At 44.9% G+C, this 70,772-nt stretch overlaps 4 protein-coding genes and 3 long non-coding RNA genes across 20 annotated transcripts; 2 read left to right on the forward strand and 5 right to left on the reverse strand.

The window, feature by feature from the left end:
• Positions 1-15,150: 15,150 nt before the first annotated feature.
• Positions 15,151-18,744, reverse strand: LOC125507814. 2 transcript variants are annotated; one of them, XR_007283038.1, is made up of 4 exons: positions 18,047-18,744; positions 16,757-17,211; positions 16,313-16,414; positions 15,151-15,468 (listed from the first exon to the last, which is right to left on the reverse strand). It is a non-coding gene; the product is annotated as an uncharacterized LOC125507814 (long non-coding RNA). The 2 variants fall into 2 exon arrangements; XR_007283037.1 differs by having other exon boundaries at positions 16,786-17,211; positions 18,047-18,742.
• A 1,068-nt stretch (positions 18,745-19,812) lies between these two features.
• LOC125507815 (DEAD-box ATP-dependent RNA helicase 9-like) lies at positions 19,813-23,921 on the forward strand. The gene is made up of 7 exons (XM_048672322.1): positions 19,813-20,319; positions 21,071-21,198; positions 21,305-21,713; positions 22,232-22,330; positions 22,436-22,660; positions 22,795-22,956; positions 23,037-23,921. The coding sequence occupies exons 1-7, from the start codon at positions 19,921-19,923 to the stop codon at positions 23,463-23,465; spliced, it is 1,851 nt and encodes a 616-aa protein (XP_048528279.1). The 5' UTR covers positions 19,813-19,920; the 3' UTR covers positions 23,466-23,921.
• On the reverse strand, positions 23,643-28,318 carry LOC125507816. Of its 9 annotated transcripts, none has more exons than XR_007283044.1 (4): positions 26,508-28,318; positions 26,037-26,123; positions 25,608-25,647; positions 25,291-25,528 (listed from the first exon to the last, which is right to left on the reverse strand). XR_007283044.1 is itself a non-coding variant. In XM_048672325.1 (3 exons), exons 1-2 carry the CDS (start codon positions 27,192-27,194, stop codon positions 26,058-26,060), a joined length of 753 nt encoding a protein of 250 aa, XP_048528282.1. In that variant the 5' UTR covers positions 27,195-28,318; the 3' UTR covers positions 23,643-24,946; positions 26,037-26,057. The 9 variants fall into 9 exon arrangements, 3 of the variants coding, with proteins under 3 accessions (XP_048528282.1, XP_048528281.1, XP_048528280.1); XR_007283043.1 differs by having other exon boundaries at positions 25,954-26,123; positions 26,508-28,317; XR_007283039.1 differs by adding an exon at positions 23,643-24,946 and having other exon boundaries at positions 25,442-26,123; positions 26,508-28,317.
• Positions 28,319-29,740: 1,422 nt separating this feature from the next.
• On the reverse strand, positions 29,741-32,274 carry LOC125507818. The gene is made up of 3 exons (XR_007283045.1): positions 31,793-32,274; positions 30,551-30,648; positions 29,741-30,386 (listed from the first exon to the last, which is right to left on the reverse strand). It is a non-coding gene; the product is annotated as an uncharacterized LOC125507818 (long non-coding RNA).
• On the forward strand, positions 30,655-42,229 carry LOC125507819. The gene is made up of 3 exons (XR_007283046.1): positions 30,655-31,482; positions 32,336-32,530; positions 41,659-42,229. It is a non-coding gene; the product is annotated as an uncharacterized LOC125507819 (long non-coding RNA).
• LOC125507817 lies at positions 36,179-42,755 on the reverse strand. Of its 5 annotated transcripts, XM_048672329.1 has the most exons (12): positions 42,530-42,755; positions 41,306-41,372; positions 41,146-41,235; positions 40,983-41,051; positions 40,814-40,903; positions 40,611-40,700; positions 40,079-40,213; positions 38,768-39,989; positions 38,265-38,690; positions 38,098-38,190; positions 37,104-38,030; positions 36,179-37,017 (listed from the first exon to the last, which is right to left on the reverse strand). In XM_048672329.1, the coding sequence occupies exons 9-12, from the start codon at positions 38,503-38,505 to the stop codon at positions 36,185-36,187; spliced, it is 2,094 nt and encodes a 697-aa protein (XP_048528286.1). In that variant the 5' UTR covers positions 38,506-38,690; positions 38,768-39,989; positions 40,079-40,213; positions 40,611-40,700; positions 40,814-40,903; positions 40,983-41,051; positions 41,146-41,235; positions 41,306-41,372; positions 42,530-42,755; the 3' UTR covers positions 36,179-36,184. The 5 variants fall into 5 exon arrangements, with proteins under 5 accessions (XP_048528286.1, XP_048528283.1, XP_048528287.1 ...); XM_048672326.1 differs by having other exon boundaries at positions 38,265-39,989; XM_048672330.1 differs by having other exon boundaries at positions 38,265-39,989; positions 40,079-40,700.
• A 22,616-nt stretch (positions 42,756-65,371) lies between these two features.
• On the reverse strand, positions 65,372-66,666 carry LOC125555613 (protein PHOSPHATE-INDUCED 1 homolog). The gene has a single exon (XM_048718512.1). The coding sequence runs from the start codon at positions 66,571-66,573 to the stop codon at positions 65,596-65,598; it is 978 nt and encodes a 325-aa protein (XP_048574469.1). The 5' UTR covers positions 66,574-66,666; the 3' UTR covers positions 65,372-65,595.
• Between the last annotated feature and the right edge of the window lie 4,106 nt (positions 66,667-70,772).

A 70,772-nucleotide genomic window follows, 5' to 3' on the forward strand; every position in this document is an offset into this window, starting at 1 on the left:
GGATGCTAAAAGGTATGCTGGCTTTAGCAATCCTTCTATGGACTAGAGCAAGCATCTCGGAATCGGAATATATGTGTTGATGGAGTGATCAAAGCTTTTAGGTTTATACAATGTTTGCTAGAAACTTGTATTTACAAGAAAGTGAGTGGGAGCACTACAACATTTCTGATAAGTATATGTGGATGACATATTGTTCATCCAAAATAATGTAGAATTTCTGGAAAGCATAAACGGTTGTTTGAAGAGTGTTTTTCAAAGGAAGACCTGGATAAAGCTGCTTACATATTGGGCATCAAGATCTATAGAGATAGATCAAGACGCCTGATGGTACTTTCAAAGAACGCACACCTTGACATGTTTTTGAAGGAGTTCAAAATAGATCAGTCAAAGAAGGGGTTCTTACCTGAGTTGTAAGGTGTGAAGTTGAGTAAGACTCAAATCTTGACCACGGCAGAAGAAAGAGAAAGGACGAAGGTCGTCCCCTATGCTTTTGGCATAGGCTCTATACGGTATGCCATGCTCAAGTACTGCACCTGATGTGTGCCTTGCCACATGTCTAGCAAGAGGGTACAAAGGTGATCTAGGAGTAGATCACCAAATAGCGGTCAAAATTATCCTTAGAGGAATAAGGAAATGTTTCTCGGTTATGGAGGTGATAAAGAGTTCAACGTAAAGAGTTACGTCGATGCAAGCTTAACACCTATCTGGATAGCTCTGAGTAGAGATACCGGATACGTATAATGGAGAAACAATTTGGAATAGCTCCAAGTGGAACGTGGTAGCAGCATCTACGATATGACATAAAGTTTTGCGAAATACATAGGGATCTGAATATGGCAAGACCCGTTGACTACAACCTCTCTCACAAGCATAACATGATCAAACCCAGACTCTTTGAGTGTTTATCACATAGTGATGTGAACTAGATCATTGAGTCTAGTAGACTCTTGGATGTCGGTCACATGGTGATGTGACCTGTGAGTGTTAATCACATGGCGATGTGAACTAGATTATTGACTCTAGTGCAAGTGTTAGACTGTTGGAAATATGCCCTAGAGGCAATAATAAATTGGTTTTATTATATTTCCTTGTTCATGATAATCGTTTATTATCCATGCTAGAATTGTATTGATAGGAAACTCAGATACATGTGTGGATACATAGACAACACCATGTCCCTAGTAAGCCTCTAGTTGACTAGCTCGTTGATCAATAGATGGTTACGGTTTCCCGACCATGGACATTGGATGTCGTTGATAACGGGATCACATCATTAGGAGAATGATGTGATGGACGAGACCCAATCCTAAGCCTAGCACAAAGATCGTTTAGTTCGTTTGCTAAAGCTTTTCTAATGTCAAGTATCATTTCCTTAGACCATGAGATTGTGCAACTCCCGGATACCGTAGGAGTGCGTTGGGTGTGCCAAACGTCACAACGTAACTGGGTGGCCATAAAGGTACACTACAGGTATCTCCAAAAGTGTCTGTTGGGTTGGCACGAATCGAGACTAGGATTTGTCACTCCGTGTAAACGGAAAGGTATCTCTGGGCCCACTCGGTAGGACATCATCATAATGTGCACAATGTGATCAAGGAGTTGATCACGGGATGATGTGTTACGGAACGAGTAAAGAGACTTGCCAGTAACGAGATTGAACAAGGTATCGGGATACCGACGATCGAATCTCGGGCAAGTATCGTATCGATGGACAAAGGGAATTGTATACGGGATTGATTAAATCCTTGACATCGTGGTTCATCCGATGAGATCATCGTGGAACATGTGGGAGCCAACATGGGTATCCAGATCCCGCTGTTGGTTATTGACCGGAGAGTTGTCTCGGCCATGTCTGCATGACTCCCGAACCCGTAGGGTCTACACACTTAAGGTTCAATGACGCTAGGGTTATAGGGAATAGATATACGTGGTTACCGAATGTTGTTCAGAGTCCCAGATGAGATCCCGGACATCACGAGGAGTTTCGGAATGGTCCGGAGGTAAAGATTTATATATGGGAAGTCCTGTTTTGGTCACCGGAAAAGTTTCGGGTGCTATCGGTAACGTACCGGGAACACCGGGAGGGTCCCGGGGGTCCACCAGGTGGGGCTACCTGCCCCAGAGGGTTGCGTGGGCCAAGTGTGAGAGGGGACCAGCCCCAGGTGGGCCGGTGCGCCCCCCACCAGGGCCCAAGGCGAAGAGAGAAGGGAAAAGGGGGAAACCCTAGGCTCAGATGGGCCTAAGGCCCACCTAGTGGTGCGCCCCCCTCTCTCCCCCCTTGGCCGCCCCCTAGATGGGCCCCCCCCTTGGACTCCCTATATATAGTGGGGAAGGAGGGCCTCTCATAACACATCTTTGGTGCCTCCCTCTCCCTCTCCAACACATCCTCCTCCTCCATAGTGCTTGGCGAAGCCCTGCCGGAGTACTGCAGCTCCACCACCACCACGCCGTCGTGCTGCTGCTTGGAGCCATCTTCCTCAACCTCTCCTTCCCCCTTGCTGGATCAAGAAGAAGGAGACGTACGCTGACCGTACGTGTGTTGAACGCGGAGGTGCCGTCCGTTCGGCGCTAGGATTCGGTGATTTGGAACAGTGCCGTCCGTTCGGCGCTAGGATCTCCGGTGATTTGGATCACGTCGAGTACGACTTCCTCATCCCCAGTTCTTTGAACGCTTCCGCGTGATCTACAAAGGTATGTGCAAAGGTATGTAGATGCATCCTAGATGAACTCCTAGATGGATCTTGGTGAAACAGTAGGAAAATTTTTGTTTTCTGCAACGTTCCCCAACAGTGGTATCAGAGCTAGGTCTATGCGTAGTTCTTCTTTTGCGCGAGTAGAACACAATTTGTTGTGGGCGTAGATGTTTGTCAACTTTCTTGCCGCTACTAGTCTTATCTTGCTTCAACGGTATTGTGGGATGAAGCGGCCCGGACCAACCTTACACGTACGCTTACGTGAGACCGGTTCCACCGACTAACATGCACTAGTTGCATAAGGTGGCTGGCGGGTGTCTGTCTCTCCTACTTTAGTTGGAGCGGATTCGATGAAAAGGGTCCTTATGAAGGGTAAATAGAAGTTGACAAATCACGTTGTGGCTTTCACGTAGGTAAGAAAACGTTCTTGCTAGAACCCTATTTCAGCCACGTAAAACTTGCAACAACAATTAGAGGACGTCTAACTTGTTTTTGCAGCAAGTGTTTTGTGATGTGATATGGCCAAAGTTGTGATGAATGATGAATGATATATATGTGATGTATGAGATGTTCATGCTATTGTAATAGGAATCACGACTTGCATGTCGATGAGTATGACAACCGGCAGGAGCCATAGGAGTTGTCTTTATTTTTGTATGACCTGCGTGTCATTGAGAAACGCCATGTAAATTACTTTACTTTATTGCTAAACGTTAGCCATAGTAGTAGAAGTAATAGTTGGCGAGCAACTTCATGGAGACACGATGATGGAGATCATGATGATGGAGATCATGGTGTCAAGCCGGTGACAAGATGATCATGGAGCCCCAAGATGGAGATCAAAGGAGCTATGTGATATTGGCCATATCATGTCACTATTATTATTTGATTGCATGTGATGTTTATCATGTTTTGCATCTTGTTTACTTAGAACGACGGTAGTAAATAAGATGATCCCTCATAATAATTTCAAGAAAGTGTTTCCCTAACTGTGCACCGTTGCGACAGTTCGTTGTTTCAAAGCACCACGTGATGATCGGGTGTTTGATTCAGACGTTCACATACAACGGGTGTAAGACAGATTTACACATGCAAACACTTAGGTTGACTTGACGAGCCTAGCATGTACAGACATGGCCTCGGAACACAGAAGACCGAAAGGTCGAGCATGAGTCGTATAGAAGATACGATCAACATGAAGATGTTCACCGATGTTGACTAGTCCGTCTCACGTGATGATCGGACACGGCCTAGTAACTCGGATCATGTTATACTTAGATGACTGGAGGGATGTCTATCTAAGTGGGAGTTCATTGAATAATTTGATTAGATGAACTTAATTATCATGAACTTAGTCTAAAATCTTTACAATATGTCTTGTAGATCCTAGAGAAAACCAAGCTGAAACACGATGGCAGCAACTATACGGACTGGGTCCGGAACCTGAGGATCATCCTCATAGCTGCCAAGAAAGAATATGTCCTACAAGCACCGCTCGGTGACCCACCCGTTCCACAGAACCAAGACGTTATGAACGCTTGGCAGACACGTGCTGATGACTACTCCCTCGTTCAGTGCGGCATGCTTTACAGCTTAGAGCCGGGACTCCAAAAGCGTTTTGAGAGACATGGAGCATATGAGATGTTCGAAGAGCTGAAAATGGTTTTTCAAGCTCATGCCCGGGTCGAGAGATATGAAGTCTCCGACAAATTCTTCAGCTGTAAGATGGAGGAAAATAGTTCTGTCAATGAGCACATACTCACTATGTCTGGGTTACATAATCGCTTGACTCAGCTGGGAGTTAATCTCCCGGATGATGCGGTCATTGACAGAATCCTCCAGTCGCTTCCACCAAGCTACAAGAGCTTTGTGATGAACTTCAATATGCAGGGGATGGAAAAGACCATTCCTGAGTTATTTTCAATGCTGAAATCAGCAGAGGTAGAAGTCAAGAAGGAACATCAAGTGTTGATGGTGAATAAAACCGCTAAGTTCAAGAAGGGCAAGGGTAAAAAGAACTTCAAGAAGGATGGCAAGGTAGTTGCCACGCCCGGCAAGCAAGCTGCCGGGAAGAAGCCAAAGAATGGACCCAAGCCCGAGACTGAGTGCTTTTATTGCAAGGGAAGTGGTCACTGGAAGCGGAACTGCCCCAAATACTTAGCGGACAAGAAGGCCGGCAAAACAAAAGGTATATGTGATATACATGTAATTGATGTGTACCTTACCAGTATCCGTAGTAGCTCCTGGGTATTTGATACCGGTGCAGTTGCTCACATTTGTAACTCAAAGCAGGGGCTGCGGAATAAGCGGAGATTGGCAAAGGACGAGGTGACGTTGCGCGTCGGGAATGGTTCCAAGGTCAATGTGATCGCCGTCGGCACGCTACCTCTACATTTACCTTCGGGATTAGTATTAAACCTTAATAATTGTTATTTAGTGACAGCTTTGAGCATGAACATTGTATCGGGATCTCGTTTAATTCGAGATGGCTACTCATTTAAATCTGAGAATAATGGTTGTTCTATTTATATGAGAGATATGTTTTATGGTCATGCTCCGATGGTGAATGGTTTATTCTTAATGAATCTCGAGCATAATGCTACACATGTTCATAGTGTGAGTGCCAAAATATGTAAGGTTGATAATGATAGTCCCACATACTTGTGGCACTGCCGCCTTGGTCACATAGGTGTCAAACGCATGAAGAAGCTCCATGCAGATGGACTTTTAGAGTCTCTTGATTATGAATCATTTGACATGTGCGAACCATGCCTCATGGGTAAAATGACCAAGACTCCGTTCTCGGGAACAATGGAGCGAGCAACCAACTTATTGGAAATCATACATACTGATGTGTGCGGTCCAATGAGTGTTGAGGCTCGCGGTGGCTATCGTTATGTTCTCACCCTCACTGATGATTTGAGTAGATATGGGTATGTCTACTTAATGAAACACAAGTCTGAAACCTTTGAAAATTTCAAAGAATTTCAGAGTGAGGTTGAGAATCAACGTGACAGGAAAATCAAGTTTTTGCGATCAGATCGTGGAGGAGAATACTTGAGTCACGAATTTGGCACACACTTAAGGAAATGTGGAATAGTTTCACAACTCACGCCGCCTGGAACACCTCAGCGTAATGGTGTGTCCGAACGTCGTAATCGCACTCTATTAGATATGGTGTGATCTATGATGTCTCTTACTGATTTACCGCTTTCTTTTTGGGGCTATGCTTTAGAGACTGCCGCATTCACTTTAAATAGGGCTCCGTCGAAATCCGTTGAGACGACACCGTATGAATTATGGTTTGGGAAGAAACCTAAGCTATCGTTTCTAAAAGTTTGGGGATGCGATGCTTATGTCAAGAAACTTCAACCTGAAAAGCTCGAACCCAAGTCGGAAAAATGCGTCTTCATAGGATACCCTAAAGAAACTATTGGGTATACCTTCTACCTCAAATCCGAAGGCAAGATCTTTGTTGCCAAGAATGGATCCTTTCTAGAGAAAGAGTTTCTCTCGAAAGAAGTAAGTGGGAGGAAAGTAGAACTTGATGAAGTATTACCTCTTGAACCGGAAAAGGGCGCAACTCAAGAAAATGTTCCTGAGGTGCCTGCACCGACTAGAGAGGAAGTTAATGATGATGATCAAGATACTTCTGATCAAGCTCCTACTAAAATTCGTAGGTCCACAAGGACACGTTCCGCACCAGAGTGGTACGGCAACCCTGTCTTGGAAATCATGTTGTTAGACAACGGTGAACCTTCGAACTATGAAGAAGCGATGGCGGGCCCGGATTCCGACAAATGGCTGGAAGCCATGAAATCCGAGATAGGATCCATGTATGAAAACGAAGTATGGACTTTGACTGACTTGCCCGTGGAGCGGCGAGCCATAGAAAATAAATGGATCTTTAAGAAGAAGACAGACGCGGACGGTAATGTGACCATCTATAAAGCTCGGCTTGTCGCTAAGGGTTATCGACAAGTTCAAGGGGTTGACTACGATGAGACTTTCTCACCGGTAGCGAAGCTAAAGTCCGTCCGAATCATGTTAGCAATTGCCACATTCTATGATTATGAGATATGGCAAATGGACGTCAAAACGGCATTCCTTAATGGTTTCCTTAAGGAAGAATTGTATATGATGCAGCCGGAAAGTTTTGTCGATCCTAAGAATGCTGACAAGGTGTGCAAGCTCCAACGCTCGATTTATGGGCTGGTGCAAGCATCTCGGAGTTGGAACATTCGCTTTGATGAGATGATCAAAGCGTTTGGGTTTACGCAGACTTATGGAGAAGCCTGTGTTTACAAGAAAGTGAGTGGGAGCTCTGTAGCATTTCTCATATTATATGTAGATGACATACTTTTGATGGGAAATGATATAGAACTCTTGGACAGCATTAAGGCCTACTTGAATAAGAGTTTTTCAATGAAGGACCTTGGAGAAGCTGCATATATATTAGGCATCAAGATCTATAGAGATAGATCAAGACGCCTCATAGGTCTTTCACAAAGCACATACCTTGATAAGATATTGAAAAGGTTCAATATGGATCAGTCTAAGAAGGGGTTCTTGCCTGTGTTGCAAGGTGTGAAATTGAGCTCAACTCAATGTCCGACCACGGCAGAAGATATAGAAGAGATGAGTGTCATCCCCTATGCCTCAGCCATAGGTTCTATTATGTATGCCATGCTGTGTACCAGACCTGATGTAAACCTTGCCGTGAGTTTGGTAGGAAGGTACCAAAGTAATCCCGGCAAGGAACACTGGACAGCGGTCAAGAATATCCTGAAGTACCTGAAAAGGACTAAGGAAATGTTTCTCGTTTATGGAGGTGACGAAGAGCTCGTCGTAAAAGGTTACGTCGACGCTAGCTTCGACACAGATCTGGATGACTCTAAGTCACAAACCGGATACGTGTATATTTTGAATGGTGGGGCAGTAAGCTGGTGCAGTTGCAAGCAGAGCGTCGTGGCGGGATCTACATGTGAAGCGGAGTACATGGCAGCCTTGGAGGCAGCGCATGAAGCAATTTGGGTGAAGGAGTTCATCACCGACCTAGGAGTCATACCCAATGCGTCGGGGCCGATCAAGCTCTTCTGTGACAACACTGGAGCTATTGCTCTTGCCAAGGAGCCCAGGTTTCACAAGAAGACAAGGCACATCAAGCGTCGCTTCAACTCCATTCGTGAAAATGTTCAAGATGGAGACATAGATATTTGTAAAGTACATACGGACCTGAATGTAGCAGATCCGTTGACTAAACCTCTCCCTAGAGCAAAACATGATCAACACCAGAATTGCATGGGTGTTCGATTCATCACAATGTAACTAGATTATTGACTCTAGTGCAAGTGGGAGACTGTTAGAAATATGCCCTAGAGGCAATAATAAAAGCATTATTATTATATTTCCTTGTTCATGATAATTGTCTTTTATTCATGCTATAATTGTGTTATCCGGAAATCGTAATACATGTGTGAATAATAGACACCAACATGTCCCTAGTAAGCCTCTAGTTGACTAGCTCGTTGATCAACAGATAGTCATGGTTTCCTGACTATGGACATTGGATGTCATTGATAACGGGATCACATCATTAGGGGAATGATGTGATGGACAAGACCCAATCCTAAACATAGCACAAGATCGTATAGTTCGTTTGCTAGAGTTTTTCCAATGTCAAAGTATCCTTTCCTTAGACCATGAGATCGTGTAACTCCCGGATACCGTAGGAGTGCTTTGGGTGTTCCAAACGTCACAACGTAATTGGGTGACTATAAAGGTATACTACGGGTATCTCCGAAAGTGTCTGTTGGGTTGACACGGATCAAGACTGGGATTTGTCACTCCGTATGACGGAGAGGTATCACTGGGCCCACTCGGTAATGCATCATCATAATGAGCTCAAAGTGACCAAGTGTCTGGTCACGGGATCATGCATTACGGTACGAGTAAAGTGACTTGCCGGTAACGAGATTGAACGAGGTATTGGGATACCGATGATCGAATCTCGGGCAAGTAACATACCGATTGACAAAGGGAATTGTATACGGGGTTGCTTGAATCCTCGACATCGTGGTTCATCCGATGAGATCATCGAGGAGCATGTGGGAGACAACATGGGTATCCAGATCCCGCTGTTGGTTATTGACCGGAGAGTCGTCTCGGTCATGTCTACATGTCTCCCGAACCCGTAGGGTCTACACACTTAAGGTTCGATGACGCTAGGGTTATAGGGAATAGATATACGTGGTTACCGAATGTTGTTCGGAGTCCCGAATGAGATCCTGGACATCACGAGGAGTTCCGGAATGGTCCGGAGGTAAAGATTTATATATATGGGAAGACCTGTTTTGGTCACCGGAAAAGTTTCGGGTGCTATCGGTAACGTACCGGGACCATCGGGAGGGTCCCGGGGGTCCACCAGGTGGGGCTACCTGCCCCAGAGGGTTGCGTGGGCCAAGTGTGAGAGGGGACCAGCCCCAGGTGGGCTGGTGCGCCCCCCACCTATTGGAAATATGCCCTAGAGGCAATAATAAAAGCATTATTATTATATTTCCTTGTTCATGATAGTTGTCTTTTATTCATGCTATAATTGTGTTATCCGGAAATCGTAATACATGTGTGAATAATAGACACCAACATGTCCCTAGTAAGCCTCTAGTTGACTAGCTCGTTGATCAATAGATAGTCATGGTTTCCTGACTATGGACATTGGATGTCATTGATAACGGGATCACATCATTAGGAGAATGACGTGATGGACAAGACCCAATCCTAAACATAGCACAAGATCGTATAGTTTGTTTGCTAGAGTTTTTCCAATGTCAAAGTATCCTTTCCTTAGACCATGAGATCGTGTAACTCCCGGATACCGTAGGGGTGCTTTGGGTGTTCCAAACGTCACAACGTAACTGGGTGACTATAAAGGTATACTACGGGTATCTCCGAAAGTGTCTGTTGGGTTGACACGGATCAAGACTGGGATTTGTCACTCCGTATGACGGAGAGGTATCACTGGGACCACTCGGTAATGCATCATCATAATGAGCTCAAAGTGACCAAGTGTCTGGTCACGGGATCATGCATTATGGTACGAGTAAAGTGACTTGCCGTTAACGAGATTGAACGAGGTATTGGGATACCGACGATCGAATCTCGGGCAAGTAACATACCGATTGACAAAGGGAATTGTATACGGGGTTGCTTGAATCCTCGACATCGTGGTTCATCTGATGAGATCATCGAGGAGCATGTGGGAGCCAACATGGGTATCCAGATCCCGCTGTTGGTTATTGACCGGAGAGTCGTCTCGGTCATGTCTACATGTCTCTCGAACCCGTAGGGTCTACACACTTAAGGTTCGGTGACGCTAGGGTTGTAGGGATATGTATATGCAGTAACCCGAATGTTGTTCGGAGTCCCGGATGAGATCCCGGACGTCACGAGGAGTTCCGGAATGGTCCGGAGGTAAAGAATTATATATAGGAAGTGCTATTTCGGGCATCGGGACAAGTTTCGGGGTCACCGGTATTGTACCGGGACCACCGGAAGGGTCCCGGGGGTCCACCGGGTGGGGCCACCTGCCCCGGGGGGCCACATGGGCTGTAGGGGGTGCGCCTTGGCCTGCATGGGCCAAGGGCACCAGCCCCAAGAGGCCCATGCGCCTAGGGTTCAAGAAGGGAAGAGTCCCAAAGGGGGAAGGCACCTCCTAGGTGCCTTGGGGAGGAGGGATTCCTCCCTTGGCCGCACCCCCCTAGGAGATTGGATCTCCTAGGGCCGGCGCCCCCCCCCCCTTGGACTCCCTATATATAGTGGGGAAGGAGGGCCTCTCATAACACATCTTTGGTGCCTCCCTCTCCCTCTCCAACACCTCCTCCTCCTCCATAGTGCTTGGCGAAGCCCTGCCGGAGTACTGCAGCTCCACCACCACCACGCCGTCGTGCTGCTGCTGGAGCCATCTTCCTCAACCTCTCCTCCCCCCTTGCTGGATCAAGAAGAAGGAGACGTTATGCTGACCGTACGTGTGTTTAACGCGGAGGTGCCGTCCGTTTGGCGCTAGGATCTCCGGTGATTTGGATCACGTCGAGTACGCCTTCCTCATCCCCATTCTTTGAACGCTTCCGCGCGTGATCTACAAAGGTATGTAGATGCAATCCGATCACTCGTTGCTAGATGAACTCCTAGATGGATCTTGGTGAAACCGTAGGAAATTTTTTGTTTTCTGCAACGTTCCCCAACACCACCAGGGCCCAAGGCGAAGAGAGAAGGGAAAAGGGGGAAACCCTAGGCTCAGATGGGCCTAAGGCCCACCTAGTGGTGCGCCCCCCTCTCTCCCCCCTTGGCCGCCCCCTAGATGGGATCTAGGGCTGGCCGCCACCCCTAGGGGTGGAAACCTAGGTGGGGGCGCAGCCCCTCCCTTTCCCCTATATATAGTGGGGGTTTTGGGCTACCATACACACGAGAACATCTCCTTCTTGGCGCAGCCCTACCCCTCTCCCTCCTCGTCTCTTGCGGTGCTTGGCGAAGCCCTGCTGGAGTACCACGCTCCTCCACCACCACCACCACGCCGTCGTGCTGCTGCTGGATGGAGTCTTCCCCAACCTCTCCTTCTCCCCTTGCTGGATCAAGGCGTAGGAGACGTCACCGGGCTGTACGTGTGTTGAACACGGAGGTGCCGTCCGTTCGGCACTAGGATCATCGGTGATTTGGATCACGACGAGTACGACTCCATCAACCCCATTCACTTGAACGCTTCCGCTTAGCGATCTACAAGGGTATGTAGATGCACTCTCCTTCCCTCGTTGCTAGACTTCTCCATAGATTGATCTTGGTGATGCGTAGAAAATTTTGAATTTCTGCTACGTTCCCCAACAGTACGTGTGTTGAATGCGGAGGTGCCGTTCATTCGGCGCTAGATCGGATCTTCCGCGATTTGAATCGCCGCGAGTACGACTCCATCAACCGCGTTCTTGTAACGTTTCCGCTTAGCGATCTTCAAGGGTATGAAGATGAACTCCCTCTCTCTCGTTGCTAGCTTCTCCTAGATTGATCTTGGTGACACGTAGGAAAATTTTGAATTATTGCTACGTTCCCCAACAAAGGCAGGCCGCGTCCCCCTCCCCTTGAGTCTAAATTGGACTAGGAAGGGGGGCGGCGCCCCCTTTCCTTTCCCAGCTCCCTCTCCTTCCTTCCCCCTCTCTCCCTTTTGGTGGAAACCTACTAGGACTTGGAGTCCTAGTAGGATTCCCCTCTTGGGGGCGCGCCAAGGAGGGCCGGCCGGCCTCCCCCTCCCTTCTTTATATATGTGGGGAGGGGGGCACCCTAGAACACACAAGTTAATTTTTTAGCCGTGTGCGGTGCCCCCCTCTACAGATTTATACCTTAGTCATATCGTTGTAGAGTTTAGGCGAAGCCCTGCGTCGGTAACTTAATCATCACCGTCATCACGCTGTCGTGCTGACGAAACTCTCCTTCGACCTCAACTATATCTAGAGTTAGTGAGATGCCACCAAGCTGAACGTGTGCAGATCGCGAAGGTGTCGTATCTTCGATGCTAGGATCGGTCGGATCGTGAAGATGTATGACTATATCAACCGCGTTGTCATAACGCTTCCGCTTACGGTCTACGAGGGTACGTGGACAACACGCTCTCCTCTCGTTGCTATGCATCACCTAGATGGATCTTGCGTGTGCGTAGGATTTTTTTTGAAATTACTGCGTTCTCCAACACTCCTCAACTAATGATTTCGGTGGTTGGCTTTTGCATAGGTGTCCTTGGTTTTGTCACAGGCGTTTCCTAATCGGCGCCTTAAGCGCCATTTAAAAGGTATTTTGAGGGAGGCAGGGGGAGCGCCGTTTATAGGGTAATCCGTACAGGGCACACACTCCCTATACACTAGGTCCAGTTCGCAGTCCGGCCCATTTGTTTTTCTGTTTGTTTATTTTTGCGTTTCGAACTGGGATTTTTTTTCAAATTGCATGAACTTATTTTTAAAATTCAATGAACTTTAAGAAAATGATAATATTTACCTGCTTTTGTTAACATTTTTCAAATCAATGATTTTTTTTTTCACAATCGATGAACTTTCTTTCAAAATCAATGTTTTTTTATTTTTTGTGTTTTTCGCAAAAGCAATATTTTCCTGCCTGGAAGTTTTCCAATGCAATGAGCTTCTTCAAAAAATTTGATGAATTTTTTTCAATATCGATGAACTTTTTTTTTCTTTCAAATTCATGAACCTTTTAAGTTTGTGAACTTCCTTTTCAAAAACCATGAACACTCTTTAAGTTTGTCAACTTTCTTTTTAAATTTGGAGTGAAAATGGGTCAAAACGAGCACAAATAGACATACAAATGAAATGGGTTGCTGCGTTCATCTGTGCTTTTTGTCCATGCAGACCCAAACAGACACAGCGAGACAAAATGGGTCAGTGCATTGTAGTTGGCCTTAGCTTTCCTCCCTTCCATCTTTGTTCCATACAGAAAGACCAAGAAGGGCGCTTGCGGCCTCACGATATTGTGAAGCTCAGGAACTATCTCTTCACTAGTAGAGTGCCCGTGCGTTGCCACGGGCCTTTTAATCTTTTATTCTGATTGCACATATATACGTGTATTATTGTATATAATTCGGTGAACTTTAGGCCACTTCCAACAACACCATGCTGGAAACCTTGTCAAACGATTCATTTTGAATGTCGACATCATACATCTTCATCTCTCTCATACTCTGGAAAAATAAGCATATATGAAAATACATCTTCTATATTGTCATGTGAAACAAATATATAAAGAAGAACCACTATTTATATATGTCTCTTCTAATTGTGGAGTTTTCAGTCCGCCAATCATAAAGCCTTATCAATTGACATTTTCAAAGCATCATCCGAAGCCATAGTTCTTATCTCTAATCAACAAAAGCGATATATAAACACATATTAAAATAAAAAAATAAGATAAGCCCATATACAATATATGTAATCGGAGTGAGTGGCATCTGCTTTTTAGTAGAGTAAGTCGCATCCGAATTTTAGTAAGGAACTCATTTGGTAATTATTCTCCAGAAATGACTGGCTAGGGTATGTGTTATTTTTCACTGTATAAAAAGGTATGTGATATTTTTCTCACAACAAACAGTCGCTTTTCCCACAAAAAAAGCAAACAACAGCTCCTTTTCTTCTCACCTTACAATAAACAAAACAGTTCAATCTCTGACTCTCATTGCATGGCAGAACGTTCACACTCACATCTCATTCTCCCGGCCTGCTCTCCTTGTCACGGCTTCGTCGCCACAATCTCTCCTCGCCATGGCCTCTTGCTGCTGCCTCCCCTCAACGCCACGTCATTCAACCCGCACCTTCCTCTCACCGCCATCTCTCCTTCCCTCCACGGTGTCACCCGCCCCCTCCTCTCCCCTCCACGACATCCTAGGCCAATTCCCGGTGCTAAGGAATGCACATCGTCGTAGCTTAGCGCGACCACCACAATGTGTTTTTGCTGCTATGGTATATGAAATGGTATATATCATGCGCTCCTTTTGCTTCTTTTTTTGAAATAGCTATTGTCGAGGTATGTCCCCGTGCGTTGCTACAAGGCCAAACTTTATTGAGGGAATAAGAGGAGCATAAGGGGACAAACGTAAAGAAAATCAAATAACCGAAAGAAGATTATGTGGAAATAATCAGAGATAAAACATGTTTTTCTTACTCGACAAAGGCGATGCATGTGGAGTGCACACAATCACCGAACAACCTTGGTCGAGCAACCTTAATGAAAAGTAAAAGCACCACAGTTCATTCATATGAAAACATGTTCAAAAGATAAAGGCATTTGAACACATCTGGCCATAAATTCCTTGGAAGAGTAAGTAAATATGATTGAAACATGAAGGTAGCATATGTGCATCGGTGATTAAATAATGAGGCATGCAATCAAGGGAAAATAATAAAATGTTGGGTTTTTGCTCGAAAATAACACCTTGATTAAAACTTTCTTCCATCATCATCATGCTAAATTTTGCAGTTAATGGGGTATATCATAGATCAACATCATATCTGTTTTTACGTGTTTCAAGGTGGGGTTCCATTTCATGTTTCTTTGTGCTTCTAGTGTAGAGGAGTTTATATTTCACATATATCAAAAAGTAATCTTTGTATTCCAGAAAATAAGTTTCAAATAGATTTTAGTGTATTAGCAGTGTTCTACAAAGAGTGCGTTAATAGTGCTAATTTTCCAATGTCAATTGATCAAGAAATGGAAGTTAAAAAATTAGTTTACTTGTAGTTGCATGCAACTGTGCGGACGGATAACCATTGGGAGATAAATATCAGGAATCATTAACTAAAACTGGTGATAGTTAATCCGTATGGTGTGAAATATCTTGACAAAATCATAAAACAACCAAATTGGACCGTTATCAGGTAGCCACGACCCACCCCTGAGAACAAACTCAGAAAAATATGTAAAAGATATAGCTAATATAGCGACCATATCCACGTCCATAATACAACCATAATGCATATCCACGTCCATGTCTTCCTGATATGCTTCTACGACACACTTCTCTAGGACTGGACTTAAGAGGGCTACTACACCAACAAACATAAGCATCCGATAATTGCCTATTCTTCTGATTTATTTGTAGGTTTTTATACTATACCAAGGTTGGGGGCTACGAAGAAGTGAATCTTGAGGAGGCGTCATCGATATGTATTGAGGACTCTGATCGATCATCTTAGTGCAATGAGCCACACCATCTGTAAACCATTGTAGGATACTACCAAATGGATAAAATTTCATTCAACATAAGTGCATAACAATAGTAAGTCATTCAAGGGAAATCTTAACAAGTAAACAAATTAATGTTACCATTATTCAGAAAGGAAAGATGCCTACTCATTTTGAAAAGAGTATGCCTACCCATTTTTAAAAGAGCATGCCTACTCATTGTCGTAGCCTTGGTGTCATCAGAAAGAGCCTATCTATGTAATAAAACGCTCACTGGAAAACCTCAATTGCAAGAGCAATCAGGTAGCAAGGCTCAAACAAAAGATGTAAAGCAACAAGTGATATATCTGATTGTCTTCCTCTCCATGTTGTGTCTTCTCTTCTTCTCACTTCCCTCTAGGCAGCAACCATCGTGATACCTATTTGCAGTGGCGGAGTTACCTAAAAAATGTTGGCGGGCTGGATAGTGCAAATAGCACCACCAAACTAAAAATCAATGCAATATTGTGGGATAAACTTCATGTAAAACTCCTTTTCACTCTAGCCCAGGGCGGGCCATGGCCCTTTGAGCCTTGCCATAGCTCCACTGGTGCCTATTTGCTTGTCTTCCCTACCATTTTTTAGGAGTGTATGAAGGTTGGTGCAAATAATCCCAATTTACACAATGGGGAATGCCGGTAAAATATAGATCGATTGGACTCACATAAGCTGACACATAGTTTACTATGACTAATCACTCTGTTAACTGATGAGAGTGTAAACACATGCTGTTGGCTAGTAGCTAATACTATAGAAATAGAAATATAATTTGGCATTGTAAAGGTGATCCCGCCACTACCTCATGTAGCAAATAAATCATAGGTATATAACGGATTGGAAAATAGAAATCTCACCGAGCAAGACCGGATATGTAGGACCCAGATCTGGTTTTGATGTCAATTATGTTGTGGCCGCTCCCAACCTTGAAGCAATGGTCTATCGTGGAATTCTTCCAGCTGCATATGAACTAAGATTTAGAAATTTGGCATGTAATTACTTCTGCAAGTTGTTGAACACTCAAATTTGATAATATAGTAATTCCGCCAAAACAGAATAACTAATGACAAATAGGCAACCAATCAAAGCATATAATGGTTAGCTTCAGAGCATAAATGATGTATGTAATAGCTGAGATATAGCAAAATAAAGAGAATCAAGATGGGAGAGCCCTAGGATGTTGTTCTGTAGGCAATAATGGATTCGTGAAATCTCTGGACAAGAAAAGAGATTCACCACGCGTGACTATCATGTTAACTGAAACTACACAGTAATTGTCAAGCTTTATAAAAGATGCAAACCTTAGTATTCGTTCAAGACTTGGCCTCACCTCCATTTAGATTCAAGCCTTAGAATTCAAGCCAAAGACGTCTCAGCAAGTTCACGACTTGGCCTCACCTCCATTTGTAATGGATTTCGTAAGCTCTGACAGTAAAAGACCAACAAATGCAAGAATTGGAACATGGAAGAAGCTTAAGTGGGCATGATGCCATCGGGTTGTATGCCAAGATCGTGGTTGTAGAGCTCCCTCTATCTCCCTTGCCAAGCTCTCCCTCTGACCAGCAGTGGAACAACTGTTCCTGCTGCTTTTGAACACTCCTTCCACGCTGGCGCAGATCAGTTGGCGGCGTAGGCCATCTTTCGCTTGTATCATCACGTTGAACACAATATGCGTATATGTTTACTTTCCTTGTATCATCACAACGGATGGTATAAATCTGATTGTGTCCCTGACTCCTTGTCATAATTCTAAATCCTACACGATGTGAAAAAAGAAAAGACAGATTTGTTAATACAACATTAGGCAGATTTATTAATACAACATAGTGATATTACATGCACTGACAGGATCGGTACGTGGTATCTTGTTTGCTCTCGGAGAGTGTGATGCCCTTCCTCCTAATCTTATTTGAGCGCTATATCAAAAGAGGCATCAACATTATGATATGAACTATGATAGTCCGACGCAGCAGCTCTTCCAACACAAAGCATCCAGATCTATCGATACGTGACGCTTCTTCAATAATTTCTAGAAGACCCAGGGCAGCTCAGACTTGCTTCGCTCGTGCACAAGTAAACATCAAGTGTAAAATGTCCTCCGGACCCATATGAACATTACACAGAAGTAATTTTACAGTCCTAAGCATGGAATTTTTTTGTTGGAACCAAAAGAGGCGTGTTGATTCAGTTCACCAGCTTATGAGCAAGTATGAGATTATTGGTCAACTGCACTTGCAGCTCACAGAAATTAAAGGGGCTCCTAATTTGCATTACTAATGGTTAGTCAACTACAAAACATGCGCGCATGTACCCCTGCCTTTCAGTTCAGATTATAGATTGCAAAATAAAATCAGACAAGAAAATTGAAGCTGCCCCAAATTTGCATTGCTGATTAAGGAAACAATATATCTGGACTGCAAATTGGATAGCTGGTCATAGTCTTAATGCTTTGAACTGAACAAATTTGACAGAGGACATGGGTGCAAAGTAATACATATGTTGTGATAGTCCTAAAACTATGACTTGGCAAAATGTCAAGTAAATTAAACTACAATAGAAATCTATGAACAAAAAACGGATTGGGCACCCACCTTCTGTTGGGCTGCTGCTGCTCCGCCGACATGGAGGCTCTGCGGCGAGTCCCCCGGCTGGATCTGGCCACATCGAACACCGGAGTGGCAAGGCCTGGCCCTCTCTTCATCACATCGGGTAGGGGAGGGGAGCTCGTGGCCTTGGACGAAGGGAGGAGATCGGGAGGGGAGGGGAGTTCCTAGCCTTGGACGGAGGTAGGAGGGAGGCTGAGACCCACCTATGCCAGGCACGTGGGGGAGGGGGTGAGGGAGGAGGTGGTGGCGGCTGGCTGGGGAGGGAGGTCGTGGTGGCCAGCTCCTCTCGAACCTCGGCGGCGGCTGCCCCTCTCAGATCTCGGCGACGGCTGCTCCTCTCGGATCTTGGCTACGGCGTAGGGCTCCTCGGCGGCGGCTGGTGAAAGGTGTAGCCGGATCCTGGACGTCCTGGATGTCTCCGGCGACGGGTCCTGACCAGGATCGGCGCCGGGACCAGCGCCGGATCAGTGGAGGTCGGCGCTTGTGATGTGCGATTTACGCGCCGGATCAGTGCCAGGGCGATGGTGAATGGATGGAGCAGGGGCGGCGAAGGGACGACGGGCGGCGGCGGTGAAGGGACGAAGGGAGGCGGCGGGCGAAGGAGGGAACAGAGTCGGGCGACTGTTTCTCGCTCGAGGGCACGAAACCTCGCTCGAGGGCGCAGAGTGGGGCGATTTTTTTCGCTGGTTAATTTTCGCCGGCTTGCTTTAGCTGGGTTTTTTTTCGTTCGGGTTAGTTGGATGCGACAGAAGATTGGGCGCGTGGGGGCGGCTGGGGTACTCGGCTGGACGGTTTTTTTGGTTCATTGCGGCTGAGTGGGAGGTGGGAGGAAGTACCAAAGAAGTACCAAAAAAGACCGGGTGAGGTGGGACGAAAATAAAACCCGGAACGCGACCTACCAACTGAGACATTAGGAGTAGAGATTTCTATGGTCGTGACTGTTGAAGCTAAGAGCTAATTCTTGATCACAACACTTACTTCCTCCGGTCCTTTTTAGTTCGCATATAAGATTTGTCCGAAGTCAAGCTTCGTAAACTTTGACCAACTTTATAGAAAAAATATCAACATTCACAATGTGAAATCAATACCAGTAGATGCGTCACGAATTAAAATTTCATATTGTATAACTTTAGCATGGTAGATGCTGATATTTTTTCTTATAAATATGGTCAAACTTTGTGGAGTTTGACTTCAGACAATTCTTATATGCAAAGTAAAAAGGACCGGAGGGAGTACAAACGCTATATAAATTTGAGCATGTTTACTCCTGAAAAAAATAATTAAACTACAAACTAAAATAATTTTGGGCACCTGACAACCGGCCCATTCAAAAGAATTCGCACGACATTCAACAGCCCATGCGAAACAACCCAGCCGAGCAATAAGCCCAGGGCCTCCTAAACCGCCATAGCTTTTCCTCCAAGCAATGCGTCGTCATAAACCTCCTCCTGCCCTTAACCCACTGACACCCGGGCACGCCAAGCTCGTGGCTCCACAAGTCATTCCCTACGTCTCACCTCCCCTCCGCACTCCCGCGTAACCTCTTCACTCACCCCAGCTACTGCTAGAGGCACCCGCAACAACCCCAGGCAACCTCCATCGTTTCACGTACAGATGGGGCCCGCCTGGGTGGTGACTTCCTGACCCCACCCGTCGGTGTCCGTGGGAGCAGGGGATATTTCCGCCCCGTACGCGCGCGCCGGAGCCGCAGAAATATCTCTCGTGGTGCCTGGCTATTAACCCAACCCCATTCCCTCTCTCCCCCTCTCCACTCCTCGTCCCCCCCTCCTCCTCCCCAGAACCCTAAACCCCGCCGCCGCCATAAACCCTAGCCGCCGCCGCAGCCAGGGCCAGCCAGGATGTACGCCATGATCCGCCGCGCGGATCCCCTCCGGAGGCGCGCCGCGTCGGCCATCCTGGCCGCGCTGCTGCAGCACCCGGCGGGCCCCTCCGCCGCCGGGGCGTCGGCGTCGGTCCTGCCCCCAAGGTCGCCGCTCCCGCCGCCGGCGATGTGGTTCCACTCCAGGCCGGCCCCGCTCGGGTTCCGGGAGACGGGGGCCGCGCGGGCCGGGGCGCACGCTCAGTTCGCGGCGGACGAGGGGTGGAACTACGACGATAAGAGGAAGCCCGCGGGGGGCGTGGCTGGGGCCGGCGCCGGCGCCAAGGAGGAGGGGCTTGAGATCGCAAAGCTCGGGATCTCGTCCGAGATCGTCGACAAGCTCTCCGCCAAGGGCATCACCAAGCTGTTCCCCATCCAGGTAAGGGGAGCAGGCAGGCACGCAGCCTTTTCCCCCTCTCTTCGATTGGAACGTGATTACTACCTCCTTTGATCGTCCGTGGTTTGTTTGCTCTCTGGGGCTACTGCTTGATTGATTGCTGCCCAGTTAATTGTGTCCTGTAGGAACGAGAACATTTCCTCTTTTTGGAATGTTGTAACTTCTCCGCAGTTAATTAATTCTGAACATAGCTCAGATGGAGGCTTGCTCCGATGCGCGGAACTGCGGAGCAGTTCTTCCCCACTATGATAGTTTTGTGTGGTTTTCCACTACCTCACTGCCCTATGCGAGGCAACTGTGATCTTTTGGTTCGTTCTGAATGGACAGATGTTTTATTGCCAGTGAAATTTATACACTATATAAGTTAGTCTATGGAACCTTAATTAATTAATGTGTAATTTCTAACGAGAGACAAAAAATTTAAGGTTGCATCATATTGTTCAGCAGTTGCGATTATCACTCAGTATTATTATGTGCTTGCGTGTCCCTTTCTCTTGTGATAATAGTTATGCATGCTCAGCTGTTTTTTTTACTTCTGCTTCTAGATTGAGTCAATCAAACCATCCCTGTATAGGTCCAATTTTTTATCTGTTTGTGCGTACCTTTATGTTTGTCATCTTTCAATATTCTCCTGGCAGTAGGGTAGATTGTTTACTGCTTACATGATCACACCATTAGTGGATGCCTTGTGTTTTGGATGTTAAAATCCCCTTCCTTTTGCTGTGATGTGTAGAGAGCTGTCCTTGAGCCAGCAATGCAAGGCAAGGATATGGTTGGCCGTGCCAAAACGGGGACAGGGAAAACTTTGGCATTTGGAATCCCCATAATGGATGCAATTATTCGCCATAACGCAGCTAACAAGTAAGTTTGGACATTTTTTGCATCAATCATTATTCATTTTCCCTCTACTCCTTTTAGTGCCATCTTGTGTTGCATTGTCACCTCAATTGAATCTCTGGATTCACAGACCTGGAATATATCCCCTGGCGATATGTTTGGCACCAACACGGGAACTTGCAAAACAAGTTGAGAAAGAATTTGTTGATTCTTCCCGGCTGGATACACTCTGTGTATATGGAGGCACTCCAATTCAGCAACAAATGAAAGTACTTAGCCAGGGTGTTGATGTAGTTGTTGGGACACCTGGACGGGTAATTGATCTGCTAAATAGACGTGCTCTGAATTTGTCAAATGTCCAGTTTGTTGTTCTCGATGAAGCAGACCAGATGCTGTCAGTGGGTTTTGATGAAGCTGTTGAGGAAATTTTGCAAAATGTGCCTGCCAAACGTCAAACCTTGATGTTCTCCGCGACAATGCCACCCTGGATACGCAAGCTGATGCAGAAGTACCTCAAAGATCCTGTCATAGTTGATCTTGTGAGTGATGCTTACCCATGTTTTACTGAACACTGCAACTTTGATTTCATTGCAAAATTTGTGTATCCATATCTGACCTTATTTGTCATGCATTTGCTGTCTCTACTTGCATTGGAACTTATCATGAGAAGTAACTTCAATTTTGTTATGTTAGGCTTGGACTTTTGTTGCGTCTTTTCTAGTAAGATAAGCATTAGTGTTAGTATCAAGAGGATTAAGAAAATTATTCTGGTGGTGTAAATGCCAAAGACACCTTTTTTTTTTGAAAACTTGCATAGTCAATTTCAGGTTTTGATAATATGTGTGGATGTGCCTGCAACTCTTTAGTCTTTCCCTGAAGATTTGTATAGCGTTAAATCATTTTTGAAGTTAATAAACTTCAAAGTTATGAACTAAGTAACATTTATGGGTTAAGTTTGCTCTTTGTTGCACCTGCATGACATCATAAGCACATTGTTTAATTAAGAAAATACATAGCTACTAGCTGGATTTGGTTTATGATACTATTTCTTTTCTAGGTGGGTGAAGATGACCAGAAGCTGGCAGAAGGGATTTCTCTGTTGTCTATTGCTACAGAGAATCATGCAAAACCTGCTGTCCTTGGGCAATTGATTCAGGCAAGGATGTTTTCTCTGTAGTATCAATGGAATATTTTTTTCTTAAGTGCTATCTAAGTTTCTTTCTGCACTCTATGACGTAATGTGTGTGTGAGTTCATTGCAGGACCATGCTAAAGGTGGCAAGTGCATTGTATTTACGCAAACAAAAAGGGATGCTGATCGGTTGTCATTCACTATGAGTCGAAGTGTCCAGTGTCAGGCTCTTCATGGAGATATTACACAACAACAGAGAGAGAGGACACTTCAAGGATTTCGTGAAGGGCGCTTTAATACTTTGATTGCCACTGATGTTGCTGCTCGTGGTTTGGATATTCCAAATGTGGATCTGGTTAGTGTTTTTCTGTCATTACCTTTCCTTTTGTCATTTAGAACTGCATTATTAATCTGTTTAAAGCTGGCAACATTATCTCATTGCAACATCTGCTGTCAAACCCCTTGACTGGCTGTGTTTCCTTGTTTCAGGTGATACACTATGAATTGCCAAACAATTCAGAGATATTTGTTCACAGGTCTGGCCGTACTGGCCGTGCTGGGAAGAAAGGCACTGCAATTGTGATGTACAGCTACAACCAAAGTAGAGCTGTCAGGGGCATCGAGAATGACGTTGGAGGCAAGTTTACAGAGGTGAGATTTTGTGTCATTTAAAGTCGCTGCTTGAGTTTTTTCTTATGGCATTTATGCTCAATGTGTTCTCTTTTTTGCAGCTTCCAAAGATCAATGTTGAAGGTTCTGACTTGACAATGGCTAGTGGTTATGATTCGTTCGGAGGTGGAGGTGGAGGTGGGCGCTCACGTGGTGGTGGTTTTGGTGGCCGCGGTGGTGGTTTTGGCAACTCTTCCAGCAGAGGTAGCGGGTTTGGTGATTCCGGTTTTGGTCGTTCAGGTGGTGGGTTTGGTCGGTCAGGCGGCGGCGGAGGTGGTGGATTTGGCGATTCAGGGTTTGGCCGATCAGGTGGTGGTGGTGGATTCGGTGATTCAGGGTTTGGCCGATCAGGTGGTGGTGGAGGTGGATTCGGCTCAAGTGGTGGGTTTGGGAGTTCTGGTTCAGGGCGGTCTGGCGGGTTTGGTAGCAACTCTGGTAGCTCTGGCTCTAGCTGGGGTGGATTCGGCAGCTTTGGAGGCAAAAGCTCTTGATTGATCAACCCCCCATAGCCCAGCAAATTTTTGGTTGGAGCGGAAGGCAACCGGGTTAACCGGTTCAGCTTGATGGTTCTTATATATGGAAAGCCCTCTGTCAGAAGAGGTAAATTAACATGGTCTGATTCTTGTTGGGTAGTACAAGGTTGAATTTCTAGCGTGGACAACATACGCTTATATTGCCTGGAGCCGCCAACTTTGAAGGCAGCTGGAAATAATCACGAGGCTTTCTTCTTTTTCCGTTTCCTGGTGCAAGCTATTTGCAGCAGGGTTCCTTGTAAAATATATGCAGTGTGCCTTGTCTTCTGCGGATCACAATATATATCTGTTTCTTTAGTAGTAGTTTTTGTATTGTATTATCAAGCTTTTTGTGGACCTTATCTAATGGCCAGAACTAGTCTCTAGAAGCAAATGTTGCATCTGATACCATGACTAATTATTGCTAATCGCTAAGGCTCGGGGCGTGTAAACCATCTCTGCTCTGTTGGCTATAGGACTTATGCTATACATTGCATCCGAGTTAAAACCAAGAATAAAGATGTAGTGTGGCTTGAAGACTCGTTTTTCTTTTTGTGTAGAGCTCCTTGAATGTTGTTTCACCATGATTTTTTGCATGCTCTTTAGCATATTTACTTCATTTTTTAATTTACTTATGATTTTTTTTAAGTTACGGGTGGAACCGCTGTGTGGCTCAGCTACAAAGCCCTGGCCTGCACGCTCGACACCAATGGCATCTTTTGCTACCTTAAATGTCACCAATATACTTTGTAAGAAGCAGTTGTCGAACAAAATATGACAAAAAGCATTTAGATCACTCCTTTAGTTATCTTTATGGAGGGAGTACTAAAGATAAGCACTTGTTTTCCCATGAGGTTTGCAAGCACCTAAGTTTCCTCCTGTACGACATCCATATCTTTGCTTCCGGTTCATATGGATTTTTATGTTCCTCAGTTGTGTGAATGTATGTATAGAGGCATCCGGTGCATATGGAGTTTTTTGTGTTCCCCAGTTGTGTAAATGTTTGTATAGACATTATGGCTCAATTTAAAACCCACAATGTGAATCATGTTGAACCAATCACTACTACTACCATGATACAGGACATATACTACACGGTGAGTATATCTCGATATAACTGAAAAGGTGCTTGATTTTTCTTGGAGGACATATACCATCGATTGGATTTTGTTCAGTATGTTTGATTATGGTTAACTGAGTAAAAAATGCACTCCAAAACTCAATCCTGGCTGATGAGAAGGGCTGCCAAGCACAACCATATAAAATAAACAAGATACAATGAAATACGACTGAAAATATTACTCGGGAGATACAGCAAAATAGTAGGCTATTTAAAAGCATCTTGTTACATTAGAAACTTAGCACACGTTCAGGAAGTTCGGGTAGATAACTTATAAATTCTGCCAAACACATAGACGATGCGACAGACCCAGCTAGAACTGCAGCAGCTGTTCCTTCGCCTAGAGAAAGCAAAATCATCAATCCATCAATAACCTGATTGGATACCAATACGTAGCCTCCAACTTATTCATGTTTATAACAACAAAATTGACTACTAATGTATAGCTGGACAAAGCAAAATCGTCAATCTTCTCGTTTTCAACTTGTAGGGCCATTATGGCTGATGTTTATAACAACAAAATGCACTACTAATTCAATGATTTTGCAAAAGCTAAACCAAGGAGAACACTATGAATGCCCATATAGGTACACATCATTTTAACATCCACATGATATTCAACGTTTGGATATCATTTGCAACAAAAAGAGTCATTTTATCTCGGCATTACCGTCATTTTAATTGTTGTGTATGTTATTTACATGCGTGAATCTCTACAGCCAAATTGACGATATTTTGAGAGTGCATTTTACCCATGTTGGCAGCCACATATTTCCATAGAGAAAAAGACATAATTCTCCATATCTCTTAAGCTATATTCAGAAGATGTTCTTACATGCTGAACCATTTCAGCACATTAGCAATCATCCAATGTGTTGTGCAGCGTTTTCAGCTCCATTAGATCCATCAGCAATGGCTGTGCCTATTTAAGAAGGTAAACAAAAGTTGTTATCATTGACTAAAAAATCCAAAATTAAAACAGTTAAACAGAAAAGAAGTACCGGATAAAAGAATACAACTAGTTTGAGATTCCACACATGCCTGGACAAAGCAAAATCGTCAATCTTCTCGTCTTCAACTTGTAGGGCCATTATGGCTGATGTTTATAACAACAAAATGCACTACTAATTCAATGACTTTGAAAAAGCTAAACCAAGGAGAACACTATGAATGCCCATATAGGTACACATCATTTTAACATCCACATGATATTCAACGTCTGGATATCATTTGCAACAAAAAGAGTCATTTTATCTCGGCATTACCATCATTTTAATTGTTGTGTATGTTATTTACATGCGTGAATCTCTACAGCCAAATTGACGATATTTTGAGAGTGCATTTTACCCATGTTGGCAGCCACATATTTCCATAGAGAAAAAGACAGAATTCCCCATATCTCTTAAGCTATATTCAGAAGATGTTCTTACATGCTGAACCATTTCAGCACATTAGCAATCATCCAATGTGTTGTGCAGCATTTTCAGCTCCATTAGATCCACCAGCAATGGATGTGCCTATTTAAGAAGGTAAACATAAGTTGTTATCATTGACTAAAAAATCCAAAATTAAAACAGTTAAACAGAAAAGAAGTACCGGATAAAAGAATACAACTAGTTTGAGATTCCACACATGCCAACTAAGTGGCATTTGATTTTGCATTTTTTACTCATTTGACATTTGATATGGATCTTCCAAGAATAAATACAACTAGTGATGACATATAAAAGTAAAAATAAAGCCATGAGTAAATTTTGTCCATCTATCAAAGGGACGATTGTTGATTAAGCTTAACTTGTTAGTGACTTAAGAGGCACAGTTAAGATGTTTGAGCAACATTGTAGGAAACATAGCTGGATTGGGTTGCTCCTACAATATTAGGACTAAGGATGAGCAATTACCTGGCGCATAGAAACTTGTGAAAGGATAGTTGTCAAGGATACACTTGAATTGTAGACATTTGCATCCACAAATATAAAAACTACATCAGTATCCTCAGCATAGCTCAGTATAACTCCCATCTTCCCAGCATGGTCCGAGTCCGTAACAGTTACCACCTCACTTGCGGGTCTCTGAATCTGAGGAGGAAGCCCAAGAATGCTATGCAATTCGATGGTCTTCCACAGCACCCATATGGCAACACCATGAGCATTGAAATTCCTCTGCCACATTTGGAAGCTTGGGTAAGACAAATAGGCAAAGCCAAGAGCGTCATCCTCAGCCTTGATGATCTGACAGCCGGCAAGGCGAAAATCATCGTCAATGGGTGGCTGATCCATCAAAACCAGACTCAAATTTTCCAAATCAAACTCAAGTATGCTATCCCGCATAACAGACCAAAGCAACCAGTAAAGTGTGTTGCCAACAAGTCTGCCAGTTCTACCATACCCGAAAGGAGGTGAACATGGACTTGATACGAGACTGCCCCATAAGCCGGTCTCAGAGGAGTAGACACAAGCGATGGGTCGAAAATCCTCTCCGATCATGGACACCAGGACCACCTTGAAGGGGCCGGAGTGGCACTCTCCGTGCACGTGGCCAATGTCGCCGGTAGCGCAGAGCACCTCCCCGTTGAGGGGGCCCGTCATGAACTCGGGTGGAACGGCCACGCGGCGCTGCTCGCCGGTGATGGGGGCGCACACGACGAGGTATTCGTCCACATGGTCTAAGACGAGGATGCGACCGTGGCGGCAGCAGGCCAAGGTGTAGTCGCGGCGGCCGCTGTAGCGTCCCAGGTCGAAGCGCTCGGGACGGATGCGGTCGGGAGGGTCGAGGACGGAGGTGAAGACCACGGCTTCGTCGCGGCACTCGAAGACGCCGAGGAGCGGCGGCTTGCGGTGGTGCTCGCGGAAGCGGCGGAGGAATTTGGGGTCGGTGGCGAGGCGCCGCCATTGCCTGCAGACGGCGGAGCGAGGACGGCTGCGGCGGGAGGCGGAGGAGGATCTCCCAGAGGAGATCGCCGTCGCCCGGCAGGGAGGCAGGCCCCGTAGGCGGGCTGCTGCCGCGGCGGCGGCGGCGGTGGGTCATGTCCTCGCCGGAACCGCTCTCACTCATCTGGACTCGGGGGTTGGGGGATCGAAGGAAGAAGCCAAGGGGAAAGTGGTTTGGAATGTGCTCGCCGGAACCGCTCTCACCTTCTATGTTCGTTCCTCTTATTCTCTGTTGTTCCTCCAATTCCCCAATCCTCTCCCACTGCAGTCTACCCAGGGCACTCGCAATTTGGTAACCACAGCCTAGACTTGCGTCCGCATGCGCCCAAATTCTCTCGACCCGGCCGTAAAATTCCATTGCGACGGGTGTGAAATTCGTTCCGACGACTCGGTTGGCTAGATTTAGAGCTGGTTGCAACGGCGCCGTCGAAGCCACGGCTTCCGTCCGTCCAAACCAAGAGCACGCTTTTAACTGTAAATGATGTATGGCCAATGGCAATTGTGGATCAGGGCAACATCAGTACCGTCCTACCGCTAGACCTCAATGTTTTACAAAACAGATGTTTTTGCACAACCTTCAGAATTACCTCCTCATCGTGCTTATGACCATGCTTTGAATCTGGAACCTGGTCATACGCCCCGAACTCTCATCCTTCAAATATTCTCCGCAACAAAAAGACGAGATCGAGCGTCGGGTAGCTAAAATGATTGCTGCAGGCGTCTTGCAACCATGTTTGAGTCCCTATGCTTCCCTTGTCTTGCTGGTAAAGAAAAAAGAGGGTGGTTGGCGGTTTTGTGTTGATTGTTGCAAGCTGAATTCAGTGACTGTCAAAAACAAATTCCCTTTGTCCATTGTGGACCTCTGTGCAGGATACGATCAAATTCGTGTGTGTGAAAATGATGAAGACAAAACGGCATTCAAAACGACTTTCATTCGTAGATTTGTGAATATATATATATATATATATATATATATATATATATATATATATAGGACGCCAGTTTGGACACCTAGGTGCCCAAGCACCTTGCCTACAAATCGTTGAATGACATTGAAATGTGTGCATGTGTAATTAGTATTAGCAGTATTGGGTCAACCATATTAGCTCTTTATTAGGAAAGAATTATTACAAATTATTGCTTCATATGGACACTTAATGCCCAGATTAAACAATATAGGGGAAAAATAGTAATTAATGGTCCGGCCATGCATGCTCCATGGTACGTCCCCAACTTTATTTCTTATACATGCACTTCTTTCTTTTTTACATAAAAATAGGAAGTCATATACATAATTAGATACGTATGTATATAATCGTCTTGGGAATAGAAGGTATAGTTATCTTTTGTCTCCATGGGAAAATACACATGTACGTCTTCAAGCTTTTTTCAAAATGGATATTTTTTGGTATGTGCATACCCATCATATTTTTTTGCATACCCCCCAGACGTGAGATTTGTATCCGGGTATTCAGATACCTATGGATGCCATAATTCATGTAGTCGGGTATATACGTAGTCATATTTTACTATATATACGTTGACATGATACCTAACAGTTTCTACACTTTTTCATATAGCCGGGTATATACGTGTGCAGACACATTGGTTATACTGTTTTATTTATGTTCGTTGGGTATATACTAGAATATTTATGTGACCATGTCGTATAAACTATGTGGGTATACTAGGAGTTTTTTTTGCTACGAAGGTACAGTAGAAGTTCATTGGGTATATTTTACATAGCCAGGTATATATGTAGCCATATTTTACGTGACCTGGAATATACGTACCGTGTATGTACATCGTCAGTAGGTACCGGATACAAGTATTAGATAGTTAGGAAATACATTATTGGGTATATACATATCATGTATGTAAATAATTTCATTAGTAGGTATTTGATGCCCATATTAGATAGTTAGGAACCAAAAATGATATGTAAGAGTTCAAAAAATATTGAGTATATACGAGTTGGTATGTATTAGATATTTAGGAAACAAAAATACACGCATTAGATAACCATGGCAGTTCAAATAAAAAAACATTAATACGATTTATTATATGGCAAGTCTTGCATGCCTAATAATTAGGAAACAAAAATAAATCATAAGTATGGAAAGTCTTGCGTGAAGAATGAGTAGGAAACTAATTAAATATATCACGGTTTCCAAAACAATCAAGGTGCCCAGGCACCTAGGTGCCCCATCTATTTTACCTACTAGTAGAATGCCCGTGCGTTGCCACGGGCTGCTGAAATATTTAGTTGAAGTTATATAAAGATAATGCATGTTAAATTTCACAGGTAGAGATAATATAACACGGTCACAATTGCATAATAATTGAAGTCCACTTCACTTGTAATTTAAACCGATAACAAAATGGCAAATTGACAATGTATACATATAAAATGATGACCAAACTAAAAATATGTTATAAATTATTAAGATCTACTTGACGGGCTTAAGAAATTCCCGCACAATATCATAAAAGTGCTCTTTAACTTCATTCACATGATGTTTGAGCAAGTATAATAAAAACTACTTTCTCAACTCATACCTATCATGCAAAAGAAATATATGTAGTTAACATGAATACTTCACATGGAAGGTCTAAAAATGTCTGTAACGGACAATACTCACCGTGCCAACCAGCTTCACCAGTTTTTTACCGTTTCGCGAGAGCATAAATGAAAACCAAAATAGCCAGACAAATCCCTGCAATTTCAATGTCATTGTGTTGTAAAAAACTTCGAAACCTTTCGTCCCCTTCCAACGACATCGTCTCATAACCCTTGTTGATGGATTCTTTTTCAACGTCGCTAGAATACATCTTTATCTCTCCCATGTCCTGAAAAAATAATCATATAAAAATACACCTTTTGAATAACATAATCGGAATGCGCCCCGAAAGGGGAGGGGCATCGCCGAATCTAACTTTCTTCTTTTAGCACAAAAGAATGAAGAGGAATTCATTTCATTTCATACATACAAAGAAGAATTAGTGGTATGCACCTCTTCTCGTTGTGTCTCAGTTCGACCCGTCATCGTTACGTTAGTGCCGATGTGCATGATATTTCTAAAATATCATTGGAATCCATCACTTTTTATCTCTGATGAACAAAAGTGGAACATATAAAAATACAAAGAATATTTTATACTGCATTAAATAAATAAATATAATATCTTAGAACAAAAGTCAGACTAACACATTTTTCATTTGCAATAAAAAACTGGATACTGCTGATTTCATATAAATATATGAACATACACTCCCTCCGTAAAGTTTTTATAAGAGCGTTTAGAATCCACGTTCATTTATCGTCACATATACTTATATTTCGGAACAAAGGTAATAGAAACTTCGTCCGTTTTCAATTTTGCCTCACTCGCTTCACTCACTCGTTCCGCACTGTCTCGTCCAAATCCCTAGCTCGCCTCACTCCGCTGCTCGCGTCGCTGCCGCTCGCCTCTCTTGCTCGCGTCGCCGCCGCCATCTCGCCCGCGTCGACGTCGACGCTCGCCTCCACCCCACACGCGTCGCCGCCGCCGCCTTCCTGTGACGTCTTCGCCGCTCCCTCTCACCCGCGTCGCCTGCACCAGCGAGGTCGCCACAAGATTGTTTTTGTTACCAAAGCGGAGGCGAGGAGCAGCTGGTGAGTTGTACCCATGGCTGCATCTGAAGTGTCTGGACGTCCCCGCGATGAGGATGAGTGGGAGGAGCAAGAGCACATCTGAAGATGGTGAGGAGTGGAGGCGGCGGTTCTGAATTTGAAGATGGTGCTGTGAGGAGTAGCGGGAGGAGCAGTCGCCGACGGCCTGGCTGCATGGGGTACGCCCTCCCCTTCGTCTCCTACGGCATCGTGGACATCCTGCTCGACGACGTACATCTGCTCGAGGATATCCTGCTCGACGATGCTCCTCTTCGCCAGCATCTCTAGCGCGTGGTGAGCTTCCCCTGTCCCCTCCCTTTACTCATGGTTGCCCGTGCGTTTTGGTTCAGATTAGGAATAGGGTACAATTTATTTGTATGCGTATGGGTACAGATTAGGAGTAGGAGATGTAGTTGTGGGCACAGTTTTAGTAAAATTTCAGTAAACATAGTGAGCGTGTTTTACTCCAGTAATCTTGCTTGAAGTAAATTTCAGTAACTTTAGTAATCTTGCTTCAAGTACTCTGAAAATATGAAAATATACTCAGAAAATGTATTGCTTGTACTGCTGATCTTGCAGATAGGAGGAGAGTTCTTGTACTCACAGCAGCTGTTGATCTGCAACAACTCTAGGAGTGGGATTGACATTGTCATTGTGGTTTCAGTAGAAATGACCTTCTTCCTAATTAGTAACAGAGATCAAAGTTAATATATTTGTGATATTTTCGTGTAATATTATTGTTTGCAATGAGAGTACTCGGGAATACAGAGTACTGTATTTTTTTATAACTGAAGAGGGAGTATAAATCGTCCAGTGAGTACAGTATAGATTGAGTATAAACATGATAACCTACTGTGATATTTTAGCAGGCATCATATTCGTGATGGTCTGCAAGCTATCATTATTGTCATATGTGATATTTGATTTCAGTGGTGCCATCTTTGTTTCCCTTATAAAAGTTGTGTTGTGCCGATTGACAGTTTAATAGTTGTTTCACTTGGCAGGCTAGAAGGTGGTTTACAATATTTTTGTTATATTCTAGTAATAAAGAAAAATGCCCACAGCACAGCTTATACAGAGAGCAAGTGATCATTGTTCTTTCTCCCGTCTGTCCTAATCGCTAATTCACTGGAATCTTAATGTGCAGACTGATACAGAAGCAAAGTGTTTCAAGGCACATAGGTCCAGTGATGAGAGTGGTAGTTTCAGAAAAGATACTGAAGCTAATTCAAGAAATACTACTAAGGCTGTTGGTCAAAATCCCCCACCACCAAAGCAAGGTTTCATCCATGTGAGGGCAAGAAGGGGTCAAGCAACTGACAGCCATAGCCTTGCAGAAACGGTCAGTTCAATGCACAATTTTCAGTTTTGACTATTCTGAATGTATTCTTTTTGAATTTGCATATTCTTATACATCCCATGGATACACATTCACACTCCCCATTACAAAAGCTACAAATCTGGTCGCTGAAAGTCTACTTTCTTTTACGGGCACGGCGTGAGAAAGTAACCAAGCGGATGAAAATTCTCCAAAACCCTATCCCTGGATGTAATAAAGGTGCATATTAATCTCAACAAGAAGTCTATATTTTTATGTTTACATTCTGTCCCACCAATGTCCAGATATGTATTGAAAAGTAAGGATTATAAAATTCAAATAAGGGGGAAATAAGAGAATATACAGAGACCTCCACATATGATAAATAATATAAAGATGTAGTTTCGATATTGTGTGGTGGTCCAGTATCACACCCTTTGGAAAAAAAATAGGGAGGTATTTGGGTCCAATCTGTAACATCAATCCAGTGTGGTATATCATCCCTGCTTTCACCACCTGTATCATGAATCCAGTGTGGTATATTATTGCTGCTTTGCCCATCTGTACCATCAATTATCAAAGAACCAACGGCCACATTTCATTGTTGATTAACAGTGACTAATTTAACTTGAGATGCAAATAACCCATTGGTGTAACTGTAGTTCTAATACCAAAGATAGTCTCCGGTCATGATCAAGCAACCAGAGTTATTCTGCTTAAGGGAAATAAATAACATAGCAAAAATAAATAAATAAATAACAATGTCCGTGCCTGCTTTGGGGCCGCATCATAAATATTTCTCTAATGTAGAACACTCCAGTGGAGTCTAGTTTTACAACAACAGAGTGACCCAGGCAGTGTGCAATATTTGTGCAGGAAAACAGAGCTGAGTTTAGATGTAGTAGATGATTGATTACAAAACAACAAAAGAATAATATACATAAGCAAACCAGCAAAACGAAAAATAATGTCACATACAACAAAATTTGGCAACTTGCAAAGTCTCAAATTCGAGGCAATATATTATTACTTGACTTGTAGTATAAACATAATAAAGTTCAATTGGTTACATCGAAAGATAGAGATCTGTACAAGAACACCGAAGAGCACCAAATTATATGTAGCATAAGAGTAAATCCCTGTCATATCTAAGAGCGGAGTTCAGCTTGTAAGGACTTCCTTATAGACGATGTTCTTCATCGAGGTCTGTAAGGACAAGGCAGGTCTTTTTCGCTTCTTTGATTTACTGCTTTGCTTCTTGCCATTCTCCTTCTCCTTCTCCTTCTCAATGAGGATCTTTATGTTGATCTTTGCGGTGGCTCGAGACAATGCAACATAGAGTTGACTATGAGAGAACACCAGATTAGGTAGGTACACGCCAACGATCGGAATCGTCTGTCCTTGAGCCTTGTTAATCGTCATAGCAAAGCTAAGCCTTACAGGAAATTGCTTCCTCTTGAACTTGAATGGAAACATGTCGTTGTCAGACGGGCATAGGGGTATTCGAGGAAGGAAAACCCTCCTACCCGCGTGTTGTCCAATCACGATTTCTACGTCGATGGCGTTCCTCTGGAAACCTCGCACCACAAGCCTCGTCCCGTTACACAGACCATTAGCCGGATCAATGTTCCTCAGAAGTATGACAGGGCAGTTGAGCTTCAGTTTGAGTGCATGCGGAGGCAGACCGTTGGGAGTCAATCCATTTAGGAACTCGGGAGCGTAGTAGCCATACGGGTCGTCTTCTGCACTGTCAAAGCTATGGTAGATTACTTCTTCTCCCCGAAAACGCTCTACCATGCGTATGTTTATCTTGTCGACGTTGTCGTTTGTGGTGGAGAGGATTGCGCGTGAAGTCATGTAATTCGGATCGGACATGTTGTCATCTAGTCTCGGAAACACATGGTCAATCAGTTTCTCCAGGTCGTCACCCTCGCCTGTAGATGGCACACAAATATCTTCAGGGAGTCGTATGTTTCCTTGATCGTCAACTTCCTCGGTGCCATTGCCTACCCTTAGCAAGTAATCCACAAACCAGGTGTCATTATGAGCCCTCATGTTGATGACGAGCCTTAGCTGGCGCATACCCTTCCAGAGGTGTGAACTTCGGAGGGTTGCATCGATTATCTGACCCCGGGACCCCCTCCTGACGACCGGAAGCACCTGCCTGAAGTCCCCGCCAAACACAACAGTTTTTCCTCCAAAGGGTCGGTCCCGTCTTCCCATGATGTCGCGCATGCTGTTGTCCAGTGCCTCGACCGCCTGTCGCTTAGTCATGGTGTCCTCGTCCCATAGTATCAATGAGGCCATCCTCAGTAGCTTGGCGGTACCACTCTGTTTCGTGAAGGTGCATGAGGCGCCATCGTCGCAGCTCAATGGGATCTTGAACCTCGAGTGGGCAGTCCTGCCTCCAGGCATGATAGAAGCGGCGACGCCTGATGTCGCGGTAGCGATAGCGATGTTTCCCTCGCTTCGAACCTTGGCGAGCAGTGCCCTGTACAGGAAGGTCTTCCCTGTACCTCCCGGTCCATCAACAAAGAACACACCCCCATCACCGCGTTCAACAGAAGCTAGTATCTCGTCGTATGCAACCCTCTGCTCCGAGTTTAGCGACGAAGCCAATTTAGTGTCGTTGATGTCAAAATCGACGTTGGATTCCTTGATCACTTCTCTGGCCTCGCCCTCGGTTGGGTCGAACGCATCGTCAATGCATGGAAGAGCGAAATCAGCTATGTCTTTGCCCATGGACTGCAACATACCCCTAATGTCAAGCAACACCATCTGTTCCACCTCAATCGGGCACGTGTGTGATCGCCGATAGTCATCAGACATAGGCTTGAAGTGCCTATCCCATAAACCACGCACGTCGCCTGGCTCACAGTGCACCAAAATTGTTGCGAAGAGCCTCCTGAGCGAACATGGCATTGCCCATTGCTCTGCCTCGGTAAGACAGTCGTCGAGCGTGTTATCTGCCTCGATGAGTCCCAACCTTTCGGCAGCCTCTCTAAAGCTCCCGCATAGCCTACCGTCCACGGTGAGCAGGTCCTCATAGGATGTCTTGCCAGCAACATGGTTTAGCAGCACATGCAGATAGTATCGCTCCCCCTCTGCAGGATTGGCAGACACAATTCGACCTATCTGATAACGCTCCACCCGCTCTTTCCAATACTTCTTACCCTTCTGCCATGTGAACCTTCCAGGAAAATCCTTGTATAATATATTCCTAGCCCACGGATGGTTTTAGTTAGCTTTGAAATACTCTGTCAACATGGATTTGGAAGCTTTCTCAGAGGCGACTACATCGGTCAAGTGAGCTTGCTCATTGAATGCCACCCTGTGCATATTCGGGAGATGAAGAGGCAACTGTAGGACAGACGGGTCATTGGCACATAAGGGGAAGCCAAATATCCTCCACATCGCCTCTGGAGGAGTAACCCACCTCGCGTCTACGTATCTTTTGATCTCATCAATGTTACCATCGGCGTCTGGCTGGTCGATGCTGAAAGAAGCCCTATCATGGCCCTTGTATATGTACTTGTAAAGGTATTTGACGGCCTTTATGCTGGAGCAAACCTCAACGTTGATGTGGCAATTGAACATCCGCAGAAGGTAAGGGTTATACGGCACAACCCATCTGTTGTCCAACATTTTACCCCGGACCTTAGCCTGCCGACCATTATCTCAACGACGATAAACAGGGTATGAGTCCTTGCCCTGTGCCGTGTTTTCATTGAACGGCCGCGGGTATTTGCACTTGCACTCGTTTTGTTGCATGCAAACATTTTTGGGGTTGAGAGCACCGCATGGTCCGTGCATCATATGTTTCACCACCAAGGCGTGGAGTTCAGGATACTTTTGCTTGTCTGGGAGCTCGGCAGAAATGAGTCGATCGTACTGCTCCGGAACGACAAGCTTATAGGCAGAGTCCATGATCAACAAAAAGTGTGCGTGGGGAAGGCCCCTCTTTTGGAACTCGACTACGTATACATGTGCGACAACAACACCCAGGATATTCTTCTTGAACAACATCTCTTTCATAGCCTCTAGCTTGCCATGGAACACACGAGCCACAAGATCAGGTCGGTCTTGCGCAGTCTGGCCAGGAAACAACTCATTTGTTATCTCTTCCCAGTTACGGTTGCAGGTCATGGTCAAGAAGATGTCAGGCTTCCCGTAGGTATGGACAATTGCCATGGCATCCATATGCCTTCGCTTCATGTCACGGTTGCCACCTGGGTACGTTCCAGGGAGCACTATCCTTACTCCAACAACGCTTGCCCGGGTCTCCCCGGATGTAATTGCATCAACAACTCCTTTATACAGGTCGGCACGGATCTTTGTCTGGTTCTTCCTGTACCATTTCAACCTACAACTCTCAATCTTGATGTACATGTCCACCCCCCATTGCTGGAGCAATCGTGCTCCACAGAGTATGGGATTGAATATCCCAGGTCGTGTCTGCAGCATGTAACAGTAGTAGTCTCTCACCGAGACGCATAACCTGCTATTCCCCTCTGCACATGGATGAGTAACGCGGACATTAGGATTCATATGAGAAGTATACAATTCATCTAAAAGACAGAATACGCATAAGGCTTACCTGCGTCCTCATCATCACCATCATCACCTCTACCTCTTGGTTGTTGCACAACCGGCCAAGGGACATCACGTTTAGGAAGTTTCGGGTGCCAACCGAGCTCCCCCCTTGGGTAGAGGAGTGGGTAAGAGAGAGGGTCATACGAGCCAGCCGTCACATGTATACTATGCCTCTGGTTGTCATTCCCGCAAAGTGTAATCCTACGATCGAACCTCTTCGCTAGGTCAGTGCCCTCCACCCAAATTGCAGCGACCTCAGATGACAGAGGTCTATTATACTTCCGTTGGTCTAGTCTCTGGTCAGTGTTGAGGTCTATCCTGTAATTGTCGAGGTTGTCCCTGTGTGCACCCAAACTCGTAAACTGCTGGGAGTACGGGTTTTCCCTGAGTATGTCCACTAACTTTCTGACGACATCTTGGTCTAATTGCTCGGTGGCAGCCTTGCGATGGGTTAGGCCTGGGTCGTCGTCATAGAAGTACAATTGTAGATGATCTGGATGTGATGTTGGCCTGAAGGAATGAACGTTGTGGTAGATGGTGCCGTGCGCCCGGAATGTGTACACCCCAGACTTCATGTTTGTGTAGCTTTCATCAAGGCTGACCCCGAGGGTTGTGAAGGAGAAGTGGCCGTTGAAGAACCGTATGTTCTCCCGAAAATGCCTTGAGTCTGCATCCATGCTAGACCAAAGCCTCATTAGCTCCGGGATGGGCTCCGGTTGCTTCAGCTGGATCTGCCCACTACGACAGCAGAATCCCGGGGCCTCGGACACAAACTTCTTGGCTTTGCAGTGATCGCAATTTGCGGCATGCTTCAGGACGTGTGTGTGGTCTGGGAGGTTTGAGTAGACATAGTCCAATGGATCATGGTCGACATAGGTATTGTGACTTGAGTCTTCCAATTCGTCATGCTCCATGTCATCAGCATCTGAGCCTGCAAACAATGTTTATAATTAGTGTGATATTTCAAACGGGCGAGCTGCTCAAGTGGGTGTACATACCTTCACCAGCAAACAGGTAATACTCATCGTCAAAGAGGCTATCAGGGTTGACATTATCATTCATGAGACGACTAAGGTAAGCGTCCATGTCGTCTGCTCAGGTGCGAAACCAATAAATGAGGGTTTAGTCTCAAGGGACGCAAGGAGAGTAAGGATGGGAGTGTTACCTTCACTTCTGATCGTGTACTCCGGCGTGCTAGATGAGGTCGAGGTACCGTGTGCTTCCACTACGGTAGGTTGTCCAGTTGAGCTCATTTCCGGTATGGAGATGGACCTGACAGTTGGGGTCATCACCCTACCTGCAAACCTTTCATTACGCCGGTCGCGTAGAGCATTCCTCTCACCACGCGGTACCTGCGTACATGTTTTTTGCTTGCCAATTTTCTGCTGACGCTTCTTTGCCGCCATACCTCCCTTGCAAGCTCGCTCTCTCCTCCCACGCGCTGCTTACTCATGACTCTGCTCGTCCACTCCATTATCCGCTATTGTTACCGGATCACTGGCTTGCTGGTCGGCATTTTGTAGGTGCACATTGATTTCGATGAGGTTGCCATGTATAGCACCATCACCGAAGGTTCTGCTTAGATATGCACCTACAACATCATCGAATCATTATTTATATATCATGAATGATTACATGATGAAAGATGATGGTTGATAGGATATGTACCATCGGTTTCGGTGTTGCGAATGTATGTGGGGGCCACATTGACCGTAGGAGCATGATCTATTTGTTCACTGTCGAATTGTTGCGTGAGGGCTGAAAGTGCGAGAGTCAGACAATGTGTGTGAGGGTTGGACAATGTGCTAGTTAAATCTGGACGTGGCATTGCGATCGATTCAGCACACGGCGTGTTTTTCTTTGCAGCATACTTTGCCTTTCTCTTTGCACTTGACTCCCCCCTTTCATCCTCAGTCATGGTTTTAGGGTGTTGCACGCGCCATTCTTGCAACTTCTGATTTTTTTGTTGAAGATCGATCGTTCCGTCACCCACTTTTTTCCGATAACTTGCTCGCCTCCGCGCGTTTCTCTGCTCAATTTGCTTGTCTGTTAAGTCACAATTGTGTTCTTTATCAGGCTGTTTTTCATCTAGTTGCTTGTTGGCTGCCTCCTCTTTTTTCTTTCGATAAGCAGCTCTCCTCCGAGCCTTTATTTGCTCTTTTTCTCGTCAAGGTCCACCGAGAATGGTTGACACCCATTAGTGATATCACCGAGAGGTAACAGGGGAACATTTTGCATATCTGCACGGAGGGTTTAGGGTCTTCATTGTTCAAGAAGATTTCATGTACTACACAAACGCTTACTTTATATATCTGCACGGTCTGGTTAAACGATGATGTATTGCTGGATGTAGTTGGGGTGGTATCATCGAGAGGTAACAGGGGAACATTTTGCATATCTGCCCGGAGGGTTTAGGGTCTTCATTGTTCACCGAGAGGTAACAGGGCTGGTTGAAGCTACTTCTTAATCTAGGTTTATTTTTTATAGAATCCCTCCGTGTCCATACATAAAGTCTATATGTACTCAAAAGTCGTATGTCTGCCCTATATCAAATTGAACCTAAATGATCAGGAATTGTGTTGGTCAATTATTTTTATTCTATATTCTTGGTCAATTATTCATGGGGTTGGGGTGAGGAAACATGTGTCGCCTACATTATTCACTAAGAAAGTATACATATGGTCATCATAAACATAATCATCCTTACCTGATATCGTAAGGCCAGTCAGATTTTCATCTTGTTGCTTGCTGGATTCCTCCTCTTTTTTCTTTCGATAAGCAGCTCTCCTCCGAGCCTTTTTTTGCTCTTTTTTCTCGTCAAGGTCCACCGTGGTTTGTTGACACACATTAGTGATATCACCGAGAGGTAACCCACCCACATTCAGCATATCTGCATGTGAAATGATAATCACATTATGTTGTGGAATGGAGGGAGTATATATAATATCATCGCAGTGCCTTCCCATAAAGCATTCTTACCTGATATCGTAAGGGCAGACATATTTTCATCTTGTTGCTTGACGGTAGCCTCCTCTTGTTTCTTTCTATAAGCAGTTCGCCTCTGAGTTTTTATCACCTTTCTTTTTTCGTCAAGGTCCACAGAGGGTGGTTGATCTGCATTAGTGATATCACTGTGAGGATGGCGTGGAACATTATGCGACCTCTCTTCCCAACTGTCACGTTGCATGCTACCTAGTTATTTTGTCAGATTACTGAGAGCTGGCAACGAATCTACATTATATAGGAATGAGATTGGAGGGTTGTCTGCATGATCTGCATTAGTGATATCACTGTGAGTGGCGTGGAACATTATGCGACCTCTCTTCCCAACTGTCACGTTGCATGCTACCTAGTTATTTTGTCAGATTACTGAGAGCTGGCAACGAATCTACATTATAAAGGAATGAGATTGGAGGGTTGTCTGCATCATGTTAACATAAATATATATTGGACCGAACTAAGGCAAAGTTGTAGGCACATGGTCTTAACCTTTCGGCAACATAATACTTACCCGAAATCAGATGGGAAGGTTGATGAACACATGTCCTTTCACAATCGGCCTGTTCAAGAATCATCCAGTCCGAGTGAGTAATATGGGCTCCTACAAGTCACATGCTTGATCCTTTAGAATCGGTTCTGCCCAAGTCTGTTAGGTATGATTTATCACATAAAAAGCATAAAAGCAATATCAGTATATATGCACAGCCTTAATACCTGGACTACTTGGGTAATTCTTGTGAACATCGTCGACTCCAGGTATAACCCCTAAATTAGAGTCGTCACCATTTGGCCCCTCCATCGGGCCTGCAACATCTCCTGTGATGGTGTTTGACATGTATAACAAAATATGTAGCTGAACATATATATGGAGGTAGATATATACCTGGAGTATCATATGTGCTATCACCATCGGTCTCAAGTATCATACGTTCGGAGGGAGTAGTATGGACTCCTAGAAGTCAAGATGTTGATACATTAGAATCGGTTGTGCCCAAGTCTGTTAGGTATGATTTTTCAACTAAAAAGGATAAAAATAAACCTTATACCTGTACTACGTGGGTAAATTTTGTCAACATCATCGGCTATGGGTATAATCCCTTCGTTAGAGTCGTCAACACTTGTCCCCTCCATCGGGCCTGCAACACATATATAGTTGAACATATATATGTTTGACTTGTGTAGCACAATTTATAGGTGAACATATACCTGGAGGTACATGTGATGAAGTCGTCTGTTCCGCTGGCTTGCTGTGTGGAGTCCCCATATGTAACTACTAAAAAAAGACATGTCCAACAGACTCAGGTATATAGCAAAAACTTGTAAACTGACTCTGCAAGCAGATCACGTGAAATACCAACAGTACTAAAGGCCCGTTCCCATTGTACAGAAATCCAGTCCATACGGGCAGATTGTTACAGATTTATGAGTTTTGCTATATATATGAAAATAGAAAGACATGTCCAACGGACTTTGCTACTTTCCATTTTTTTGTAAACTGACTCTGCTGGATACAAGTTAAGAATTCAAGATGCTAAGATGTCCTGTTCATCTGACCGCAGGCAGATGAAGGCCGTCGAAGATCACAAGCGCAGCTTGCTATTGTACAGGTTTAGAATTTAGAAAGGTGACCTATTTTTTCATGTGAACTTACCTATTCTTTGCTATTCAGAATGATTATTTATCTTCCCATTGCTGTGTTAATTGATTCGTATGCGGTTCTGCTATTCTGACAAGGATATCCATCAAGGTTATTTGGAGGGACATAATGAAACGTCACAAGTTCTACTTTGCTGATTCTTTCAGAGAATTGTTTCATTACTAATGCGCTGTCGCGGACATGTATTAATCCCAAATTCCAAATCACTCTGGAATCCAGTCAAAATCCAGTCAAAATCACTCTGGAATCCTTCTCCGTAATTGATTCGCAAACTACTCTCAAGGACTGCTCTGAACCTCAAATATCGTGGGCACATGAAGTTGTGGTGTAATTTTTACAGAAACAAGTGATCCAGGCAGCAAGGTATTGATTGATGCAACTATGTTGTAATGTTTCAGTGACTGTTAATATTTTTTTACGAAGGATAACCAATTCAGATGATACCCAAGGAGTTCTGGATGGGAGATTGTTTATTTCTATGTCGTGCAATTCAACATTTCAGTACTAAAAGTATTTTTCATGTTATCTAGATTGAGGTACATCCTTTGTAAACTAATATGAGGCCTTTTAGGTCACGGAAGTAGTGACCTAAAAGCTCTTGTATTAGTTACAGAGGGGTTTGATTTGTGAGGTCCGAGCGCGGGCAGCGGCCGGCGGTGGAGGTGGAAAAAGAAGTCTGGCATGGGTTGATTTAGTTTGAACACGAATCCATCAGGATCGCCCTGATCTGTACACGTAGACATAACAAACAAACAACACATGTGTGTTCATACCTGGGGTTGAAACCGTACAGCGTCGCCGATCGCACGTTCCGTGGCGGCGCGTGATCCAAAAACTGCCAGCGATCCAGAAACGTGGCGGCGGCACTGTCAAGTCGTTCCGCGGCGGCGGTGCTGTGGAGTGCGCAGATCGCACGACGGCTGCGCAGATCTGATCGGCAGCGGGGTATGGGGATTGGCGGCGGGGTATGGGGCATGGGGATCCTGATGGGCGGCAGGGCGCAGTTTCTTTGGCTACCTGCGTGGGTGGGGTTCGGTGTGTGGGCGTGGGGGTAGGGGTAATTTGATGGAAAAAAAACCAGACGAAAAAAACCGGTTGAAAAAAAACCAGACGAAAGTGGGGGGACTATTCAACCAGCTCGTCCATTAGGAGCAGAGATATATATTAGAAGAACACCCGTGCGTTGCAACGGGGCCACATTAACTTTAAAAGTTCAATATTAATATTCTCATATATATCAAGTGACATTGGCGACCTTTTTACCATCAATTCCTCACACACACTCTCTGCCTTCCTCTTCCTCACTCTCTCCCCCTCTCCCTCTCTCTCTCTAACACACACACATATCCATCTTATTGGGTACGGGACCATAATCCATCTATTTCACACACACACGCTAGTACATAAGAATATGGATTATATGTATTATATTTGCCACCACAACTGAGGGAATTAATTTCATGTAAATCGGCCAGCCACAGCTCCAAGAATACGCGGAGGAGGTGGCCTGGGTCGGCGTCGGCGCCGTCCGGCACGGGCCACGGGCCCGCTTCCAAGCGCGTCTGCGCATCGGCCACCCACGCCGTGTCCTTCAAGTGCCACTTTCACTGCACCAACTCCCAGGGTCACGGCCATGGCCAGGGCCAGGGAAGCCGCCCTTCTTTGCCCCCTTCACCGGCCGCGGCCAACGCGGTGCCGCGGCACCCGGCCTCGCCGTCCTCGTCCTCCAGCACCGTCGCGACCCAGTGACGCAGCCCAAGCATCGGCCTCGAGAATCAAGAACGCTCCACAACGTAGAGGGAAGGAAAGGTCATATACATGTCATAAGAAAAGGAGTTTATTTACTGCTCCCTCGATGTATTGTTTCCTTTGTTTGGAGATTGATTACCATCCGTGAGTTAAGGTAAGGTTTACGTGATTGAGCGATTTTTTGAAAATCAATTATTTGTTTCTAATTAATGTAATTCAGTGATTTAAGGTAAGGTTAATTAATTTAGATTTGATCTTTAGAGATTGTTCGTGATTGATTCTACATTACTAAATAACTTGCGCCAGTATGGAAAGTTCTGATCTGTTTAGATTTCTTTCGTTGTGTGAGAGGGTGACGCGAAAATAAACCGATGAAGTGAGGGAGGGGACGAAAAAAATCTACGAAAAAAAACCAACGAAGGTGGGAGGAGTTACCAAAAAAAACCATGGAAGGTGGGAGGAGACTACCAACTGCTTCATTAGGAGTAGAAATTATTAGAGATTATTTGTTTCCTGAAAATCTATTATTTGTTTCCTAAAGCAAATTGCATTAATGAGAGAGATTTCGTAGATTTGGCTAAGGTAGGAAAGAATCTATTATTTGTTTGCTAAAGCAAATTGTATTAATGGGAGAGATCCGTTGATTTGGCTAAGGTAGGAAAGAATCTATTATTTGTTTGCTAAAGCAAATTGCATTAATAGAAGAGATCCGTTGATTTGGCTAAGGTAGGAAAGAATCTATTATTTGTTTCCTAAAGAAAATTGCATTAATGAGAGAGATTTGTTGATTTGGCTAAGGTAGGCGGTTTTTGCGGTTCGTGGCGGCTTAGTGTGAGGTGGGACGAGGTACCAAAAAAAACCATGAGAGGTGGGACAAAAAAAAACCTGAAAGGTGGGAGTTGTCCCTGGTTAACCTACGAAATTTCGCAGATTTTTTTAGGACGAAAAAAAACCGTGGGAGATGGGACTAAAAAAACCCTGAAAGAGAGACTATCAACTGCTCCCTTAGAAGTATATATTTGAAAAATCACGGGGGGCTCCCCACCTGAATATATTTCTCAAGTTTGTAACCCATCGTCAGACTGATTACAAAGGGGAATTACATAAGCACGTGAAGTCGTGATAAGAGGTAGGAACGCAGGAGGAAGCGGCCTGCTTGTGTACCGGTTTCTTCATCCGGTGCATCTAGAGCATGAGATCATCCACGATGCGCCTGAGGGTGAGAATACTGTGGTGATTTTGTTGCTTGAAGGTCATATCATTTCTGGAATCCTAAATCTTCCATAGGATGATGAGGAGGATGGAGTGCCAGATTACCGCATCCACCTGTGTAGGTAGGCGGCAGTCCCAGAGTCCATCAATGGTACTTGAAGGAGAGAGGCCGATCCGTTGCCAAATACGTCGTGAAAGAGGACAACTAGGAATATGTGATTATATTCCTTGATGATATCCTAAGTCTACAATCAAAATTGGGAGCAACACATGGAGCATCTGCGTCAGGTATTGGGAATTCTCCGCGAACAACAATTGTATGCCAAGATGTCAAAGTGCTCTTTTGCTCAGTCCAACATTCAGTATTTGGGTCACATAATTTCTCCAGTGTAGATTTTTTTTTTTGAGGAAAACACAACGCTTACAAATTCCGAAGATGCCATGGTCTCCAAATGATTAGCAGAACTCTGGCATGCATGACTTCAGCACAGGTACTAAGTAAACAAAGGAGCCAATCCTCTCCAGTATAACAGAAGCATCTTTCCGGCGGCAGCTGCCATACTATCCTAGTTTCACCCCTGAGTGCTCTCGCCGGAGTGCATGCAATGACCGCATGAAATTCCGATTCATCCTCCATGCCACAGATGGAGCATTTTATCTTCTCTCGTAGCCGTCAATTCATTGGCGATCCACCAACCTGCTATCTTAACTTTCTATGGAACTTTTGCTTGCCAGATTAGATTCCATATCAGTGGCGGAGCCAGGATTTTTTACATGGGTATGCGAAGCTATATTTTTTTTGTAACATATAATAATATATGACATGAAAGTTCACAATGACCATGATGAACTACAATTTGTCTTTCTAGAAACAATCTCGAATAGTTTGGTGGCATTTTGAAAATAAGGAGAAAAATATAATTTAACACTATAGTCTACAATTCCAATATCACTGCCAACTGCCAAGTCAATTTAGCTCCTCTCTCAAGTGTTAACCGAACAAATGCAAATTAGTGCTTAAATTTGATTGAATGCAACAGACTACATTGAATTAGCTAATAAAATTATTCTGAAAGAAAATCAATCAATACATTACAAATCATTCTATGTTCTCAAAAATAACAAATCCAGATGAAAAGCTCACATAATTACATTATTGCCTTGTTGACGTGGAGTGTGCTGCATGCGCCATGCTTGTTGAGGACAAGGCGTGATATTGGGATATAGCAGGAGGGCAAGAGGCAGGGCTGGTATATAGGCAGTTCAAGGTCTGTTGCAAGTTTAAAAGTCTTACTGATCCGATAGCAGCTCAAGCTAATACTTAGGCCCAGACACGTAAGGAATGAAGTGGGAGGGCACGGGATGGCTATGCATTTTGTTTTTTCCTGAGTTCTACACGTGAAAAGACTGCTATCATGCATATACATGTATGTATGGACATATATACTGATTCTCTTTTGCCAAAATTGTTGGGTATGCATTGCATACCCTTGAATAAGTCTAGCTCCGCCCCTGTTCCATATGCTTCTGTCATATGCCTCATTAGAAGAGCTCGAGACTGGTGGGCTCTCTCTCTCTCTCTCTCTCTCTCTCTGGGTAGCCGACTTGTCGGCATTTTTAACTGAAAAAATACCAGACTTCTCCATATGCCATGCTATGCAGTCCTCTGTTTTCCATGCTGGGAGTTTGATCGCACATATGGCTTCGACATCATATGCAGGGAACATTTGCTTCACCAAGTCCACATTCCACTAGTTTCTGTCGGTTTGTATCAATTGATTGACCCATTGGATTCTGGACCTTCTGTGAACTTAGCCACTCTTAACCCAGTTTGTCTCGGGATTCTTTTTTTTTTGATAAAAGAGAGACATCTCTCCGATTTCCATTAATATAGAAATCACCAAGTCTTACAGGAGAACCAAAAGAAAATAGCCTACTCATCTAAACCACGCATCTTAAGCTAACTGTAGAAGGAAAAAGGGAAGGCTCCATCCCTCCCCCCTCGCCAACTCCCTCCACAACAAGCCAATATTCAAGAACGAGAAGTTATCGGTGTATGAGAAGGAGTTTTTAGCTGTCATAATGGTGTGGACAAGTGGCGTGCTTATTTGTAGAGGGGGGGCCCTCATTATTATTCCCGATCATAATAGTCTTTGTCATCTCCAAGATCAGAATCTTAATACAGATTTGCAGAGAAAAGACATGGCAAGGATGGTGGGCTTGCAATTTCGATTCAAATATCGCGAACGATGCAACCACATTGGACACAAGAGGTCGTCAATTCTTATTACACTGATCCGGTGGCCACAACACTACTCACTTGTTTAGCTCTGCAGAGCCATGATGAGCAAGGATTCCTTCCCTAAGTGTCTTGCATTGTACAAGGCCTTGGTGACTTAAGAGGCACAATTAAGATGTTTGAGCAATAATGTAGGAAACATAGCAAGAATGAGCAATTACCTGGCCTTTCGAAATCTCTTAAGGCCAGCCCCAAATCGGGGAGGAGGGGCAGGGGTCTTGGGTTGTGTGATGAGCATTTTTGTTTGTTTTGATGACCGGCGTCGAAGACTTGGAGTTGTTGGAAATATGAGTAATTTACCAAATGATTTTATTAACAGAAATACTAGATAAATCATGACTAATATAGTAGAGATAAAACAAGTCATGCGTTCTGACAGAGAGAAGGCAAATAGCTTATGCATATATGAACCGTAGCCTATCAAATCTAAAACAGACAGTATAGCAAGTAGCATATATGAAGTAGAACCTATCATGTGTAGGACAAGGACTAGAATAAGGAACTGCGGCAGAACCTTTAACAGGAAAGACAAGAACACGTACGGGATAGCAGCAGCAGAAGCGCTGGACTTGGGGTTGGTGTCCTCGCGTGCCATGTCGTCGAGGAGGTCGTGGACGTCGGGGAAGAAGTCGTCGTCGGGGAAGTAGTCGTCGGCGACCGGATCGTCCGTGATGAAGCAGCCAGTAGTCGCGCTGAGCGCTCCCAAAAACCTTATCACCCTTCTCCCGTACATGACTCAAAAGGTGCGGTTTCGAAGGCCTACTGTCCCGACCTGCGGTGCACGCCGCAAGACGGGATGGGGAAGAACATAGCAGCAGCGCAGTGGTCGGAACTTTGTGGCGAGAGGAAGAGGAGCTTCTGTTGTGTCTCTCTGGAGAGGAGCGACCTCTCTTATATAGGCACAGGAGAAGGACGCGAAGAGGCTGCGGCAGGAGGTGAAGCAACGAAGGGAGACGAAGCGAACAGGCAGCGGCCGAAGAGGCGCGCCGTTCGAATTCAGTGTCCACTACAGAAAACATTTCAACTCCCATGTGACCTTTCGTATACCCGTCGTGCGTGGCAAAAATTTAGATATCGGCTCGGCTCATTCCCGCAACCCGCGTCGCGTCGCGCCGTGACGAGGCGAGGTGGGCGGCGGAGGAGGAGCGCGCGTGGATATCCCTCTTGTTCTCATGCTCGTACAAGTGGGGAAAGAACCTCCCTTATAAGGAGGTCCAACTCCCACTAAACTAGCAATGTGGGACTGAACTTTAGTAGTATCCCTTGCCTTGCACAAATGGGCTAAGTGGGCATCTAGGATTTATTAGGAATTTCCGAAATAGTTATTGGGCTGCCCAAAATAGTCTAAATTCCAGCAATCCCCCACCAGATCCCAGAGGCACACAGAAATTTGCCTTTGGTTCCAAAACACTGTTTTATATACCGGTACTGCAGTGGAGACTGTTAAGTTGAACTTCCACCTAGAACTCTATGCTACACTAGTAAGCAACTTGAACAGTGGACCGGGCCTTGAACTGCAAGTTTTCTGTGAATCTAGCTCCACATAAAGCCTTGACCGATACGTGGCTACCGTGGATCTTCCCCGCGGGTGGAGCTTATGCGTCATACTACGTGACCTTTCATGAGTTTACTAGAGAGAACCCTACTCTCACAGATTGCGACGTTTGACAATCAGACTCATATAGGTGTGTTCTTCAAAAGATGTTCTGCAGGGTAACATCTCTGCTTAAATAAGCCACTTAGAACACATTAAGATATACATCAACCTGCCATGCAGATTAAGAGAGTATTGCATTTTCATGGAGTGGTGTTATTAATAGTACGGATACTCTCCTCTCAGTTGACCAACAGCTTGTCTTCCGCATCTAATTCATGGGATCTCCGATCACAAAGAATAGGTTACCACTGTGAACAACTCATATTGTGGGTCTCATACCCATCTCCCTCGATGCATTATCTATCACATTACGTGATAGACCCTTGGTAAAAGGATCTGCCAGATTTTTAGACGTTTGGATATAATCCAACGCAATAACTCCGGAGTTTTTCATTTTCCTGACAGACTTTAACCTTTTCTGAACGTGTCTTGATGACTTCATGTTATCCTTTGAGCTGCTCACTTTCGTGATCACAGTTTGATTGTCGCAGTTCATAAGGACACCCGGTACAGGTTTCTCAACAACCGGCAAGTCATTCAAGAGCCGGCGAAGCCAATCTGCTTCAACCGTAGCTGTATCTAGTGCTGTGAGTTCTGCTTCCATTGTTGACCTCGTTAAGATGGTCTGCTTGCAAGACTTCCAAGAAACAATGCCACCTCCATGAGTGAATACATAACCGCTCGTGGCCTTTATCTCATCAGCATCTGAGATCCAGTTTGAGTCACTATACCCTTCAAGCACCTTTGGATGCCCGGTGTAGTGAATTCCATAATTTACAGTGCCTTTCAAATAACGCAAAACTCTTTCTAGAGCTTTCCAATGCACATCTTCTGGTTTTGAAACAAACCGACTCAGTTTGCTAACAGCAAAAGAGATGTCAGGTCTTGTAGCACTGGCTAAGTACATAAGCGAGCCAATAATCTGAGATTACTTCAATTGGTCTGTAGCAATTCTTTGATTCTTTCGAAGCAACACACTAGCATCATATGGTGTTGGAGAGGGCTTGCAGTCACTATAGCCAAAGCGACTCAAGATTTTTTTCCACATAGTGAGATTGAAGCAATGTAATCCCACCATCATCGTCTCTCAACAACTTGATGTTCAGAATGACATCAGCCACTCCTAAATCCTTCATCTCAAAACAACGAGATAGGAAATCCTTGACCTCCTTAATAACATTCAGATTGGTTCCGAAAATCAGTATGTCATCAACATACAAGCACAGGATAACTCCCTCGCCCCCACCATGGCGATAGTACACACATTTGTCAGCTTCGTTCACAACAAAGCCTGCAGCTGTTAAAGTTCTTTCAAACTTCTCATGCCACTTTTTGGGTGCTTGCTTAAGTCCGTACAAAGACTTCAGCAATTTGCACACTTTCCCTTCCCGACCATCTAGTACAAACCCATCTGGTTGTTCCATATAAATTTCCTCGTCCAACTCTCCATTTAGGAAAGCAGTCTTAACATCCATTTGATGAACGAGAAGACCATGCGAGGCAGCTAGTGAAAGTAGAACTCGAATAGTGGTCAGTCGAGCCACATGTGAGTAAGTATCAAAGAAGTCTTCACCTTCCTTTTGGATATAACCCTTAGCCACGAGTCGAGCCTTGTACTTTTCAATAGTACCATCAGGCCTAAGCTTCTTCTTGAATACCCATTTGCATCCTATAGGTTTGCACCCATAAGGACGATCAGTTATCTCCCAAGTTTCATTCGCCAAGATGGAATCCATCTCGCTACGAACCGCTTCCTTCCAGTAGTCAGCATCTTCAGATGCATAGGCCTCTGAAATAGAACTGGGAGTGTCATCTATGAGGTACACAAGAAAATCATCACCAAAGGACTTTGCAGTCCTCTGTCTCTTGCTCCTAATAGGAACTTCATTGTTCTCCTCCATAGGAATTTCAAATTGTTTCATCGAAATTGTAGATTCGGTAATTGTAACTGCTTCCTGATTTGATGAACTAGACATCTCCTGATTAGATGAGGTTGCCATATCCTTCATGGGAAAGATATTTTCAAAGAAAGTCGCATCATTCGACTCCATGATCGTACCGACATGCATGTCAGGTACCTCAGATTTTACAACCAAGAATCTATAGCCAATGCTATGAAAAGCATATCCTAGGAAAACACAATCCATAGTCTTTTGTCCAAACTTCCGCTTCTTTGAAATTGGAGCATTGACTTTCGCCAAACAACCCCATGTTCGCAGATAAGAGAGTTTTAACCTTTTCTTCTCCCATTCCTCGAATGGAGTTATCTCTTTTTTCTTTGTGGGGACTCGGTTCAGGACATGACATGCTGTCAATATCGCCTCCCCCCACCATGCCTTGGAGAGACCCAATGTGTCTAACATGGTGTTAACCAAATCAGTTAGAGTACGGTTCTTTCTTTCGGCCACCCCATTTGAGTGAGGTGAGTAGGGAGGCGTCCTCTCATGGATTATACCATGTTCCGCACAAAAAGCATCAAACTCATTGGAAAAATACTCTCCACCACGGTCGGACCTAAGCCTCTTGATTTTCCGATCAAGTTGGTTTTCCACTTCAGCTTTATAGATCTTGAAAAAAAATTCAAAGCCTCATCCTTAGATTTCAGAAGATACACACGAAGGTATCTAGTGGAGTCATCAATTAACGTCATGAAATATTTCTTTCCACCTTTTGTCAACACACCATTCATTTCACATAGATCTGAATGTATGAGCTCTAGTGGTGCAAGATTTCTTATTTCCGCAGTCGTGTGAGACTTACGAGGTTGCTTAGCTTGCACACACACTTGACACTTAGATCCCTTGACGGTGGTGAAACTAGGGATTAAGTTCAACTTCACTAGTCGCGACATGCAACCAAAGTTAACATGACAAAGACGTGAATGCCACACATTGGATTCACTATTGTTGCAAATATGATTAACAACTTTATTGCAAACGTCTGATAAGGATAAACGAAACAAGCCTCCTGACTCATAGCCTTTACCAACAAAGGTTCCATACTTGGATATTACAAATTTATTCGACTCAAAGACAAGCTTGTAGCCATCTCTACACAGAAGAGATCCGCTAACAAGATTTTTATTGACGGAGGGGACATAATGCACGTTCTTCAGCCGCACGATCTTCCCCGAAGTAAACTTCAGATCGACCGTGCTAACACCACGAACAGAAGCACTTGAACCGTTGCCCATCGGCACGGTTGAAGTCCCTACGGTCTGATAAGACGAAAACATGGAAATATCACCGCATACATGCACATTAGCACCCGTGTCAATCAACCAGTCAGGAGAATGACATACTGAAAGAATAGTGGGAAATATACCATACCCAGCATCCTTCATGTCAGTGTCTCCAATGACAACATTAGCGGTCTTGCCGCCTTTCCCAGGATGACGCTTGTCATAGCGATTAGGGCAACTAGGAGCCCAATGATCAGGATCCCCACACACATGACAAGCACCTTTCTTCTTGCCATTCTTCTTCTTGAAGTTCGTGTGTTGCACAGCCTTGTTCTTCCCATCAAACTTTGCTTTTCCATCAAACTTGCCCTTGTTCTTGAACTTGTGGGGCTGGAAGTTCTGCTTCTGTACCACATTGGCACTAGATCCTCCCTCAATACCTCGAGCACGTGTGTCCTTTGCTCTCGCCTTTTTTTCCACATCAAGAGTGCCAATGAGATCCGGGACGGAAAACTCCTTCCTCTTATGCTTCAGCAAGGTAGCAAAGTTCCTCCATGAAGGGGGAAGCTTAGTGATGATACCTCCGGCAAAAAACTTGTCTGGTAGCATACAACTGAAGTGCTCAAGTTCTCTAGCAAATGACTATATCTCATGAGCTTGCTCAACCACGGAGCGCTCTTCAGTCATCTTGTAATCATAGAATTGCTCCATGATGTACAGCTCAGTGCCAGCATCCGAGACCCCAAAATTGGTCTCGAGCGCATCCCACATATCTTTTCCATTATCAATGGACGCATAAGCATCAACTATGTTCTCACCAAGAACACTCAAGAGAGCATCCTTAAACAGAGTATCCATTTTCTGAAAAGCTTGTGCCTGTTGAGCATCAAGCTCTCCTTCAGGCTTGCCGAGAGTGGCATCATAGCAACTCATGGTTTGAAACCATAAGACTGCTCTCACGCGCCACCTCTTATAGTGGATACCCTCAAACATAGGAGGTCTCATGGAAGCAGCAAAACCAATTGGGGTAAATTGCCTATAATAAGGTTTTTGGATTGTTGGAAATATGAGCAATTTACTAAATGATTTTATTAACATAAATACTAGATAAATCATGACTAATATAGTAGAGATAAAACAAGTCATGCGTTCTAACAGAGAGAAGGTAAATAGCTTCTACATATATGAACCGTAGCCTATCAAATCTAAAACAGACAGTATAGCAAGTAGCATATATGAAGTAGAACCTATCATGTGTAGGACAAGGACTAGAACAAGGAACTGCAGCAGAACCTTTAACAGGAAAGACAAGAACATGTACGGGACAACAGCAGCAGAAGCGCTGTACTTGGGGTCGGTGTCCTCGCCTGCCATGTCGTCGAGGAGGTCGTGGACGTCGGGGAAGAAGTCGTCGTCGGGGAAGTAGTCGTCGGTGACCGGATCGTCCGTGATGAAGCAGCCAGTAGTCGCGCTGAGCACTCCCCAAAAACCTTATCACCCTTCTCCAGTACATGACTGAAAAGGTGCGGTTTCGGAGGCCTACTGTCCCGACCTGCGGTGCATGCCGCAAGACGGGATGGGGAAGAACGTAGCAGCAGCGCAATGGTCGGAACTTTGTGGCGAGAGGAAGATGAGCTTCTGTTGTGTCTCTCTAGAGAGGAGCGACCTCTCTTATATAGGCACAGGAGAAGGATGCGAAGAGGCTGTGGCAGGAGGTCAAGCAACGAAGGGAGACGAAGCGAACAGGCCAAAGAGGCGCGCCGTTCGAATTCAGCGTCCACTACAGAAAACGTTTCAACTCCCACGTGACCTTTCGTATACCCATTGTGCGTGGCAAAAATTTAGATATCAGCTCGGCTCATTCCCGCAACCCGCGGCACGTCGTGACGAGGCGAGGCGGGCGGCGGAGGAGGAGCGCGCATGGATATCCCTCTTGTTCTTATGCTCGTACAAGTGGGGAAAGAACCTCCCTTATAAGGAGGTCCAACTCCGACTAAACTAGCAATGTGGGACTAAACTTTAGTAGTATCCCTTGTCTTGCACAAATGGGCTAAGTGGGCCTCTATGATTTATTAGGAATTTCTGAAATAGTTATTGGGCTGCCCAAAATAGACTAAATTCCAGCAATCCCCCACTAGATCCCAGAGGCACACAGAAATTTGCTTTTGGTTCCAAAACACTATTTTATATACCGGTACTGCAGTGGAGACTGTTAAGTTGAACTTTCACCTAGAACTCTATGCTACAATAGTAAGCAACTTGAACAGTGGACTGGGCCTTGAACTGCAAGTTTTCTACGAATCTAGCTTCACATAAAGCCTTGACCGATACGTGGCTACCGTGGATCTTCCCCGCAGGTGGAGCTTATGCGTCATACTCCGTGACCTTTCATGAGTTTACTAGAGAGAACCCTACTCTCATAGATTGCGACGTTTGACAATTAGACTCATATAGGTGTGTTCTTCAAAAGATGTTCTGCAGGATAACATATCTACTTAAATAAGCCACTTAGAACACATTAAGATATACATCAACCTGCCATGCAGATTAGGAGAGTATTGCATCTTCATGGAGTGGTATTATGAATAGTACGAATACTCTCCTCTCAGTTGACCAACAACTTGTCTTCCACATCTAATTCACGGGATCTCCGATCACAAAGAAGAGGTTACCACTGTGAACAACTCATATTGTGGGTCTCATACCCATCTCCCTTGATGCATTATCTATCACATTACGTGATAGACCCTTGGTAAAAGGATCTGCCAGATTTTTAGACGTTTGGATATAATCCAATGCAATAACTCTGGAGTTTTTCATTTTCCTGACAGACTTTAACCTTCTTTGAACGTGTCTTGATGACTTCATGTTATCCTTTGAGCTGCTCACTTTCATGATCACAGTTTGATTGTCGCAGTTCATAAGGACACCCGGTACAGGTTTCTCAACAACCGGCAAGTCATTCAAGAGCCGGCGAAGCCAATCTGCTTCAACCGTAGCTATATCTAGTGCTGTGAGTTCTGCTTCCATTGTTGACCTCGTTAAGATGGTCTGCTTGCAAGACTTCCAAGAAACAGCGCCACCTCCATGAGTGAATACATAACCGCTCGTGGCCTTTATCTCATCAGCATCTGAGATCCAGTTTGAGTCACTATACCCTTCAAGCACCTTTGGATGCCCAGTGGAGTGAATTCCATAATTTGCAGTGCCTTTCAAATAACGCAAAACTCTTTCTAGAGCTTTCCAATGCACATCTCCTGGTTTTGAAACAAACTGACTCAGTTTGCTAACGGCAAAAGAGATGTCAGGTCTTGTAGCACTGGCTAAGTACATAAGCGAGCCAATAATCTGAGAATACTTCAATTGGTCTCCAGCAATTCTTTGATTCTTTCGAAGCAACACACTAGCATCATATGGTGTTGGAGAGGGCTTGCAGTCACTATAGCCAAAGCGACTCAAGATCTTTTCGACATAGTGAGATTGAAGCAATGTAATCCCACCATCGTCGTCTCTCAACAACTTGATGTTTAGAATGACATCAGCCACTCCTAAATCCTTCATCTCAAAACAACGAGATAGGAAATCCTTGACCTCCTTAATAACATTCAGATTGGTTCCGAAAATCAGTATGTCATCAACATACAAGCACATGATAACTCCCTCGCCCCCACCATGGCGATAGTACACACATTTGTCAGCTTCGTTCACAACAAAGCCTGCAGCTGTTAAAATTCTTTCAAACTTCTCATGCCACTGTTTGGGTGCTTGCTTAAGTTCGTATAAAGACTTCAGCAATTTGCATACTTTTCCTTCCTGACCATCTAGTACAAACCCATCTGGATATCCCTCTTGTTCTCATGCTCGTACAAGTGGGGAAAGAACCTCCCTTATAAGGAGGTCCAACTCCCACTAAACTAGCAATGTGGGACTAAACTTTAGTAGTATCCCTTGCCTTGCACAAATGGGCTAAGTGGGCCTCTAGGATTTATTAGGAATTTCTGAAATAGTTATTGGGCTGCCCAAAATAGACTAAATTCCAGCAGGAGTTGCCCTTGAGCCTTGCACAGTGCAATGTGTTTACGGGAGGTGCTTAGAAAAAATAAATCAGTTTTTATTAAGCACTAGTGCTTACTTGTAGAGGCTAGAGACTTAATTAGGAACCCCTTATATAGAGATACTCACTTGTGCGTGAGAAAATTCGGTTTAATTTATAAAACACCTTCCCAAAGCACCTCTGTACCAAAGTACAAGGCTCTTAGGCCCTCGCTGGCGCCCCAGCAGCTCACGGCCAACTTGGCTTCCTGGTGGACGCGAATTGGCTTCAAGGTTGGACTGCCGTTGCTCCAAGAAGCTTGGAACTCAACTATGATGCTCACCTGGTGGATGATTTAGAAGAAGGGGAACACTGTTTGTTTGATAACAAAGCCATCAGCGCGACTCAGCTCATAGACAAGACTATGCAAGAAGTGAGATGTTGGCATCAAACCAAGATTGGAGCTATAGCCCCATTCTTTATCCATGAGCCTCCCTGAACTTTATTCTCTACATTCTTGTTTCTTCTCCTTTCTTTCACTTCCGTTGCTCTGCTCGTTTGCCCATATGTTTATACTCCCTCCGTTCCATAATTCTTGTCGTGGTAAGTTTTATATGTTTATACTCCCTCCGTTCCATAATTCTTGTTGTGGTAAGTTTTTAGTTACCACGACAAGAATTATGAAACGGAGAGAGTATCTCCCATGTACTCTGTATGGCTCTGCCAGTTCTCTTAATGAATGAAAAGTAGTACTCACAACATTTTGCCAACAACAAAAAATCAATGAGATTTGACATGACCACAACCATATCACCCGGGGAAGCTGAAATTCCCTCTATTAACACGGTTACATTCGAAACTTTGGTAGACTAGCACACATTCAGCAAGTTCGTTTAGATAGTTAATTTTTTTGTCAAACACATTGATGCGATGCGATGGACTCAGCAAGAACTGCAGCAGCCGTTCCTTCACCCGGAGTAAGGAAAGATGCCAATCCATTAGTAACCTGATAGGCAATACTAATATATAGCCTCCAACTTACTGATGTTTACATTATATAATAACAGGAAAATGGACTACTAATGTATAGCTGGAAAAAGCAAAATCATCGATCCAGATTCTACACTCCCAACTTGTATAGCCTCAAACTTACTGTTCATAAGGGAGCATTTGAGCTCGGGTGTAGATACTCCATGTCCCCTATGCTACTGTTTATACAAGAAAATGGTCCAATGGAATATTCATTTGAAACGCGGCTAAGCCAAGGAGAACTTCTATGAGTGCCCACATAGGCACATACGACGCGTGTAATTTTAACATCCACACCCCATATTCAACCCTGTATATCATGTAAGATAAAAAAAGGAGACATTTTAGTTTGGCATCATCATACATTTTAGTTCTTCTCTGTGCTATTCATATGTGTGAATCCTTATAGCCAAATGGACAATAGCTTGTGAGTGCATGTTACCCATGATGCAGCCAGATATTTTACACAAAAAAAACTAATCGAAAAATCCAAATCTCACAAGCTATATTCAGAAAATTTTCTTACATGTTGAACCATTTCAGCACATTCACACATCAAACCAGTCAGCCATCCCAGCTTCGTTATATCCACCAGCAATGACTGTGCCTGGAGACACAGGAAGTGAGCCAATTAAAAACAGTTCCAAGGAAAAGACAGATGGATAGCTAACACTACTTGAGCGAAAGAACTCACTTTTGTAACTCTAATTTTCTATACTAACAAGGAATATCCAGAAAACAGTACACTTAGCCAATAAGAACCAAGAATTTATCTCACGTAAACTCGTCCTTAATCATGTCAAGTTGTCAACCAACACAACTAGAACACCAAACTAATAAACTTTAGCAACAAATGTGACTTTAGGTATGCAGTTTTAAATAATTGGAGCATGATTAGAGCCAAGAAATGCAATTTATTTTGTGTGCTACCAATATACTCCATCCATCGTGTTTATTGGGTCAGCGGGGCAACCAACGACGTCCAAATTTGCTAGGCCGCGTGCAATGAAATTAATCAGGAAGTACTTTTTGCGATAAAATTAGGTAAGTGCTGCATGCAACGGAATTAATTAGCGATGGGGGCATAGAAAGGTGCAAGGCATGCGCGCCACGTTCGGCTTCACTGCACAGGCAGATATTGTTATGCAATGCAAGCTAATTAATTAGCAACAAACAAGCTCATACTCTAGTTTCCCTTCCCATCATGGTCCCAGAGTTTTCGGCTAGCAGGCCTAATAAACACGGAGAGAGGGAGTACTAGTCACTTGCAAGAGGGTCTACAAGTGACAAAAAATAAGTACTATATTCTCATATGCAGGCGTATTACGTTTCATTAAGATGAGGCTTTGATGAAGAATTACTTTGTTAATATGCCTTTTTATGACATGAACTTGGTACCACTTGATTTGTTTTCAAAAGAGTGTACAGAGAATTGCAATATTACATCATATAAACCATGTGGTAAAGGAGTAATTCCTGGTCAAAGCCTTTTTTTTTGCGACCAAGTCAAAGTCTTGTCTTAGCAAAACCTAATAAGCCCAAGATATCGGAATGGCAGGAATATCATTTAAGAAGGTATGGATTCAACCGAAGTTGTTATTATCAAGTTTAAAAAGTAAGGGATAAAAGAATATAATTAGCTTTGATATTCCAAACATCTCAATTAAGTTCCTAAGTGACATTTGATTTTGCAATTTTAACCATTTGACATTTGATTTGGATTTTCCAGGAATGAAGATAGCTAATGAGAACATAAGGAAAATATGGCTATAGATTAAGTTTGTCTATGTATCAAAGGGATAATTGCTGATTAGGCTTAAATTGTCTGTGACTTATGTGACGTCCCGAGACCGTTGCGCCAGGTGTCTTTCAGTTATTCGCTGTCGTTGTCATGTCATTCGCTTGCGTGTTGCATCTTGTCATGTCATCATGTGCATTGTATCATCATGTTTTCAAAACTTGCATTTGTTCGTGTCTCCCCATTCTCCCCGTTGTCCGTTCTGAGCCCAACCACACTTGCACGCGCCCGCGGCATGTCAGAAATATTATTTTATAAGTGGCCGGAAAATGTTCTCGAAATAGGTTGAAAGTTGGCATGCGGTGTTGTTATGTTGTCAGTAGACCGCCTGCCAAGTTTCATCGCATTCAGAGTCCGTTTGATAGCCCAACCATTAAACTATAGCGGCAATATAGCTGGCCAAACATCGGACGTTTTCGGTCTCCGAAAACAGTCGCCGGGTCTCTCTCTCTTCTCTTCTCTCAGCCCAAAGCTTTCTGCACAGTCCGCTATCAACCGCCAGGCCCTGAAACCCCTCCTTGCACAGTGCATCGACCCCCTCACGTGCGCGTCCGAAAGCTGTCCCGAACCCGACCCGGGCAGTCGTCACCGTTGTATCCGGTTCATCCCCAAACATCTACAAAATACCTCCGTTTTTCTTTTTGGTCTCCCTAGCCTATTTATCTCGAGCGTCCGATCTAAATCGGAGGATCCGTTTAGCCCCTAACCTAACCCACTCACTATTTAACCAGCAACCCTAATTTCTAGGGATCTGGTCCAATCCCCACGCCGTCGTAGCCCACCTACCTTTCTTCCTTGGGATCCCCTCATTCCCCCGATCCAATCCCACCAACCGGACTCCACCCGAGGTCTCCCCTCGATCCAACCCTCCTCTGCCTTCCTGCCCGTTCTGGATCGGAGCCCGAGCGAGAAGAGCTCGCTCCTGAACCAGCGCACTCCTCGGCTCCTCTCCGAGCACCTGACACCGTCGCCATCCACACATCAAACCAGTCAGCCATTCCCAGCTTCATTATATCCACCAGCAATGGCTGTGCCTGGAGACACAAGAAGTCAGCCAATTAAAAATAGTTCCAAGGAAAAGACAGATGGATAGCTAGAAACACCACTTGAGCGAAAGAACTCACTTTTGTAACTCACATTTTATAGATGATTTATAGCTCATTTTTATACTAACAAGGAATATCTAGAAACAGTACACTTAGCCAATAAGAAAAACCAAGACATGGTACAGAATTTATCTCATGTAAACTTGTCCTTAGTCATGTCAAGTTGTCAACCAACACAATTAGAACACCAAACTAATAAACTTTAGCAACAAATGTGACTTTAGGTATGCAGTTTTAAATAATTGGAGCATGATTAGAGCCAAGAAATGCAATTTATTTTGTGTGCTACCAATATAGTCCATCCATAGTGTTTATTGGGTCAGCGGGGCAACCAACGACGTTCAAGTTTGCTAGGCCACGTGCAATGAAATTAATTAGGAAGTACTTTTTTTGTGACGAAATTAGGGAAGTGCTGCATGCAACGGAATTAGTTAGCGATGGGGGCATAGAAAGGTGCAAGGCGTGCGCGCCACGTTCGGCTTCACTGCACAGGCAGATATTGTTATGCAATGCAAGCTAATTAATTAGCAACAAACAAGCTTATACTCTAGTTTCCCTTCCCATCATGGTCCCAGAGTTTTCGGTTAGCAGGCCTAATAAACACGGACAGAGGGAGTACTAGTCACTTGCAAGAGGGTCTACAAGTGACAAAAAATAAATACTATATTCTCACGTATTAGGTTTCATTAAGATGAGGCTTTGATGAAGAATTACTTTGTTAATATGCCTTTTTATGGAGTGAATTACAGAAAATCATCACATTGACAGCTAGATTTGCAGAAAACACCGGTTTACAAATTTCTGCCAGAAACCACTGATTCTCAGCCTAATTTTTTTACAGAAAACACTAACCTGTCCCTTTGGGCATTTTAACCTCAATTAGGACATGTGGGGCGCACATTTGACGTCGTGGCATAACGGCTCAGGTTAGACGGCGTTTGATCTAATATTACAAACTAGTCCCTGAAATTTTACATAGATACCCCTCAATCATAAAGCAAAAACGCAATTAAACCCCGTGCACAGAACCTGCAGCACGGCTCCCATGGGCTCTCGTCGCCGGCTTGGGGCGGCGGCCAAGCCGGCAGATGGACCTCGCCGGCGTCGAGGTCGAGCACCAGGCTGGGCATGGAGAACTACGTACGCCCGTGCGCCGCGACGCCTGCTACGAAGGCGAACAGGTCACCGGCGACGAGCAGGTCTGCGCTTCGCGGGGGGAGGGGGCGGACGCCGCCGTGGTCTGGCAGCCCTGCAGCCGGTAGGAGGAGGCCAGTGGGGGGACTCGCCGTAGGAGGAGCGCAGGATGCCGCCGTGGCAGGTCTAGCAGTTCCCGCGACCGGTAGGAGGAGCGCACGCGAGGACGAGCCTCTCGGCGAGGTGCGGTGCAGCAGGTCGGCGCACACGAGGGCGAGCCCTCTCGGCAAGGCGGCGGCGACCGGTGTGCGCGGGCGTAGGGCGGTGTCATCGTCGGGCTTGGGCAGGTCGAGCATGGCGTCAACAGTAGCAGGTGGAGCTGCTGCTGCTCGTGGCTTGGCCGGCGCAGAGGAGGCACGGTGGAGCTGCTGCTGCTCGGCGAGGCGTTCTTGGTGGCGTCCGAGGCCCGCGAGGCCAGCGAGCAAGCCCGGGCATCCGCCGGCAGAACGAGAGAGAGAAGGAGCGGCACATCCATCGGGAGTACGAGAGAGATTTGGATTCCGATCTGGATCAAGGACGCACTGAGATTTTTTTAGAAAGGTTTGGAGTTTTTGTCAAAAAGACCCTGTCTAATGGCGCTTATCATGAACCGTTACGCCACATCAGCATAGAGTGGGCTCCATCTGTTATAATCGTCATTAAAACGAACAAAGTCATCAAATAGTATTTTTTGCAAAAGATTAAGCCGAGAATCAGTGGTTTCTGACAGAAATTCGTAAACCGGTGTTTTCTGCAAACCTATGCGCAAATATGGTGGTTTTCTGCAATTCACTCCTTTTTATGACATGAACTTGGTACCACTTGATTTGTTTTCAAAAGAGTGTACTGAGAATTGCAATATTACATCATATAAACCATGCGGTAAAGAAGTAATTCTTGGTCAAAGCCTTTCTTTTGCGACCAAGTCAAAGTCTTGTCTTAGCAAAACCTAATAAACCCAAGATATCGGAATGGCAGGAATATCATTTAAGGTATGGATTCAACCAAAGTTGTTCTTATCGAGTTTAAAAAGTAAGGGATAAAAGAATATAATTAGCTTTGATATTCCAAACATCTCAATTAAGTTACTAAGTGACATTTGATTTTGCAATTTTAACCATTTGACATTTGATTTGGACCTTCCAGGAATGAAGAAAGCTAATGAGAACATAAGGAAAATATGGCTATAGATTAAGTTTGTCTATCTATCAAACGGATAATTGCTGATTAGGCTTAAGTTGTCTGTGACTTAAGAGATAGAATTAAGATGTTTGAGCAACCATTTATGAAACATAACTGAATTTGGCAGCTCATACAATATTAGGACTAAGGACAAGCGATTACCTGGTGTATAGAAACTCATGAATGGATGGTAGGCACTTCTAAAACGCTTTCCAGGAATACTCTTGGATTGCATTGAATTAAGCTGAATCATGTAGACATTGACGTCCATATGTATAAAAATGACATCAGTATCCTCAACATAGCACATTATACCTCCCGTCCCCTTGACATAGTCCCAGCCTCGTGTCAATCGCGCCATCCTTCTGGTTCTCCCAATCTGAGGACGGGGCCCGAGAATGTTACGCAAATCTACGGTCTTCCACGGCGCCCATGTGGCAACACCATGAGCATCGACGTTCCTTTGCCACGTTTGGAAGTGTGGGTAAGACATCATGGCGAAGCCAACAGCGCCATCCTCAGCCTGATGATCCGATGGGTACCACCACCAGGGAAACCATCTGTAACGGGTGGCCCCTTGATCACAACTAGACTCTACTCTTCCAAATCAAACTCAACAATGCCAGCCTCCATAGTTGTAAGCAACCAGTAAAGTGCTTTACCAACGAGTGAGCCATCCATACCAGCATCAAACAGTTGACATGGAGCCGCCGTCGAGACGAGGTTGCTCCATGCCCCGGTATCCGAGGAGGCAAGGAGTAAACACTGGCGAGGGGTCTATAGTCATGTCTGCACAAGGATACCAAGGCCACCTTGAAGGGGCTGGAGTGGCATTCACCGTGCACGTGGCCAGGGTCGCCGGCAGCGTAGAGCACGGCCCCGTTGAGGGAGCCCATCTTGAACTCGGGTGGAACAGCCACGCGGCGCTGCTCGCCGGTGACGGGGGCGCACATGACGAGGTCCTTGCGCACATGGTCTAAGACGAGGACGCGGCCGTGGCGGAAGCCGAGCACGCTGTAGTCGCGGTGGTCGCTGTAGCGTCCCAGGTCGAAGCGCCCGGGAGGGATGCAGTCGGGACGGTCGAGCAAGGAGGTGAAGACGAGGTCGCCCTGGATGTACTCGAAGGCGCCGAGGGGCGGCGGCTTGCGGTGGTGCGCGCGGAAGCGGCCGAGGAACCTAGAATCAGTGGTGATGCTCCGCCACCGCCTACATGTCATCGCCGGCGATCTCTCTCTCACTGAAGATGGACTCTCACGCTCTCTGTAACTGAAACACGATGACAAGAGATTTTTGTGCCGCACACACTTCCTGCGGCTTTTCTGTTTTTCTCCTTATTCCTTATAACTTGAGCTACATGCAGACTAAGCTAACAGCTGATCCTATACTTCCGGCACTCCCAACACGCACAACGTGCCATCCCATGTTGAACTGGTAGTGGCCAGTGCCCCGGGCTACCTAGCGCACGACCCGGGCTACACACACGCACGCAGCTATGCAACATGCGCACGGCATGAACACGTACAAGAAAAGAAAAACAAATATGCACCTAGACTGTCTATGACACGAATGAATGCTAACAAATCACCCCCTCAGTCGTGGCTTGCTCCTTTCACGTCGACGATGCCGAGATTCTCTCTGAACTCAACGAACTTTGCACGCCCGAGCGACTTGGTCAGAAGGTCTTTTTAATATTCTCATATATATCAAATGACATTGGCGACCTTTTTTACCATCAATTCCTCACACACACACTCGGCCTCCCTCTTCCTCACTCTCCCCCTCTCCCTCTCTCTCTCTAACACACACACATATCCATCTTATTGGGTACGGGACCATAATCCATCTATTTCACACACACACGCTAGTACATAACAATATGGATTATGTGTATTATATTTGCCACCACAACTGAGGGAATTAATTTTATGTAAATCGGCCAGCCACAGCTCCAAGAATACGCGGAGGAGGTGGCCCGGGTCGGCGTCGGCGCCGTCCGGCACGGGCCACGGGCCCGCTTCCAAGCGCGTCTGCGCGTCGGCCACCTACGCCGTGTCCTTCAAGTGCCACTTCCACCGCACCAACTCCCAGGGTCACGGCCATGGCCAGGGCCAGGGAAGCCGCCCTTCTTTGCCCCCTTCACCGGTCGCGGCCAACGCGATGCCGCGGCACCCGGCCTCGCCGTCCTCGTCCTCTAGCACCGTCGCGACCCAGTGACGCAGCCCAAGCATCGGCCTCGAGAATCAAGAACGCTCGACAACGTAGAGGGAAGGAAAGGTCATATACATGTCATAAGAAAGGGAGTTTATTTACTGCTCCCTCGATGTATTGTTTCCTTTGTTTGGAGATTGATTACCATCCGTGAGTTAAGGTAAGGTTTACGTGATTGAGCGATTTTTTGAAAATCAATTATTTGTTTTCTAATTAATGTAATTGGGTGATTTAAGGTAAGGTTAATTAATTTAGATTTGATCTTTAGAGATTGTTCGTGATTGATTCTACATTACTAAATAACTTGCGCCAGTATGGAAAGTTCTGATCTGTTTAGATTTCTTTCGTTGTGTGAGAGGGTGACGCGAAAATAAACCGATGAAGTGAGGGGAGGGGACGAAAAAAATCTACGAAAAAAAACAGCGAAGGTGGGAGGAGGTACCAAAATAACCATGGAAGGTGGGAGGAGACTACCAACTGCTTCATTAGGAGTAGAAATTATTAGAGATTAGAGATTATTTGTTTTCTGAAAATCTATTATTTGTTTCCTAAAGCAAATTGCATTAATGAGAGAGATTTCGTAGATTTGGCTAAGGTAGGAAAGAATCTATTATTTGTTTGCTAAAGCAATTTGCATTAATGGGAGAAATCCGTTGATTTGGCTAAGGTAGGAAAGAATTTATTATTTGTTTGCTAAAGCAAATTGATTAATAGAAGAGATCCGTTGATTTGGCTGAGGTAGGAAAGAATCTATTATTTGTTTCCTAAAGAAAATTGAATTAATGAGATAGATTTGTTGATTTGGCTAAGGTAGGCGGTTTTTGCGGTTCGTGGCGGCTTAGTGTGAGGTGGGACGAGGTACCAAAAAAATCATGAGAGGTGGGACAAAAAAACCCTAGAAGGTGGGAGTTGTCCCTGGTTAACCTACGAAATTTTGTAGATTTTTTTAGGACGAAAAACCCTGAAAGCGAGACTACCAACTGCTTCCTTAGGAGTATAGATCACACCGTTGCTCTGCATTGATATCCATGCATATAACTTTTTTAAGGGGCTACACTGCTTTGACATGAGTCGCTTACGAACGTGCATCACGCAGCTGCTAGACGTGACGATTAGATCGGTGCCTACTATCAAGCAAAGCTTTTGAAGTCTCATGCATAAACTCGCGGCCTAAGTATACAAGTTAATTAAACGGCTTGGTTTGTGATTGGATCAGGCCATGATAAGGCAGGAGTAGTTGGCGGGATCGAGCAGGGCCGGCACGAGGTACCTCCTGCCGTTCCTGCCCACCACGTTGTATCCGCCGCCGGTGGCCGTGTCAAGCTTCACCGCGCCGGGGTAGCCAGGGTACGCACCGCGCCCGTACACTCCCGGGCACCCGCCGCCCACCTCCACCGGCGCGCCGGCGTCGCCCTGGAAGTATCCGTGCCCGTACGGGTTGGTCACCGCGCCGGCCAGCAGTGCCGCGAGGTTGATCACCATGCCGTCCACCCCGGCGTCGCCGTTGGGCGCACGGAGCGGAGTCTCCCCGCCCCTGTGGCGCCCAGGCCCTGCCGTCGCCGCCGCGGCAGGGTCCGCGGCGTGGAACGGCCACGCGCACCGGCCCGGGCACTGCACGGCGGCGTTGCCCACCCACACGTGCACGGCGCCGCCGGGCGCCAGCGAGCCGTGCAGCCCGCAGGAGCTCCCGCAGAAGCCGTCGACCGCTACGTCCGCGGCGGTGAGCACGACGGCCACGCCGCCGGGGGCGACGCCGAGCCGCGCCGCCAGCTGCTCGACCTGGAGCCGCGACAGGTGCTTCCCCAGCGAGCACCCCTCGTCGGACACCTGGTTGGTCAGCATCACCCGCGTCCGCTCCCTGCCGGTCCTCTGCACGTACCGGTCGACGGTCTCCCACCACTGAGCCACCGACGCCGACGACGCGGCCGCCGGAGCGCCGAAGGCGTGGGGGCGCGAGCGCGGGGAGAGCGAGAGCAGGAAGTCGGCGAGGACGGCCTTGTGGTGCGGCGAGAAGGCGCCGTAGTAGAGCACGGAGACCGGCACGGTGCCGTCGAGCACGCCGCCGTGGTGGTACGCCATGTCCGGCGGCGGGGGGTTGTACAGGGAGGACGCGCACGGCGAAGGGCGCGTGAGGCCGATGAGCAGGGCTAGCAAGAGGGAGCACGCGGCGTGCGGCTTGCTCATCGTCATTAATGGCGAACCATGGAACGGGATGCAGCGGAGCTAGTAATGCTCTGGTGCGCTTTTATATGGATGGTGCGTTGGTCCGTTTCTTGCACGGGTGGACGAGGAAGGCATGGAACGGATCGGATCGGATGCCCGGCGTGCGCTTCATTGGAGTTGCTTCCAATGCAGGTTTAGGCGGACAGAAGTATACCCATCAGTGGACTTCATTGGATACCCGCGCGCAGCAGTGGCGCCCTGTTGCGATACAACAGCATCGCCGCGCTCGCCGTCGAGCGAACAACGGATGACCTCCAAACTGTCTCAAGCTGCTGCAAGCTCCTAGTGCCCGGCACGCGCGACTGCCAGTGCAGAGAGTATAACCTACAATGAAAAGGAACTTTTTTTTTTGTCAATTTTTTTATTCTTGGTTAGTCAAAGTTCCAACACAGAGCAGTCACCCGAACCGAGACATGAGAAATAAACACCTTGTGTATCCTCAACCCAATTTCCAAACATATTATGTACACGCAAAGTCATTTTGAGCGTTTTCCGTGATGTGCCGGTACATCTAGGGCCATCCACTTATTCCGAGATTCGTAAAAATGTATAACCCACCTAAATATGTATAGCACCGGTATATTTCTTGTATCTTTATTTTTCGTCAAATCAGTGGCAGCATAATGGACTCCAAAGTACACCTTTTGTCAGGGACGGTACACATGCAAGTTTCTTCTCCCACTCTACCCGCGGAACAAATCCATAGACTTTATTTCCTCTTAAAGAATTTAGATCAACCATATCTTTTAAACTATAGACTTGTTTTTATTTTTATTTTTTATATTTGGTCTCCTGGCATCAAGAACTTTAAAACTAGACCAATTTTGGTCACATTTCAAACACATTTAGTTTTCGACGTTTCACATTTCATATGTGAAATAAACACATTTCACTATAAAAATCTGAAACAAACCTATTTCACTAGAAATATGTGAAAAATAACACTTTTCACACAAACCTATTAAACTCAAATGACACCTTGAGAAACTAATTATTTGGAAGTATGTAACATTTTTATTTCAAAAGAGTAAAATAAGTTATTTTTCATAACATTTTTTTAAATGTGTAACAATTTATTTCAAAAAAGTGAAAATCATCTTTTTAAAAAATGTGCAATGGAAATATATGTGTTTTTTATGAAACAAGTCAGTGGAAAGTGAAATGTATTTTCTGAAAGTGAAAAATAATATGAAACCGAAAAGTTAACTTGTGAAACTGATTACTTCCAATGTGTAACCGTTTATTTCAGAAGAGTGAAACATGTTATTTCAAACATGTGCAATTGAAATGCATGTGCTTTTTGTAAGCCCGTGGAAAGTGAATTTCATGTTCTGAAAGTGAAAACAATACGAAACTAAAATGTTAATTCGTGAAACCGATTATTTCAAAATGTCCAACAGTTTATTTCAAGAGTGTCAACTTGTGAAACCGATTATATGAACTGAAATGTCAACTTGTGAAATGGTCATTTCCAAATGTGCAATTGAAATAGATGTGATTTATCTGAAACAAGCCGGTGAGAAGTGAAATGTAAGTTTTGAATGTGAAAAACAACACAAAACTGAAATGTGAATTTGTGAAACTGATTGAAATCATTTTATTCATAAGGTTTTAATCGGGTGAAATATGTGAAATGTGTTTCATGAATTTTAACTTATTTAAAATGTATCCAAAATCGGTCTTATTTTAAAGATATTTGCGACATGACTTCAAATATATAAAAAGTTTTGAAATCGGAAGTTTGGTTTAAGAGATATGAATGATTTTAAATTAGCAAATGTGAAATAAATGTATGCATTAGTTTGAGAGAGAAAGAAAGAGGGAATGGATAACACATATATGCAAGACGCCGTGTCATCTGACCAAAAACTGACTTTGATGAGACCTGCGTATCCTATTTAAATGTTGTATAGTTATGTATTCCCGAGAACAGAATGCTTTATTTTTTATACTACACAGTGCTACACCAATCTTTAAAACACAATGGACGGCCGGAGATCCGCACAATTTTCCGCTTCAATTGTGTACACCATGCAATGGATATATACAAATTTGAGGGCACACGACCGATCTTTGTTTTAAATAGGACGCTATGTCCACGCTATAACGTTTGGAGGGGCATGCTCCATTTAGCGCGCTACAGCACAATTTGGCACGTTAATACATTAGCCGTGACATAGCCCACTATTTAAAACTCTATGAACAGTAGTCTACACAACACGACCGAATTGACATTCGAAAATAGATGTTTAATTGGCTTCTCGTGGTTGGAGAAGTTGTTTTTTTTACTTCCTAGAAAATTCCAAGTATAGTCAAAATTACTGCCCTGTTAATGATAAATATCACATGAAGATCTCAACTTTAAATTGTTTTTAACTTCCATAACATTTTACTTCTTGTTATTTCTTTGCAAGTATTTCGGGACGAAGAAAGTATTATTTATCAGAGCATCACAATGAATTAAAGCAAGAAAACACACACACACACATTGCGTGTGTCATTGAGCATGCTTTATGCGTGTACTTCTGTTTCGTACGTGCGTAGTTTTTTGTAACAAAGTACAAAAGCAGACGCTTGTACATACGCACATATACTTATCCATATGAACGCACAAACGCACACTCTATCCCTATGGGCATTTTCGGGAGACTGAGCTGGCACATCATTTTGAGATTGACGAAGTCGCATATACACTCACCCTTATGAGCACCTCCATTTTGTATGTTCATACTGCTGCATTGCTTTGATTGTAACTTGCAAAGGGTTTATCCAAATGTTGAAGATAATATACAATTGAAAAGATATGATGGGATGCAACATTTTCATACAGAACAAAATTAGAAAATCAGAATCTACATAAATGATCAACTAACTATTTTTAATCTATTGATTTGGGTAATGTTTCCATGCAAAAAAAATCACATATTTCTTATGATTGAAGAGACGTTTAAAATATATGTCTGTTTTGTGCTATTTTATCGATTTTAAAAAATATTTCCAATTTATTCGTGGAAATATTTGCTCCAATATCGGATGTGGGATAATTGCGCGACCCACGGAATTGCCCGTGGCGAGAGGCTCAGGTTTTTTGCATTCGTCAAACTCAAGAATACACTTACTCCCAGGCACCTTACTGAGCCCACACTTCAGCGGGTGATTAAGATCGTCCTTCCTAGGGAACTCCACTCTATAAACCTGATCCTCCAACCTGACAGGTGACCAGTGAAAAGACTCAGAAACTAGCCGTCTGAACTGCTGACACACCTGTTCCTCTGTCAAAGTACCCTGAGTAACCTTGACCAGACCAAACTTTGAGCTTTCCAAAGCAGGGGTCACCGAGATCGTGCGTGGAGTCTCAAAGAACATAATCTTATTGTTGCAGACACCGCAAATGGTCACCACAGGCTTAGGTACCAAAAGCAGCGGACAATCGTCACATGAGTGTCCAGGCTTTAGACAAATGTCACATAACACCATCGTGCAGTCAATCACAAAGTGACCTGGCACAGCACAACGATAACAGGTCATCTTTTGTTTCTTACGGACGACCTTATTAGCCCGCACATTATCAGCTTTGTCGCTCCCTTTATCACTCATCCCATCTCTGTCATCGGTAGGTGTCGTGGCCGGAACAGACACCGCCGCCAATGCCTTAACCGCCGCCACCACAGCCTCAGGTAGAGGAGCGCGTGGAAGTAGAAGCAGTGGACGCGGCCTCCATCGCCGCCCCACCGTCAGTCGTCGCCGGTTTGATCGTCGGCTGCTTAGGATAAACCTTGGGGACATATGGGCGACGCGTATGAGGGTATCGGTCATCTCCTCCCCGACCACCACGCGTATGAGGCCCTATGGCACCCTCTATGAACTCGTTGGGGGGAGGGTTGAAGTTTCGCTGCCACTGGTTGCCGCCAAAACCTCTTCCTGCCCCGTCATTCCACTGATTCCATCTGGCCCGATAGCCATGATAGCCACTGTCATTGCCGCGGCCAACAATATAGCCACCGCGTCCGCCGTTGAAACCATAGCGGCCCGCGCCATAGTCACCGCGGCTGCCGCTTCCGGAGGCAGCTCCATACTCGCTGTGTCCCGTGCCGCCGTAAGCACCGCGCCCGCCAACGGGGCCAGAGCGACCCGCAGCTTGGACCTGCCCGGCATCAGCAGCCCCG

Source organism: Triticum urartu, chromosome 5 (genome assembly GCF_003073215.2).
Source record: "Triticum urartu cultivar G1812 chromosome 5, Tu2.1, whole genome shotgun sequence".
Lineage (NCBI taxonomy): Eukaryota > Viridiplantae > Streptophyta > Magnoliopsida > Poales > Poaceae > Triticum > Triticum urartu.

Bases quoted from the DNA above. Each gene is read 5' to 3' on its own strand.
- LOC125507815 (XM_048672322.1), top strand. From the start codon at position 19,921: ATGTACGCCATGATCCGCCGCGCGGATCCCCTCCGGAGGCGCGCCGCG. The intron at 20,320-21,070 runs GTAAGGGGAGCA...TGTGATGTGTAG, and splicing joins CCAAGCTGTTCCCCATCCAG to AGAGCTGTCCTTGAGCCAGC. The intron at 21,199-21,304 runs GTAAGTTTGGAC...CTGGATTCACAG, and splicing joins CGCCATAACGCAGCTAACAA to ACCTGGAATATATCCCCTGG.
- LOC125507816 (XM_048672325.1), bottom strand. From the start codon at position 27,194: ATGACGGGCCCCCTCAACGGGGAGGTGCTCTGCGCTACCGGCGACATT. The intron at 26,124-26,507 runs GTAATTGCTCAT...CTTCTTAAATAG, and splicing joins CACAAGTTTCTATGCGCCAG to GCACATCCATTGCTGGTGGA.
- LOC125507817 (XM_048672329.1), bottom strand. From the start codon at position 38,505: ATGGCGGCAAAGAAGCGTCAGCAGAAAATTGGCAAGCAAAAAACATGT. The intron at 38,191-38,264 runs GTAACACTCCCA...GCACCTGAGCAG, and splicing joins GTACACGATCAGAAGTGAAG to ACGACATGGACGCTTACCTT. The intron at 37,018-37,103 runs GTAAGCCTTATG...ATCCATGTGCAG, and splicing joins TGGTGATGATGAGGACGCAG to AGGGGAATAGCAGGTTATGC.
- LOC125555613 (XM_048718512.1), bottom strand. From the start codon at position 66,573: ATGACGATGAGCAAGCCGCACGCCGCGTGCTCCCTCTTGCTAGCCCTG.